We start from the raw sequence: 71,036 nt of genomic DNA, 5'->3' as shown, positions 1-71,036 counted from the left end.
CATACCTCCAGTACTGGCCAGCTGTCTGCAGTCAGTCTAATATTTTTCTCTGTTGCTGAACCAACTTCATGGAAAGACAGACAAACAGACATGCGCACAACACGGCTGATTAATGACTCTCCGACTGCAAGTCGACGTTCACTGGCATCCACCGATTATGTCCGAAGGAACGGTTAATTGGTTTTCCAGCAGCACTGAAGCATAAATATCATGAGATCTTTTTTTTCCTTTTTTTTGTCCCATTCACTCAATGAACTCTCCAGTTGCAGGGAGCATATTGTACAGTGGTTATTTTCCAAATACATGGCATTCAATTCAATTTGTCCCACTCATATTCTAAAAATGAAACATGGGAAACTGCGACAGGGCGGATAAATCGGCCTGTTAGACACGTCAAACATGCAAACTCAGAGAATCTGCTAAGCATTCCTTCAGGGCGAAAGTTGCTTGTTTTCAGTGTCATTAGCAGCTTTAATAATGTGTGTATTTGCACACACAGCTGGCTCATTAGGTTCACGCTGCTTCAATTTTCTCCTCATGATGAGAGTCAAAACAAACAGAATCATGACAACGACTTTATCTCCTTGGATATTAGTACGTCAATCCTGAACGTTATGTAAACTGCATTTCCGCAACACTCAGAAGTTAATAAAGTGGAACATCGTAACTTTTCCATCATCCAAACTACCTCGGTTATTGATTGACCGCAAAGTCAGCCCCGGCTGAAAGTCTACAGCCCGTCACTGGTCGCCGTTCCCGCTCCTTCTCTTAAACGTGAGTAACGAGGAGGAGGAGGAGGAGAAAAGCACAAGCATGTAATTTCGGGCACTTTGTGAATCATTAGTCTGGTGATTGATCTGTAGTGGGGTTTATGTGGCATTTACAGGATAAAAATAGCCATTCAAAGCAGTTCGGCTGATGATTGCTTGCAGTGTTCAAGATTTAAGTGCAGTTTCAGTTGAGATTGAAACCAGGCATGAAGCTTTTAAAAGAATCAAAAAAAAGAAGAAAAAAAAGAAAACCGCTGTGTGATGAAAATGGCCTGTTGGGAGTGGTGGATGAGGAAACCCGCTTGGATTGGTGGGTTTCTGCAAAAGCAAGTTCCAGAGCTGCTCTCACAGTGAAGTAAACCATTATTTTCTCACCTTGTTCAGAGAAACTCAGCTAGTTAAAGATTCAGGGAAACATTTTATTGACTTAGGCTTGTGATAAAAGACTGGACAAACCATATAAAGTCCCTGTCTGCCACCACCAGATTTCAATATCTGGCAGTCAGCTGTGACTTGTCGTTATAAACCAGAGCTGTGACAGTGGACAACCACACAAAACTCCAGTGAAAATGACAATTGTTGGTTGTTCTCGTACCAAAACAAACATGGATAACAACCAGCTGGTTTTCATGGTTTACAGAGATTCAAATTCATGTTGTCAGGTCCAGACCAACCTCTGTTCAACCAGCTTCTGTAACTCCATGCCATCTATCATTTATAATTTCTTTTTCTGCTCTCTCTGACAGAAAAAAGAAGAAATAGATTTCTTCTTGGAAATCAGCATCCACTGCAGCTGTTGCTACAAAACTGAAACCTTAAACTACATTTACTTTTCTTTGTTTTTTTGTATTGTTTTACTTTGTTTGAAACTCAAAGACTCTCTTCCTGCTAGAGAAGGTCACTTTTTCATTTGATTTGATTTATTTGTCAGTAAAAGAAAGAACCCCCAAACAACTTTGGACCGTGTATTAATAGTGCCATTCTTATCTAAACATGGAACGAGCACTGTTCCAATGTCAGTGGGATTTTAACCCCCCTGGCCCACCGGCACAGCCCAGCATGCATCAAAAGCAATGCAACCCAAAGGCCAAAGGGAGATTGACCACAGCTTCCTATATAAAGCAGTTTAGTCTAAATGAGCTGCAAGAATGTACAGGGTTTGTTCTAGATCCTGGTGGAGCAACATCAGGTGAAGCTGTTTATTTACTGGAGCGTTTCCCGCTGATGACACCACATCATTGATCACTACTGTTGGTCGCAAATATCACGCATGTTTATGAAAACAGCTGGCAGTGACTAGATCTGAAGACATATGATCAGTCCAGTATAAAGAAATCTGGCAGTAAATAAACAAGGATCAGGCGAAAGGGCCACACAGCAAAACTATAAAAAATAACAAAAAAAAGGAGGTGAACGTTTCAAGCTTGTTAAATGTCAGTAATAAATATTGTCACACAAAAGCAAGTAAATAAAAGGAAAGCATCAATATGGACAGAGTAAAGTTTCCACACATCTGCATCAATTTAATAAGAGGCTTTGGCCTTCAGTGCATTACAGGAGACAACATTTAGCAAATGTTTTCCCTTAGCACTATCCCTTTAAAGGCAAAGGGCCAGTGTAACAAAGACCTTTCACAGCTGACAGGAGACCTACAACTGAAAAAAAACAGCTTCCTACTTACAAATTTTATTAAGAGGCTTTTGTCACTATGACGCAGAAGCATTTAGAATAAAATCGGACTATTGGCCACAGAGTTTGGTTCTGAATTTCAGCCTTGAAGGCCAATTTGGCACAGTAGCAGATCCTGGACATAGAAATTGTGTCGTACGAGGCAGATTTATGAGCCATCTTTAGTCCAAGTCAAGGCTGGTGATGTAGTGAACCATGTGGCCATCTAATAAAAACTTTAAAAAGGCGAAAGGAATAGAAAGGAAAGCAGGCTTGTAGCCGCTCAGTGGGACAGGCTTTCAGACTATTGATTGTTTTGACTGTTTGCCAAGCCTACAACGAGGTGAGACGAGACCCACTGAGATCCTACATACTGACAAATGAGTCCTGATCAATCACCTGCAAATCCCATGTTTGCGTTAATGTGTTGCCATTTATGTTCCAAAAAATACAACAAAAATCTCTCTGTGCACCTTTTGCGTACTTCTAATAGGCCCAGTGGTGCTGAAATAGCACGGCATGGGCCAAACATGAGGCTCTAATGAGCAGAAATCTTAACACATTCAGAGTTTTTGGAGGCACCAGCAGGGAAGTCATGAACAACTGAGAGGGAACGTCAACAGGTGCTAAATTATAGGCCCGTGGTCAAGAGATATTTGACACCTCTGACTGAAAACTGGCTTGATCTGAGATGAGGACGGAGGTTTTTGGAAGAAGGTTGTTCTGACATCAGTGAATGGAGGATGGAAGACGCCTTTAGGGCTGCAGAGAGGAGAAACTTGATTTAGAGTAGGCAGCAGAAGCTGTGGAGGCCAGTGAACAAAGAGAGGATTGTGTCTTTTGATTGCTTATTGAAATAATAACGGTGGAAACTATTCAACCAGACAAAGTGTAAATATTTAATCAACAGCGCTGGACATATTTCTGCTATTTACTTACTCATTAATCAATGATTCATCCAAGCAGAAAATCATAGTTTTGTAAGAGAATACAAAAACAGAGTGTAAGAAGAGATCAGGCAAGTAAGGAAGGTTTGCAGAGTTCAGCAGGAAACACTTAGAATCAGCGTTTCAAAAACAAGAATACCACTGAAAGTCATGAAAACATGTGGGTCTTAATCAGCCTCAACTGATCTCAGTTGTGCTTTAATTCCAAAATAAAATCCCACCTTCAGTCCCAGCGCTGTTTTATATAAAGTAATTGTCTGATTGTGGAAAATTGTAGTCATGCTTTTTTAGAAAAACAAAACGCTCCTTAATTTGATCCAGCATGCCTTTCTGCAAGTTGCCATTCAGTTAATGAGTTCCAGCAAAGCTGCTTTTGACAGTAAATATGAGGCGATATTGTAAAAGTGCCGCTCTGAGATAAGAGGAAAGACGCAGGTTTGGACTTGTTGTTGTTGTTGTTGTTGTTGCTGTTGCTGTTGTAACATCAGAGAATGACTGACAACCACGTGATGTGACACGAGGATCTGTCACCATGGTTTCAAGTTGACACGAGCCTCATCGCCAGGATGCATGTGTGTATTAACAAGCAGAATATCAGATTGTGTGAGAGATACCTGAAGATGAAGCTGCTGCCGTTGCGAACCAGGAACCAGAGTCAGATTTGCATAGTTAAGAGTGAATTATAACGTTTCTCTCTCGCTCAGAAAACAAATTATGTGAAGCAGGTTACAGTGCAATGAATAGGCAAGTATGTGCAACAAATCTTAAAGCACAGAATGGGACTCCAGGGGGGGAGAGCTGTGAAGCTAACTACTGCAACTGTCAAAACCAGATGTTGATGATATACAAGCACTCCTGGGTCAAATACATTATCTGATGTATCGAAGCAGCGGGCTACTTGTTTTATTCGAGCATGCATCCAAATTTTAATTCACAGATTTAGGACTGACAGTATTTCCTGTCAAACTGTTTTGCATTTACACTTGAATTTCAGTCTGGGTTTAGTCTGGGTGTCGTGTTTTCAGTTAAGCCCCATCCTTCTGTTGCTATGCCTGTCAAGCTTTGCAATTTGTAACAGCACAGATACACTATACGGGGAGTTGACATCTCCTCGTACATACCTTCTAAGTCACAGGCATCGTTTTCCGCTATCTATCCTAACCCACACACTCATTCAATTCTTCACCCAATCACAGCCTCACATCATTCAATTAGAGGTTTCTCAAATATATAAAGACGTCCTAATCTCAGACTCCACTCCTCATCACTATTACATGGCACTTTGCTTTTAAACCATATTGCATGATTAATGGTTTATTACAATGTGCTGTAGGCCTACTTTAACTTTAAAAAAAAAAAAAAAAATCTATTATCTAATCAATAACTTTTCCTTTGAAGAAGCTATGCCTCACTACTGAAATATGTGATGTTTTTTTTTCTTTTTATCACAAGTCACAATTGAGTTACAAGTGACTCAAGGGTGATTTTTCTTTCATATCTTTAAAAGGAAATGATCACACCGTGGCCTCAGAAACATGCTGCCTCTTCATTTCCTGTTATTGAGGAACTCGCTGTTGCCATAGCAGCGGACACAACCCTCCCCAACAAACAATTACCAGTTGCCAAGGAAATTACAGTTTACCACAGTGTTTATTTGTTTGACCTTTTTTTCTTCCTACCAAATACTTGAGCTGCTGCCAGGTCCCAGCATTAAATGGGCCTTAATGACAATGGTTCACTGTTAGTCCAGTAGGTTTTAGACGAATGTTTTGAATTCATACAATATGACTGGTTTTAATGCAATCCTTTCTCTCACACACACACAGACACAAAAACACACGCACACACACACTCGATGATGCCCAATTTCTTCCCCTGACATTTCCCATGAAGATTCAAATCCCTGTCCTGGACTAACCCCAGGCAGCAGTGATTGCACATGCAACGTTACGTGTGAGTGTGTGCGTGTGTATGTGTGTGTGTGTGCATGTACATGAGTGTTACTGTTTTGATTGAGGGGCCCACGACTGAAAGCCATCCAATCCAAACATGGCTTGAACTTGTCTGCCATCTCTGATTTCTTGCATAGCGGTGCTGGAATATTTAGGTGACTCTTTGCAACCATGGGAAGAAAAGGAGACAGACTGATTTACAAACACTGGGACACGTTGCTGGGTACAAAAATCATGACTGAAGAGTCAAATATTGGACATGTTCTTCCCACTCTTTAGAGCTGAATAACAGAGGTAAATGGTGTAATGTAGCTACAGCGTACATGTTTAGTTTGCACCCTAAGAAAGGAAACCAGACCTGTTGGCTACAAGATGTTCTGAGAAATGCAGCTCAATCGTAAAGTTGCAGCCTAACAATAAACCCACAGTTAATATTTTTAAACCACCACAGAGACAGAAACCTAAGAGGTGGACATGCAGCGGTGTAGCAGACAGAAACTGCGAAGACACTATAGCAATTAGTTCAAATAGCACAACATACTACTGCTCCCACACAGCTTTTGAAGTATTTCGACAGCTGAACAACTCAGAAAATCTTCCTGCCAGTCATCATGACATCAGGATTCATCCACACAACACAACACAACACGTTTGGCGTTCACTCATCTCACCCAGGTAGCGTCATGCAAAAAGCAGCACAGGTATGTTCACACATCCCATTGGCTGCAGCAGTGGTAAACATGTTCAAACAAGCGAAGTGGTATAACTCAGCAGAGGACGAACAACATGATCAAAGAGCGACAACACCTACAAGATGTCATGCAAGGAAAGTGAAGTGAATCGAGTGATAGTGATGTTCAGCATGACTGGGGAAAATCTTCAAAAGCTAACACTGCTGTTAATCAATATTACATTTGCAATTTGTTACGCGCATGTCGTGCAACCTGTCATTGCAATTCACATTCTCAACATTGCATTAAGTCCCTTGGATCCTTATCCACTCTCATCATCCTCAAACTCTTTCTGATTACCAAAACGCATCGTTGCAGTTGTGAAAGACTGACAAAGCCACTTACAGTGCCAGGGCTAATCATGACATCTGCCTCTGATGTCAGGATGAATGATCAATCCGCAGACGATTAATCACCCCCGCCAACCACAACGAAGTGCAGATGCTCCAGTGCTTCCTGCCATTTGACTCAGATCTCTTGCGTTGGATTGTGACATCGTGGGAAGCATCAAAGGGCGAGCAGAGATAAAGAGTGCAGACGGTGGCCCTGGAAAAACCTGGGTGTCTGCGAGAGAGAGAAAAGAAAAATAAACAGCGTGTGAACCTGTGCAACTCAAATCCTCCACCTAAAAGATTCCACTGTTCTGTTGTTACAAGGAAGCAAGTTTGTCACTTCAAAGAGTGCCTTCTGCCATTTTGCAATCTCATGAGCCATCGTTTGGTATAAAGGGGTTTATTATGAGGCTGTATAACCACCTGTTGCAGTTAGTGATGTCACGATTATAGATTTTCTTGGTACGATTATTGTCAGAGAAATAATCACGGTATTACGATTACCACGATTCTTATGCATTAATTAAAGGGACAACGAGGAGTTTTGGAAAAGCGAAGCGTTTTCACACTACATTTATGAGCCTCCGCGCGCACCGTACATTTCTTTGACCGGTCGCAAGACAGACTCATGTTTTCATTCATCAATAATTAAAGTCAGAGGTTCAAAGAGGTTCACATACCACCGTAGTTCCGACCATAAACGGCGATGCGGCTGCGTTATTCTCATGATTCGCAACGAAGGAAACGCTGGTCGGCTCGACCAGCACTTCCGCCACCACTAATAATAACAAAATAACGATAGAGACAGAACGATATATTTATCGAAAATGGGCCCATTAACAAGTGTGGGTAGCGGAGATTCATCCACATTAACGTGAGACTTTTTTATAACCGAATAGAAACTCCTCGTTGTCCCTTTAATTTCACAACACTATGAATGTGTAAAATCAAATATAGTCAAAATATAATTATTACATTACACAAAATATTTTAAATATGTTAATATAGGACCAATTATTGATCTCCCAGGGGAAGTGTTTGAAATATTAAAGTCATTAATTGTCATCTATACCATATGTTTATTTTAATCTTTTTTAAAATTTATTACAAATGACATGCTAACATTTAAATTCCCACCGATTCAAAGCTATGTTAGGTAAACGGACCAGTATCTGTGCATTTACTTTTACTTTGGTGCACATCTGCCTATATGGCTCGACATCATTTTTGGAAAGTGACGGTATTTAGGAATCTGTTCAATAAATTAATTGTGGCGTTTAATACCGTGATTAATTGTGAAAACAAGTACCGTAATCGTGACATCCCTAGCTGCAGTCATCTTAGCATTTGAATTTCCAATCTTCTATGTGTCATTTATCTGAATATATACAGTATATGATGTGTAATTTGTCTGAATAATACAGTATATGCATAGACATACTGGATGCAATATGTTGAAATATTAAACCAAATACACCTACACTCACCAGTCACCTTGCTATGTAGTAACAGGTTGGACCCATTTTTGCCTTCAGAACTGCCTTAATTTCTTTGTGGCAGGGATTCAACAAGGTGCAGGAAATACTCCTCAAATGTTTTGGTTCATATTCACTTTGGCATCATGCAGATGGTGCAGATTTGTTGGCTCCACATCTATGGTGCAGATTCAAACTAGTCTGACCAATCTCCTCTGATCTCTGGCATCATCATCATCAAGGCATTTTCTCACAGGCAACTGCAGCACGTTGGATATTTTCTGGTTGTGCATGAAAATCCCAGTAGATCAGCAGTTAGTAAGTTGCTACCACCTGATAGATGTTAGTGTTAACTTAACGAGCAGTGGAACAGGTGTAATTATAATAAACTGACTGCTGAGTGTTTGTGTACGGTAGAATTTGTAACTAAGCTTATAAGTGTGTGAACGTGAAGAACTTCCCTCGATGACTCAGTCGCTCTGACAGCATGTGCTTCGTTGAATGGACACAGTGTCCTCCTCCAACAGGCTGTGGTGCTTCCTGGCCTCATGTTCTTCCCAGCCTCATCTCCCTCCTCTGGCTCTCAGATCTGGCAGAGTGATGGTAGAAAAAGAAAAAAAAACCCTGCTCCGCCTTGTTTTGATTCACTCCCTGATTTCCCTATAAAACTGATGATTATGTTTGCTTGTGTTTTTGCTCTGTGTGACCCCGGATCCGTCACTGTGTATAATTACCCTGCTGCTCCTATAAACTCAACAAAACCCTGAAAATATTTAGTACAATTAAAATAAGCAAGAGCAAGAGGTTATTTTCACATCCATGACAGGAAACTTGACTTCATTTCATAGCTCTACAATGCATTTTGAACTTTCTTCCGTCAACCGTCAAGCCAATCTCATTTTCCTTATTAATACATGTTAAAATAAGTCTTTTTTCTTGACTCCTGGATGATGAATTTCTTTCACAGATAGCAAGTATGAATGTAACTGGCCATGGCTTCATGCTACAAAGTTTAGGAGCTCCCAGAGTCTTTATTTGACAGTAGCAGCTTTTACAGTAGCTCATCTGTGTTTGGTGAGTTTCAGCCAAGGGGGGGTCACACTGAGCATTGCTCTTGGTCAGGACTGTTTGGATCATATGAAGTCCCGGGCCAGAGGTCACCACACAGTCTCCATGTGTTTGAATGATGTGAAAGGACCATAAAGGAGTCCTGTGGTGGAAAACATGACATTATCATTTAGCTCACATACTGGAGGCCAAATCAAATCCACGTTTTTCAGTTAAATCATTATTGAGGTTTTTCAAACTGACTGTTTTACAAGATTTGAATGTTAAGCACTGTAGGTGGTTTTCCAGTGTTGCAATCCAATGTTTCTCAAGCTGAAATGCAACACAAAGTTCATCTGGAGGGAGGCGTATCCCTGGATGCCCCTCACCCCTCGAAATCTACGTCTATTCTGCACTTGATTAGTGATGTCGAACATGAAAGCTGAGCATTAGCCTTGTCTAATTTAAAGGAGGAGGGCTCATCATTGAGATATGTAATTACAAGGCAGTGAGAGAGACACTTAAGAGGAGCATCAACCTCAGAGGTTGGATGAGAGCCCAGTTCACCCCAAAGCCGCTGAGGTATGATCTTCAGCTACCTGGGTGGCTGGGGGAGATCATCTCTCTGATTAATCAGCTTCTGCCTGCCTGGCATCTCCAATTTAATGGAAACCAGCCCACGAAGCAAATTACAAGGCAAACCTTTCAACCCCTTTTTGAGATTCATAATACCAGTCTCCAAACCCTGCAGGTAAATTTGTCACTGAAAACCAGAACTGACGTTGATGACACATCATTATGCCAATTTTTTTGTTGTTTGGGTCTTTCCCCCCACGGTGCCAGCCAAGTATTTCCACCGTTGAGGATCGGATCACTCACGCTTCAAGTGTGGATAATAAGGCTGAAGGCTTTAAAACAAGTAATTGCAGCTTTTGTCGTAATCTGTCCTTATTTGAACGTGTTGGCTGCTACTACTGGTAACATTTCTTCTTACGCTTTTGCTGATCCCAGGAGAGTTTCCTGCCTGATGCCAGGTCTTCGGAGGCGAAGTTACGTGTGTTTATTGTGGTTTAACTTTAATCAGTCAGTCAAAGGTTCATAAACACAAGAACAATGGAAATTTACCTCTAACAAATTAACTTGGGCAGTGAGCACCTGGAGGATGTCCCAACCGAGTAAAAGGCTACCAAAGGTCTGGGTTGCGTCACTCTCACAAGTTTTCTGTTTGGTTGCCATGACGCCTTCATGAAAAGAATCCCCCGGGGGTTTGTTATCTTTTAGAAATCACTCAACTATGGCAGAAATCAGACATAAACACACTTTGCACTGAAGGTGTGTCTGCATGTGAGGACACCACATTAAAGTAAACATAACAACATAACAACCCCCATATAAACACACACACACACACACACACACACACACACACACACACACACACACACACACACACACACACACACACACAGAATCTTTTCAACCCAGCAGATCAGGTCACAAACTGTCCTGGACTCGGGTGTGATCTGCTTGTGTTGTAAGGAATACACCCAGGACTCTGAACTCAAAGTCAAAACAGAGTCATCATGCTTAAATCACAAGCCAATAACCTATAATCTCAGCTGTGCAGCAATTTGCCTGCTGGATTAGATCCAACACCATCTGCCACATTCCAGATGTGTCCACTGGAATTAATTAAAGATCATTCAAAACTCTTAACATGAATGTAGATTTTTTAATAGTAATACACTGTAGGTGTAAACGTAGGTGTGTGAGGTTGTTTATCAGCTCTGTGATATAGACTGGCGAGGGTGTGTCCTGTCCACGCCCCATGTTAACTGGGATGACCTTGCAAGGGATAAGCAATATAGCCAATGGATGGATGAATGGAGAGTGAATGGCAGAAACACACAGAGCTTAGTCTCCCTGCCCGCAAATTGATGTCCATCATGACGACAGTTAGAGAAGTAAAATCATTCAATTTAGCCTTTAATTATGTTCCTATACCACGTGAAATTTGGTCTGAGGTGAAACTTATTTGCCAACCCCTTGTTCATGAGATAGACAGGCCTACCCCCTATCTAATTTATGTATCACTTAGCTGTTTCAATCCTTCTCCTCTGGAAGTTTATCAATAATTTAGCTTTCTAAATTGTTTATTTTATACTTTTAATGTGTGTTTGGGTTGGTAATTAATTAAACAGCTATAATTTAAACAACTACTCTTCAGTTTTTTCACAACATATCCTGAGCTAGTTATGCGTTTCAATCATGCATCTAAACTTATCCATTACTTTTCTCTTGTGATTTGAATTTCTAACTTATTTCTTTCAATTAAGTAATTAATCATAAAGTTATTGATTAGTTTTCAAATTAGTCGAGCTACATCTATATTTCTGTGACACTATAGACACTAACTGCAGAAGTAGGCTACATGCTGTAGTAAAGCTGGTTGGGAATCACTGGTGTGTCACTCAATACTATACGACTGTAAACAGGCAGCTTGTGCAGCTGGATACACAAAGGTGTGTATGTGTGTGTTTGTCTATAGTCACCTGACCTGAACTATTCATCGGGGTGGGTTATCTTGCCATTATGCAATAGAATAGACCAGTGGAGTCATTATCAGGGTGATTATGACAGGGAGGCCCCTTTTATTGACATCATACGTCACACTGCAGAGTAAATAATACAGGAGTAAACCTTGGCTGTTTTCCAACTTGACATTGGTGGGATGGTGCAGTTTTAACGGGGAATGGTAACACAGTGTGTTTATGTTCTTTAATCTATGGTTTATTTTATTGCAGATATTATTTTCAGTAATCAGCATTGTTTGATTTAGATGGGAGCCCTGTTACCATCATTCAAAATGAATCTTATCAAAATACACTAATAATACGAACATATTATTAGTGTATTTTGATTTTTTAGACATATTTCAGTTTCAGTTCAGTTCAATTTTTACCACTGGTCCATCTTAAGGATATCATAGGGATATTGTGACATATACCCCTTTATCATTTACATTACAAAAAGTTCAGCGCTCCAAGTGATGACCTTTTGTGACCCCAAGATTATGTATGGAAGTGTTATGCTAAATCTTATCATGACTGTTCACACAGTTCTGCGGCAGCTCTGTCTCTCTCTCTTTCTGTTGATCTCTGCGGAGGTGTTAAATGATCTTGGCAAAAGGAAACCAGACCTGTGCAGGAGAACAAAAGAAATGCCTTTATACAGTACATTAATAATTCATTGTTTGGCCCACTGAGGCATGCAGGATTAGTTAATGCACTATAGCATTACATCCCAGAGACCCTTATCAGGTCCAGGTGTTGGCACGCAGAATCTGAACTTTAGTCACAGTGATGAAATATGTCTTGTAAATGCCAAAAAAATAGAATGTATTTCTTATTTTATTATGCACTAGCTATAAGTATACATTTAAATCACCTGAAGATCCTTGGAAATGGTGAATATGGCTAGTTTATCTTTTTACGCAGACTTTTTTTTTTTTTTTTTTTAAACTTGTGTCCTTTTAAAGTTGAGCATCATATATGCTTATATGAGCTAGTTTTGCTTATTGCTTATATTGTTTCCTTGTTTGTTTTTTGGTGAGCCTGCATAGGGAAGCCTGTTCAGTATTTCACAAGAAAACTGTATAAATGAGAGAAATATCTGAGAACAAACAAGAAAAATAAACAAACAAAAAACAACCCTAACTTTGCTTAATTATTAATCATCTGTGGCGCCTGACAACTAATTTGTGATCCCTTGGAGTGATTCCAGATTGATAAAATGATGATTAAGACATAAAAACGTACAATTGCATGTGTCAATCAATAACTCATCATCGTATCATCATATAAATCTACATCATCGTACTCATCACATGAAACTTTATTGTAGAGGGGTTGTTCCATTGAATGGGGGAGTTGCTTTGCAGTAGCTTAATTCCTTGTGATGTTTTGTGCACGCACACGCACAGACTCATCACAAGCCTCTCCCCCCCGTTAGAAAAAAAAACAAAAAAGTTTCAGTCGAACTATTTCCTCGGCGCTATAAATACAAGGACGGAGCGCACATCTGCACTTCACAGCGAGGCGTGGCCAGTCGGAGCTGACAGGTACAACCGCAGGATACCTATTCATCTTTTCTCTGAGGCAGATCAACTCCAGCTACAGCAAAATGCCAAAGTGCCCAAAATGCCAGAAGGAAGTTTACTTCGGTAAGACTGACTGTGTTTACTTTGAGTCTCCTCTAAATGATGGTCGTTTTAGGCTTAAATATCGTCTTTTATGCATGGGCACATTTCCTGGTTAAAAAAAACTTGTCGCTTCTCTGCACTGAATGAAGAAACAGGAAGCTGTATGTGTAACCAACAGTGAAACAGGAGTCAAGCACAAGTGTGCAAGCATGCACTTTTGAATACATGCTATTAAAAGAAAATGTAAAAAAAAATCTACTCCATTATAAATTAAAATGATGCACACATGCACATAAGTCCATTATCAGTTTCATCAGCAAAATGTACTGACTGTGCAAAGTGGCTTTTGTCAGTTTCATATTAATACATATTTGGCTTATAAATCTATAAGCAATACTTGAATACTGTAGTTTCTGAGGATGGAGGTAATGTGATGTACCTCATTTGGATAGATTCATCCATATAATGCATAAAAGCGAAGTTTTTGAGTTACCTCAGAATTGCAGTCTAGTTTACTTGAGACCATAAGTAAAAGTACTTAGTTACTCTCCACTACTTTAACTTGTAATCGAGTATTTTTACATTATGGTACTGCTGCTTTAAGTGATCTGAGTGCTTCCTCCATGCACTACTGATTACCAGAGATACCTTGGCATGTAAGCTTTTAGTTTTATGGTGCAGCAGCCTACTTTTAACAGCTCTATTTTTGTTTGGCCATGAGTATCTTCATAATAGATCATACTGCATAAATTCAAGTTGTGCATGTAAATTATTAATCTGAAAAATGATCAAATAGAGCTGTGAAATTAATATCAAGATAGAAGTATAAAACAGCGAGAAAGGGGAACTTGAGTGTACTTGAGTAAATGTTCAAGCTACTTTTAATCATTGAAGTTTCATCACTTATTATTTATTTACTTGCTTATTTTCTTTACCAGTGTAGGTATCTCTCTAACTCTCTGTCTGCCTGTGTGTGTGCAGTTTGCAGATTAATGCCTTGTGGTCTCAAAGGGTCAGTGCACTCTGCAGGCTGCCTTGTTATCACGTTACTTAGGAGTTTAAAGCCTGCGCTCCCTGCAGGAACTAAATTGTCTTTCTTGATGATTCATGAGCGACATGAGTAACGACTGGATGGAGCAGGGGAGGCAGGTTGCTTTTTCTGCTGACATCTTTGCTATCCAGTAGGTCCGTCTCGTGAGGACACAATCAAAGCAGCGACCTACTACTTCATCCAGGGGAGGAGAGGGACAGCTCCATTTTTATTTGCGTCTTAATCCATTTACCACATTGTCTCCGGCTCAGTAGTGCGACAGAGTAAATCTCCAGAGAGATGCACAGGCCAATACAGAGTCTTTGGACTGTCAGACAGATGAATTAACCTAGAGACTGGGGAGCCATCCTTTCCTTTCTCCTCTTTTGGCCAAAACAAGCAAAGCAATTTGTTTGGGACAGAACAAGCCAACCAATTTTGTCTCCCCCACCCTGTAGCAGAGGAGGGAAATATTATATCTGAGGGAGTAGTAGCCTCAGACGAGGCTTTGTGTTCTTGTGGATGCACAGTCTTGTCATTGTCATTGTCCTGAACTGTCTGCAACCATCTCCCACCAAGACACTTTTTTAATGTCTCAGTCTCAGATCGTCTCCATCACACCTCTCCCATCGCCCTCCCCCTCCTCTCTCCGTCTCTTCCGCTACTCATCAGTCGTAAGGTTACTGAGCTCTCAGATGGAAACAATCAGGCTACTGCTGCTTCGCTAAATGATGGAGGGGGGTCTGGTTGAAATCAAAAAGAAAAGAAAAAAACAAAGAGAGAGGAAGAGACTTTGTTCTCACTGGAAACTTTGCAGATACTGACTGAAAAAAACACTGACAGGTAGTGAAGATACAGAGACTGCGCACTAACATGTCAGTGTGTATGTAAAAAAAACCAGTTCATCGACCTTAAATGAACTCTGGCAGGCAGAGTCAGATGAGAAGATTGTCAGCTCCCTCATATACAGTATATATCTGTCTGTTCCGTTTAAAGCCACAATTAGCAGGATAAAGACTGGAAACAGGACATGGGCTCTGTCCAAAGGTAACAAAGTCCACCTACGGTCTCCGCTAAGTTAGCTGTCTGACTGCTGGGTGTGTCTTCGGCCTACAGTCATGAGGATGGCATCACTTTTTTCCCTCTATAATAGGAAAAGGCTCAAAACGATGAACTATTCCTTTAACATCTCATTGAACCTTAAACTTTAGTTGATTGGAGGAGTTTGACTGTATTCAAGGCTGTTCACATCTCTAAATCCTCGACAAAGCGTTATACAACCTCTCCATGAGCGTTTTTTTTTGGGATGGAATGAGGTGAATAGCTGAGCAGCCTCCCCTCACAGTGTGTTTTTCCATTCAGATTTATGTGATTGTTTGTACTGGACTGCTTCCATAATGCTCCCAGTTGGTGTGAGCTGATGGAGAGGGCAGATTGGATTATTCTTCTGTCTGTCACACCTCATTGCTAACTCATATCATCAGGTAAAATAAATAACCCACGCACAAAAGTGAGCTTTATCAGCTCCGCAATACAACCGAGAGAAAAGCAGCACCCACGGGCGTCAATGGGACTGATCTCTCTGGCTTTTTTTTTTTTTAACTGTGAGAGACTGTCCTCCATTGCTGCTCTGACAGGCAAGAACCCACTGTTTGCTCAGTCCACTGCTTTGGTATTTGAAGTTAAGTACAGTAATTACTTGGGGTCAGAGTTGTGTTCCAAGTCCTGCCACTTTTTGCTGAAATGTTTTCATGGAGCTGTCCTGGGCTGACCCCACCCTGGAGCGCTTTCTCCGTTTTCCACTGCCTGTTGCATAATCTCATGCCACATCGGGGCTATTTTTAGAGAGGAAATATGTCATATCCTAATATATATTGTGGGAAGGTTTTAGGCTCGTGGCCTCACCTGAACCATGTGTGTTTTTTTTACGTTGGCCGCCCCCTTCTGACTTTTTGGCACGTTTCCAGAGAGTCTGCAGACGTTACTCATGCTTTGTGGTGCATAGTTACAACATATGTTTTGAGGGGATGGCCTGCAGATCACGATAACACTGCTACATTTTCGACATTTCCTGTGGTTTGGTCTCAGTGGTCACCCTCCCCGAGCAAAGCAGCTTCCTATCCGTCTTTGCATCGAGATTCTCTGTCTCTCGCGTCACCATGTGGTATCAAAAATCGCCTGAGACCTTGTCCATCCCCTTCGATAAAGCCTCGGGTTCTTCCCTTTGTTTACAGTCCTCCTGAGGGACATTTGCACAGACCAACCCTGCAGATAAAGACAATCTTTATCGTAGTTTATGAAGCGGAAAGGGGGACGAATTCCCCAGGGACACTCAGTCCTCTTTTTCCTATCAAGCACCACGCCCAGAAAATGTTTCCAAACTTATCTGCAGAGAGCACATCTCATCTTGTTGGTTTTAAAACTGATAAATTCCAAGCACTGTGACTCATTAAGTGACCAGCAGACCATGAGTGGAGGAGTGGACCCTGTGCCTCTCCTCCCCTAGACAACACTAGCTCTCTTTGTGATGGATGTGATTATTAATATCCTGCTGTTTGGTGTGTGTGTTGCAGCTGAGAGGGTGACGTCGCTGGGGAAGGACTGGCACAGGCCCTGTCTCAAGTGTGAGAAGTGCGGCAAGACGCTCTCACCAGGCTCACATGCAGAGGTGAGAAATCTGGATTACACAACATTGATACTACACATCCTGTAACTGTGAATCACATTTGCAGGGTTTTATCAAACCTGAGGGAGGAAGTATTAAACCTGCAGCTGAATCTACAGTGTTTATGTTCATTTTTCAATAAGATTAATTAACTAAAAGCCACTGACTGAAATTCACATATATATATATATATATATATATATATATATATATATATATATATATATATAGTTGTCACTGACAATGCAATCCCCACATTGTCTGTTTAGTAGCTGTTTATGAGCTGCTGATCATATCACATTACAAAGGCTTAAAAGTTAAGTTTGAAAATGTTTTTTTGATCTCATGAGTCTCATTTTATGTAACATTCACTCCTCTGCATGTGTCACTTTAATATTTAACCGAGTGTAAATTTGACTCTGTTTATTACAGCATGATGGCAAGCCATACTGTAACAACCCCTGCTATGCTGCATTGTTTGGACCTAAAGGTAAGCACATTCTCTGCTCATTATCTGTTTTGTTTTTTCTCTCTGACCCCCCTGACGCTGCAATCACAACATCTGCACTTTAAAACACTGTAAAAAAAAACAAAAAAAACAAGTAACAGTTGTTGCCCTGGCAGCTGTGAAGGCTCAGTCACCTTTATTGGTCATAAGACTTTGTCTTGTCCAGTTAACGCCCATCATGTGGACAGGGTTTTGTATGTGATAATGCTGAAGCTGATATGTCACCTGATATGAAGCACTCGTTGTGTAACACTCCAGAGGAAACAGCAAGAATTTGGTGTCAGATTTTTTTCCGAGCTACTTTCATTTCCTATTGAATTTTTTTAATTTCTGGTGCAAATGTTAATTCCTCTTTTATTTTCCTCTCAGGTTTTGGCCGTGGTGGAGCTGAGAGCCACTCATATAAATAGAAAGGTATCATCCATTTCTTCATCTCATCAGCTCTTTCATTTGCATTTACGTGCATTCTTTTGTTCCCGCCATACATTTACATAATATTTGTTAAGCCAAACAGAGACCATCCTTGTACTTTGCACCTGTCTGACCTGTGTTTTGACTCGTTCTCAGGTTCAGGCGTCGCAGTAAAGATGTTGCTTGGAAACAAGATCGAAGCAGAGGTCACCATGTCCCGTCAACAACCAGCAAACACACACACACACTGCACTCTGATTGAGAGGAAACATTTTGACTGCATGTGTTTTTATTTCATGTTTTTTGTTTTTTGTTTTGTCTCTGTTTTCTGAAGATGATTGTGTATTTCTTGATGTAGTCATGAAGTGGTTGTCCTCTGGTCCCCCATGATCATTCTGATTAAACACTTTTTAAAAATTGTGTCATTTTTATTTATCCTTTTTAGTCTTCGTGACAGCTCCTCTTTTCATTTGCCAGTGTTCTCTGTATAATTGAATCTCTGCTCCCTGATCCAGTTAAACCCATAACACATGGGAATGTTCAGCATTTTATTTACTAAAATTAGACTCTTTAATCCTTCAGGACCTGTGTTGCCAAGTAACACCATGTTTTATTCTTGATTATTGAATAGCTTATAAAGTTATGATCAATATTTTATTAATGCATTACCCTTACTGCAGCCTCTCATCACATAAAGAGAACTGTATTTGTATGAGGAGGTTTGAAGACCTCAATAGACATGACATTGTTAACTGGGACCGAATGTTCACACTGATCTTTGGAAACACTTGATGACATAACAATCTCACCTTATGATCCATTTAGTAGCTGTTTTCTTCACAGAGGAGAAATGCACTCTGCTATTCATTTGTTTTATTCATGGATCTCCTGAAATAAACCAATTCCAGGGATGTAGTGAGTTATAATGATAATATTTTACAGTCGTGAAAGAGAAATAAAGAATCCATCAGATACAATACATACAAATTAAACCAAATCTCATCAGTGCAATTAGATGAAGAGCACAATATTCTCCATTGTGAGTTGTTTTACTCCATATGTGAGCCCTGACTTGACCTTTGACGGTGTCTGACATCATAATTTCACCTTGGAAACTGCTCAGAAACACACAGTTTTATCATCTATGGTTGGTTGGTCTATGCTGAGGAAGATTTTGTGCGACTATTGAAAGCTCCTGAACAGATTGTAAATGAACCTGATGGTAACACTGCTCCCAAACTCGAGAATTCACTTTCACTCTCAGCCTAAGTCAAGTTTAATTTGAGTCAATATATTCTTATGATGCACAGATTTAGAGGATTTAAACCTGGCTCCTGCTGGTGCATTGTGGGTAACAGCTGGAGCAGCTGAGGCCAGCCAGCCTGAGTCTGTGCAGATCCACCAGATGCTTCCTCTCTGGTTCTTTCTCGGCTCGGCTGCCAAACCTTTGCTCTGCTCGGCCGCCCTCGGAGTCCATGAATCACGTAGCAGCCGCTGCTTCCACCGTGCCTCTGCCATCGCAGGCTGACAGTTGCTATGGCAACAGACACAAACAGGCCCCAACAGACAGCCAGTGTGCCCGTCCGTCTGGCTGTCACCCTTTTTCTCTGCAACAAAAGTCGCTCAGTGTCACAGGAAAATCTCGACCAAGGCCACAGACACTGAGGCAGCTGATGAAAACATGCAGGGGATGTTTGGCAGCGAAGCATTTTTCAGCTTCTTCCCCCAAACTGGCTGCAAGATGCAAAACAAAAACAGCTTCATCACATATTTTGTGCATTTTGTGTAGATATTGGTCGTCATTACAAGCTATACACAAGTTCAGTCTTTCCTCTCGTGTGTTTTTGACACAAGAACTCCTTTTGTGGACATGAAATACTACAATAAAGAAAGAAGTTGACGCATGCATCTGTAAGAGAGAAGAATGAAGTGGGTTTTGAGGGGAATAGTTTCTGCTGTGTCTGAATAGCCAGTGTTTGGACATGGTCTAGTGGAGTGTGTTGAGATTCCTCCTCTGATAATTATAGCTCTCATTTTGGTATTCAAATCTCTCTCTCGCTCACTCTGCTTTTTTTTCACACAGGAAATACTGCATCTTTGTAGTCATGGCGACATCATGTCCAGATGTTTGCATGAAACCTGCAGCATCAGTAAAGTGTTCACGAGGAGTCCTGGCGCTTAAAATGTGACTATCGTTTATAGGCCGGTAATCACACCATAAATGCACCAGATATTATTAATTAAAGAAGAAGCAGTGAGCAAATTTATTCCTGGCTCCACATAGTCTTACAGGACACTTAATTCACAATGCTGAAGCCTAATGCATTAAAGTGCAGGATCGTTTCCTAATGAGACCATCATGTACATTTATTAAGCACTTGTGCTGACATACGCTGCACTTAAAGTGAAGTGTTGCCTGTTTTCTTTTTCTTTTTTTTTCTTTCTGTCAAAGCAGGAGGAGGGGGAAGCCGGGGTTATTTCCCAGTGAAGACCTGCTGTGTCAGCATGAATCAGAGCCCCTCAGTCATGAAGCTGTAAAATTAGACCCATAAACCTATTAAGGACTGGAAAATAAGTGTAGAAGCATCTCTCATGGCTTTCATAACCAAAGCATTCACGCAGACATGGGTGGGCATGGCTCTTCAAGTCATGTTATAAATTTATTCTCTGGAATAGACTGTAAAGGGTGTGTCTGTTGTCTGTAGGTTGTAAATAGTCCAGATTAGGTGATACCACAATTGTAATATTAACAAAAGATCACCAAAAAGACAAAAAAATATAACTAATTCCAAAGAATAAACAGATTAAACAACTACTTGAGTCTCATTGTCTGTGTAAGGTTTGCAACTTTCTGACTCTGCTGTCTCCTAGTGGTGGTTTGACAAAAGACACTTAAATAGGAAAGCCATGCACACAGCATCATCTCCCAGTTCCTACTGTGATGAATGGGCTGGAAACAATAATACACATCACCCTGCTGTCCTGAACTGAGCTCAAACTCCCACAGTTGTGCAATAGCTGTAACACAATCCAGGCGCAACACACAAGAGAGGCTGCACTCCCTGAATCAGGAGGTACAGTTGTTGCCTATATAAGCTCCTCATAAATGGAGCTCATATAGGCTTTGAAATGAGAGTGGTTCGTGATCGTGAGGCTCTACTTTGGCACAGTTGCCATGTTTACAATGATCTGATATACTAATAACACCATAATAGTAGATAATTACCACTTAACACAAAGTACTTCTAAAGCTGATAGTGAAACCATAAAGTTCTTGCTAGATTAACAGAAAAGCAATCACAGGTCACTGGGGTTCATTAGTCTGGGGAACATGAATGTGTAAACTTTCATGGCAATCCATTAAGTATTTATGTTCGGATGTTGCCACTTTCCTGTTTACCTTGTGCCTCCTACTGTTTCCACTCCCCTGCTTGTTTCTGTGTGTCTTAGGTTGGGCTTGACTGACCTACTTTCCGTTTTTACACACCTGCAGCCCATCATTCACCCCATGCACAGTTGAAAAGACCAGCTCATCCACCCATTCTCCGCCAGTTCGCTTGTTCACCCCCTCACGGTAATGTTTCACTCACATCCATACTTTGAAGTAGTTCTTTGTTCATTTTAGGGTTTTTTAAGATTCAGCACTTACCCTTGCCTCCTGTTTTTTTTCAGCCTGCCACATCCAACTCTCTCTGTCTCCTGTCTGCCCACACCAAGCCTCCAAACTTCACTCCTCGATGGAATCACTTACTTCATCACTGGAACCATCACCTGTCCTTGTAGACTCTTGTTTCCTTGTGTTTGGTAAATGATATATTTCAAGATTAATGTCAGCTATACTGCAGAGCCCATGGCTAAGACTAATAAGGCTGCATGGCTCTGGCTCTCTGAGGGAGGCAGGGACCAGTTGCAGGCCTGTTTACCTCCATGTCTCACTCTGTCTTCTATTGTTTTTAACTCAAAAACCTGACAAAGCCAATGCTCTTCTTCAATAATAATAATAATCATTTTATTTATAGAGCACTTTCCATCAATGTGCTGTGCAGTACCAATACCATGTCCTGTGATTGACAACAGAAGTCATTGTATTGGTAGGTAGGTATTGGCACAAATGCACACAGACAGGTTGACAGCTCCTTCATGTCAGTGTCCAGAGAGAGAGAAATGATCAGTCTGATTAGTTCTGTCTGTGCAACGTGTGACTCCTGATATTAAGGTCATGGGTTTGATTCCCATGGCACTCTCAAAACCTCTGCAAAGAAGCATTAAACTGCTCTACTGTAGGTTTTTCCCAAAGACTGTAATTTGTACTTAGGCTGAGCGATCAAATAAATGTAGTTTCACTGCTTCCTGTACATGAGATGTTACAGTTGTGAGGCGGCAGATTCATGAAGTCTTGTGAAAGAGAATCTGTACTTACCGTAAGACTTAAGATTACCACAGCACATCTGGCCATCATTGGGTTTTTTTTTATTACAGGATATTTCTCATGTTCTCCTCAGTAAAACAGACAATATGAGAAAAAACACAACACAACTGGAGAAATAGGCGGAGTATTTCAAAGCCTTGAGTGTAACCATGAAGACTGTAAAACTGTATCAGATGCGAGAAGCCGTGAAAGTCATAAAAATCGTGTTTTAATATGGACACACACACATGCCCCTGCTATTACCAAACATCTGTCTTCTCCACGAGATTGGACTTTTCGTTGTAGACCACTTGAAAATTATGAAGTGTGGTTGAGAAAATAATCTTTAGTCTATGCACAAAGTCCACTCAGAGTTTCCACCCTTCTCTTCTAGTTTTAAACCTGGTGGTGTGACTTTGGAGCGTGAACAGGAAATAAACCATTCACTTATCACCCACTTATCTTTAAAAATGGTTTTAAAACAATTATTACTAATTCTTAATATAAATGTCAGACAAGCTGTTTTGCTTTGAAAAGTAGTTCAGACGAAGTATGTCATAGTACAAGGTTGTTGAAGCGTAAAGTCAAAACACATAATTGCTTCCATGCTTCAACAAAACCCTGTGAAGATGGCTGAAACTAAAACAGGAAAGAAAACTATTAAACTTCTGAGAGATTGCAGTATGAATTTGAGGTATCACAAGATGATAATTTGCAGTTTTCCAATGTAAAATTATGTTCGTTGTTAAGACTTTTGTTTAAGTTTTCCACTTCCTTTCCCAACTAGATGTCACCTGACCACACAATGTAGGCTATCAGTCATAATAACCTGCTGCACGCATGGCCTATGCCTGGGCTTGTTTTTTTTTAAATATATGTTTTATTTTTTATAGAGGACAGTCTCATATTTATATGATAAATATGAAGGTGGAGCCAGACCAGCTGTATCCACCCTGTTTCCTTTTATGCTAAGCTAAGCTAATCATGTCCTTGCTGCATCTTTATATAAAGTACAGTCATGAGAGTTGTATCAGTTGCAATTACAACTCAGTTATCAGTGAGAAAGCAAATACCATGAATCCTAAAATGTTGTAGTGTTTTGTATTAGCTCTGGTTTTCAAGACACAACTACAAGACTGACATTTACTCTAAAGGCCGTAAAGAAAGACAGAAGGCTTTCCTTATCTGATCCGGGATCAGGTCACCCTAGTTAAACTTGTTCCCTAGTAACACAGTCCATCATCATCATCATCATGACTGTAAATTGCTCAGGATGAACAAAGTGCAGCATCTGAAAAATCTGTATTACATGCCTCTTGCCTTGAGAAATAGAAACTCAGGGCCCATGAAACTTCCCCTGGTGCCCTGTTGAAATCTGCCTGAACGTTTCAATCCAGCAGAGTTTCATTTGTGGCGGACGATCACTCAGGCGTCGGAGGGATGAGAACTGTGGTGGTGACTGAGCAGAATCTGGTCTTCATTTCCATCACTTGAAGCTGTGTGGCTGTCTCGATGATACTCCCATCGGTTCACATCCCTCCCTTTTCCACTCCTTGATTCCTTTCCTCCATCCTTTCCTGCTACTTTTTTTTTTTGTTTGCTTATTTTTTTTGTCTCTCCAGCGCTCTATAAACCCCCCCTGGTCCTCCTTCCTCCTTAACATCACCCCCAACCTCCTTCGACCTCCCCCTCATCTCGTTCACCAGGCTTGCTCTGTAGCTGATTAGAGCTGCTGGATGTATCTGTTTCCACTGCAGCGCCCCATCTCAGCAGATGTGTATAAATAGGCCCTCTGGCGTTGTAATTGCTAATATGGAACCAGTGTGTGCAGAAAAGAGGAGCTGCTGCCATGAACATTTGTATGGCAGCCAGCTCCCTGTGAACACACACAGAGAGCGGATTCATCAGAAACTCCGAGCCCAGGAGGAAGCCTCTGTGCTGGGGTAGATAATGAGGTAGCCAGGCCTCTGAGCCTCTGCCTAGATATCCAAAAAGGAGGGGAAAAAAGGAAAAAAACATTTTGGTGCATCAGTCATGTTTTTCCTCTGTTAGAGCCAAAGGCTAAGAATCTGGCAAACATGCCTCATTTCTAATTAGGCTTCTAGCAGCTTCAATAACAAAGGCCTCCCTGTAAGAGAGCAATTTAACAGTGCACACCAACATTAGTTTAGTCTGATTCACACACTTTGCACCTTCCTTCCTCCTCTGCATCTCTGTCTGTGTACAACGCCACTATTTCTCTAGTATTACTTTGTACCCAGTATTGAAATAATTGGTGGAGCATTAGAGATTTTAGTCAGTAACAATTCACTTCTTATTCTTCTTTTGTAAATAGTGATTTCAAAACAGTGGTTACAGCAATAATAATTCTGCAGGTGTTAAAATCAATATTGTTCATGAAATATCTCCTTCACCTCTGACATAAATAGTTTTTAAATCAATCAGGTTGGAACAAGTCAAGTGGCTGAGGCTAAATACTGTACATTTTATTTTTTGTGATCTTCCCTTCACACTGAACCCACAGGGAACAGTATCTGACAGCCAAACATCCAACCGTCAAATACCGTCCACCCCAATGTGCAAACTAAGCATTTAGGGCCCTATGACCACTAGTGGGCCCCAATGAGCAATTACTTGTTTTAAAATTATACTGCATAACTTCTGTCAATCCCTAGAGAAATTCTGTGTAATTCCTAAAACCCTTAATTGTTGCTGTTGCACTTCAAATTGCTGTTGCAGTTTATTTAAAACCAAAAAATAAAAAAGCAAATGATGTGTTTACAGGAAATACATTGTCTATTGGTTTATTTTGTTACTTTTAGATGTAGGTCAATTTAAAGCCACGTTTCCACTACATGGTACCAGCTCGACTCGACTCCACTCGGCTCTGGTACCAGGTACTATTTCAGTATCCCACTTAGTACTATAGTAGGCTACTATATCACATTGAATGGGAAGTGTAAACCAACCCCAGGCTGCACCTTTGGTTCCATTTCAGATTAAAAACCAAAGATTGAGTAAAAAAATGCCAGGCTAGGATGATGAAGTTTGTAGCAGGTGTGTAAATGATCAACAAATCAGTGTTATTGGCAGTAATAGAGGGCCCCAAAATAAAATTTTACTTAGGGGCCAATGGAGGCTCGGGCCGGCCCTGGATGTTTATTTGGGAGCATCAGGCTGAAATTCACAGGGTTTATTTCACATAGGTGGAAGCAGTAATACGAATGATTTCTGATCTTGTTGTCATACTGAATCCAGGGGGGAACAGTAATCTGACAGCCACATTTCCAACTGTCAGATCCCTACAGAACTGAAACCTCTTTTAAGAATGAAATGTGGATGTAGTCTGGGATTAACTTTCGTACTAAACGACCTATCATCACTGCAAATAATAGGAATCTTGGGTAAATTGCCAGAGGCATTGTTCACTATTTTTTATAACATTTTATAGATTAAAGAGTCCTTAGTTGCAGCCTTCTCTGGAAACGTCCGACAGATTTTAGCTGTTATCCCACACATGCGATGGAAGATCAGTCCAGGCTTTCTGGCAGGATTACTGGCTTCATTCAGGTTTCTGCTGGGCTCATGCAGCCCTGATGGCCAGGAACAAACAGTATCATTCTGGGCTTGAAGCATAATGATGGAACTGATGAGTGTTTGAGAATAAGGGCAAATAAACAAACAAAAAAAAAATCCACTATTAATTTCCTCCTTGTAACTCCCACACACACACACACAGAGGGAGAGCACCTGGTCGCATTCAGCAGGCTCTCTGTGGATATGTTGTGGGAGCCTTGAGGGGGGAACTGGAGACAGTCTGGTTGCATGAGGGACGTGATAAATAACCTGTGGTCTCCATGTGACTACTTGATGGATGCTCTGCAATACCAGCGTGTATATATAAGTTATCATTAATTTTGAGGAATTTTTCAGGACTGTGTTTTCAAATGTAAAAGACGAATGCAGTTTTTCAGCACTAAAAACGACACAGAGTTGGATGTGAAGGAGCTTTTATGCAATTTTGTGATCGAGTGTTTCCCGCTGAAATCTTCTAATCCTTCACTCTGATCTTTAATTTTTTCCAGCTGTAAGATGGACAGATAAAAAGTCAGAGATGCCTTTTCTCTCCCATCTTTGTCTCCCATCCCTCCTATTTGTCTTCCTCCTCCTTCTCCTCCCACGGGTTGGAACAGGCAAAAAGAGTAGACGAGGACACATCTGAGCCGCATGCTGTTCTTGTTTGCCTTTCCCGGACTGCCCTGCTGCTCGCCCCGGTGCGAGCTAGTGGGAGTTGGCAGTTCCCCTCGTCGTTTCATCCTCGGTGTCAGATCCTACACAGTCACAGTCCTATAGCTACACAAAGACGTGGCTCCTATACAGGGCCGAACCTTTACATTTCCCATCCAGTACAACTGCTGACTTTTTGTTTGCCAATGAATAAACAACAGCAGGGAGGAGAACAACAGCAGGTCTGATCTCCTTCATCTGATGTGAAGCGAGTTTTTATCAATAATGAGAATAATGATACATTTCATTTATATAGTGCCATTTTTCTTGGCTCATAAGGATGTTTAACACAATTTAAATTGTAATATGATCATTTCAGGGATCCACTTTTTTGGTAAAATGTAATTTATTTATTTTGAGTTCCTCTGAAATGAATACGAAGATGAAGAGCCAAACTACAGCTGTGACCCCATGTGAACTTAAAATTACATCATGGGTAAAAGTACAGGAAGAAGAAGGAGACCATGTTCTCCAGACTGTAAATAAAATAAAATAAAATAAATAAAGCCGACTTGACCTCTAACCCACCAGACTGCTATATGAGAACCAGATTTAGTTTGGTTCTCCATCAAATGAACCACATCTCAAATGAAGCCGTCAGGGCCATCAGAGACTTCAGCGTTACAACGACGCCCCCCTCTGCTCTTTGTTGGTACTCCACTGCATGAACGGCTGCACCGATGCTGCACCGATGCTGCCCCCCTGTGCAAGTCAAACAAAACCTGCATGAAATGAATTCAACAATATACAAGTGAGATCTCAGAGAGGAAGAAAAGCAACACATTCAAAAGTTTGCTGAATATTTTAAAACTTTAATATACAGTGCTTCATGAATCATTACTAAAAACACAGGTGGTAAAAATCAAATCGGAACAAATAAGTTACACTGTAGTAAAAAGCACTTGAGATTCCTTTCTGTTTTCATCATTAGTGTGAACCCCATATGAAAATAGCATAAAAAGTATGCAAACATAGAATTTCATTCATATATATTTTCTAATCTTTAGCTAAATAAACCTTTTTTTTAATCCCCAAAATTGCTTTAACCAACTGGATGAAATGAGGAACGTTTACAGCTGTTTGAGAGTCGTGGCCTCGATGTCAACAGCTTGAAAACCTTTTTCATGACAACTTCCCCCAAAGAGAACCTCAAGACAAGCCCAAATAAAAAGGAAATATAAATTAACATACCAAACATGTGAACAGTCTGCAAATCTTGTTTTTTTTTCCATTGACTGGCATACAGTTTAACATTAGACCTCAAAGCACTCATACACACACACACATACAAGCACACACACACTCACACTTTAAACAGTATGTCCACTCATCAAAACACACACACACTCACTTACACACACAGTCTGTGCATAGACCCAGATTTAACTTGTGGAGTAACTGGTAACTGGAGCCGTTTCTCCCCCAACTCCCCACTGTGGTTTGTCCTTTAAAGGAAAAATAACCCTTTAACCCATTTGTTGCTACGGCAACAGAAGCTGGCTCCAAGCCGAAAAGGGCTTAACATAAGAGATATGTAGAGAGAGAGAGAGAGATAGATCAAAACATGCCGTTTCCATAGTCCAATCCAGTGCCTGCTATCAGCAACAGGGTAAACAGAGCAAAAGGCAACCATAGATACACATAGTAGGGTCAGACTGACGATGATACAAAGAGATGATATCGGCCTTTTGATAACAGCCGCCATGTTTTGATGCTGGATAATAAATTATTTTCCAAAACACACACAAGTGTCAAGCTTACGATCAAATGTTGCTAATTGCACGTTTTCTCTTTAAGTCATCTCACTCATACATGGGCTGAATCAGTCCCTTGGTAACAGCTGACCCACAAAGTCGAGGTTTCAACGGAGTGTGTTTGTGTCACCACAACCTTAATTAAAAGGAAGTGGCGGCCACTGTGCGCAGGCAAAATAGAGAATCTATATTATGAATCCTCCTGGTATGAAAGGTTTCAGTTTAGAGTCGAACCGATCTGATAAAAAAATGAAAAACAGCAGCATCTGTCTGACGTTTGGTCTGCAGAAATGAATGCCTCTGCATTTAAAGGTCTGTTTCTTTGTCCTGACATGACAGTGAAATGTTGCTGACAAAAAGTGTACAAAGTAAACTTAAGTGAGCCATCTGGTTGATGTGTGGTTTACAGTTAAGTTTGTCTTAGTGCCTGTTTATAACAGTATATTTGGAAGAATTAATAACAGTCTGTGGGAAAAAAGTGTAAATCTCTGACTGAAATGGACAGGACAGGAGCACATACATGTCAGTTCAAAACCTCCCTTAAAAAATGACCTATAAAAACAAAAAAGTGAAACTTGAGTTGTGTGGTTTGCGGTAAAGAACGCCTCTTCCTGTCTTCTTCATCTCTGTTGCTTCACGATAAATAATTTACAGTTTGGTGGATCCAAACTAGTAAACAAAGCGTCAAAGAGGAGTAAACACAAGTTCAAAACCTGTAAAAAAAACTGAGTTGAATTTGGTTTGACCAATGTTTTTTTTTTTGCATTTCTTTAATGCAAAAGTCGACTCCGGCTCCGGCTCCACCAGGAACACGGATATTTATTTCCAAGCGTGTGCCTAGAATTAGTTTGTGCTGTTTGTCGTCTTTTCCCCACTTTGCTATGTGTATCTATAGAGACCTGCAGAGTCGGTGCCTGCTATCAGTTACAGAGTTGACAGCGAGGCATCCAGAGCAGCCGGGCGCAAGCGTGACACAGAGAGGATGGGGGGGTGGGGGTGGGGAGGCTTGGACGCTCTGGTAACAGGGGATCAACTTGTTCTATTGCACATACATTTCTGCCTTTTTCTTCATGTCTGGCTTCCCAAAAAAAAAAAAAATCTCACAGTTATAAACAGGCAGCAAGTAGCATTAGTTTTGTTTTTTGTTTTTTTGTTTAAATAAAAAAAAGAAAAGAAGAAAAAAAAGAAAAGAAAAACAAAAAAAAAGCAATGGACAAGTACAGAAAAAAAGCGCTCAATTAAATTGCAGCCAAAACCAGGATATAATAATAATAATAATAATAATAATAATAATATTAATAATCATCAACAAGAATATTCACAAAAACAACAACAATAACCGTATATAGCTACACAGGCAGAAAAAAAGTAACGTTTACCTGTATATATATCATATAAAAAAAACAACAACAGTGTAAAATTGATTGTCATTTCAAGATAAAAAGCATTAAACATCCAAGGCATCAACAGTGAGGAACAAACTCAACTATAAAAAGTGACGAGGGCTGAAGGGGGGGAGAGATTCACAGAACTAAAGCCCAAATAAAATGAACAACGCTCACGGACAGAGGGAGGGGGACCCACTGTGGCGGACATCATGCGTCTGAGAAAAGCTTTTGGCAGCCTTGAATGCAAAAAGAGCGACGTAAAACCCCCCCGAGGCTTCAGACGGTTCACACAGGCCGTCCACTCGTCTGTCCGTCTTCACCATCCTCCGTTATCTCATCTCGCCTCGCTTCTCCACCATTCACCACCACCACCACCCCGACCCCCCAGCTGTCAGATTTCAGCGTTCGTATTGTCAAAAACAAAACAAAAAAAACAAAACAAAAACTTTATCCGATGCCGGAAAGTTGGGACGCAGCGTAAGCCAGCGCGTGCTGTGGCTCATCGAGTATGAGAGGGGAAGAAAAAATGGGGTCCAGCAAGTTCCACGCCTGACGAGCGGAGCGGGGCGAGACTCAAAGTGCTGAGGGAAGCCGCGGTCCGGCGTGGAGGGCAGGACAGCGCCGAGAGGAGCGGCATGGCTTTGATTTGACCGCGAGCCCTGTGACCAAGAGAGGTAACTCCTGAAAAGCTTTTTAAGCAGAGTAAAGGGGCGTTGGTGACACACACATACAAACACACACACACAAAGTCCACACATTCCCAGTCAAACGCATACACAGGAGGAAATCTGTCCCTGAATGTGCCAAGCAACGGAAGTCTTCTTGTTCCACAAAATGTACAGAGAGTTCACAGGAGGGATTCTTCATGTCTTTTCTTTTTTTTTTTAAAAAGTTCCTCCTCCTCTTCCTCCTCCTCCTCCTCCTCCTCCTGCAGAGAACAAGCCGCTCCACAATCAGTGTCCGGCCTTCCTCTCTCACTGCCAGTCCTCATCGTCCTCGTCCTCCCTGTCCGACGAGTCCTCGTTGGTGCTGTCCCCGCTCGCCTGCCGCGTCCCGTTCTGCTGCCGGGCGGCCAGGATGGCGGCGGCCTCGGCTGCCGCTTTCGCCGCCGCGCGCTCCTCGGCCTCTTTCTGACGCAGCGCTGCGGCCTTCTTCTCCTGCTCGGCGTGGCTCTTCATGTGGGCGCTGCGGCTCTTCACCTTATAGAAAATCCTGCACAAAGAGGACAGAGGGGGGGTCAAAGATACTTCTCGGTAAAAAGAATTCAAATAATTTGTGGCATTTGAGTAATTAGATGTGTATCATGTCAATGAATTATGCAATTGTTCGTTTGTTTTCATTACTCTGAATTTATATGCCATTATGTCACCAAATAATTTCCAGGAGATTGTAGCCAGGTAAAATAGTGCATACAAAATAATTAACCCAAATAACTTCAGATAAGTAATAAGATAAATACATTTCCATACAATAGTTTCCATTTTCCATACTTTTGTAGGAACCCTGGCTATTAATAACGAGACAGTAGAAAAATAAATAAGACGTAAAGCAAAGGAAATTAATAGTAACATCATAATGGTTATCCCTAGTGAACGTAGACTGGCCCCCTGATGAATTTTCCAATATACCAACAAAATGTCAACGTGTGCAGCAGAGCAGTCAGCAGGACTTAAGGCCACACACAGGCTGACATTATCACTGCCTGGAATAAAAGTGCATGCCTCTAATTTATTTAAATGAGGTGATGCAGTGCAGAGCAAAGGAAAAAACAACTGCATAAGTTCATATGGCCCCACTATACTGTATATAGTCCACTATACAGGGAGTGCTGGTTAAATGTATAGTGATAATGATCATGGTTTCTTTCTATAATGCATTGGGAATAGCAGTGTACAATGAATGTCAATGTGACCAACAGTCACTAATGATGATCAATGTGCACTGCACTCGTACAGAAAGACGATGCAGAGGAAATGACCGGATCAGTGTCTGAGTGGAGCAGACCTCCGTGGGCTGGTTTTTTGTAACATCACTGTTTATATTAAACACACATATTATTTTGTATACTGTTCAGCACTTCCTTTTAGAGGGCTCCAATGCGTTTCCTGTTTCTTGACATTGAGGTCAAGGTCCAGTATGATGCATGGGGATGACGGTTGGACAACTGACAGACCGACAGACCATACTACTCTTTAATTTCAGATTCTGGGACAGCAAACTAAGAAAACAACAACCTAACAATTTTTTTTTTCTATCAATGATTCATTCGCTGCAAACATTCTTTTTTATGGTCAATTAATTTCCATTAATGATATATTAAAATTGGCAATTTTGTTTTCATGATTTCCAGTTTACAGTCAAGAGAGGAAGCTGAAAATAAACCGGCACCAGAAAATGTTTCGCTTGAGAGATTATAATAAAGTTTGAAGCTCAAATTTCTGTCCTAATTGATCAGTTTAGTTCTAAAATAAAAACACAGCAGTGGATCTGTAGCTGCGAGCACAAACACAAACAAGCTCTTTCATACTCGACCTTAGGCAGGCTGAAAATGGGGTCTTTTCTCTCTCTCCACTCTCTCCCCCTTTTTTTATTATTCTTTTTTTCCTTATTTGCGTCTGTATTGATCTTTGTCCACATGTTATGATAAAATCTGAAGCCAGTGTATATCTGAATGATTGCACTTCCTGACAGTGATTGATAAACCAGGTTGGACTTGATGTGTCACAACGCTGCAGCCTCTGTGGTGGTGGATACTCCGTAATGAGCGGTGTGAGTATTTAAAGAGCGAGAGTGTAGATCTTGTCATGTCACTGGGTAGAAGTGGCGCGATGTGCCGTGTCGACTCTGTGTTTCAGTTGCTAGGACACGGCTGGCAATAACAGGCCCAGTGCTGCCAGAGGACGAGCTGTTACTTAATCAAAAGCGTGACAGGACGGTTTGATTCTTTCAAACGGACACCACGAGACACTCGCCTCTGTTTACTAATCCATACTCCAAGTGGGCAGTGGCATTAGGAGTGCTTCCTGCAGAAACCCTGCACGTTATATCTGGATAGTTGGGTATGGGGCATGTTTATGTAACTCGAGTGACGGCTGCTCAAGCTCTGCATAAGTAAACAAAGCCGTGGCAGCGTCCCAGCAGTGACTGACGTGACATCTTCTGACCACTGACCTGCCACACTTCTTGCAGGGGAACTCTCCCTCCTGACCGGCGGCGGCGGTGGCGGCGGGGGCGGCCGAGCCCTTATTGCCCGTCGAAGTGTTCGTCCGGCGTGCGTTGCTTTCGTAGCGTGATTTGGAGCTGGGAGGAGGTGGTTGCGGGGCGTGGATGACTCGGGACAGCGGCGGCGGCTGGTCCCTCCCCAAGTCCTCCTGGCCTTTCATGATCAGGACGGTCCCAGGCTGCAAACACACAATAAAAGAGGAGGTGAGGTTTAACATGAAAGCTCCAGTTTAACACAGTCACCGAGGGCAGTTAGGAGAGGAAATAATGAGCCTGCACCTACTTTACGATCACCTTTTATGTAGGATAGTGTTACCATGGCATGTGCCAGTAAACATACATAGTTGCAGAAAGCACCGACGTGCACAACCTGGAAGTTTTGACTAAATGATGCAACGCAGTGCAAATAAGAAGGATAAGAGCTTCTTGTCGAGTCATTGTTTACCGTCAGGCATAATGGGAGTTACACAATCCAGAGGGGGCTGATATCAGTCAGGTTCTGCACACTAAACATCCAGCAGGGGGAAGCAAATCCAACACCGAGCCGCCTGGATGAGTCCAGCAGAGTTCAAAAGGACAAATGGGTTGAGTCTGAAGAGTCAAACTGAGGTTTCTCACTGAGATCTAATGGTGGCTTGTTCCTCAAATATTTCTGTTTTTATTATTCCTATCATTTCTTATGAGTTTAGGAGAGATCTTTAGTTTTGTCGCTCACCAGTCATCAGTTTTGTTGAGTCAGTTTATGGTTTTTATGCCTTATTTAGGCAATAAAGTAAGTGTTTACTGGGAGTTTCTAATAGCTTGTGAAACATATTTTGCCTCCATGCAAGGAAAACTAGTCAAACGCATCTTGCGACATCTATACTGCAGAAACAGACGGAGCGAATAATCTGGAGCGGAGCTGAGAAATACTGCCGTCAGTGAACGTCACACTGAGCAGCTCAAAACGACACACACACACACACAGTGGGAGAAATAATAACCATCCTGATAAAAATCATTCTAGCGGTGAGCGGTTTACCCCCCCCCCCCCCCCCCTTTCAGAAATACCCCCCGTTGTGCTTATCTGGTGGCAGTTTAACATGTCAAATGGGGACGCTTGGTCTCTTTCCTCACAACATCTCTGTAACACTCTGAACACCACATACGCTTGGCATGAATACTGTTAAGTTTGATATAAAGGCTGAAGCTGCACATCTCGTTCCACCCACTGAGATTACAGCAATATATTATCTCAGCACTGATCCTTTATGCACAGAGAGAATAAAACCAGCTCATTAAACCAGGAAACACTGTGACAGGAAGCCAAGTGGCCGAGTTCTTCTCATGTCAATCATATATAATCTATAAAACAAACAGTCTGTGCAGAAAGGGCAGAAGAAAACAAACCCTGAACCATCTTATAATGATCATGTGACCAACAGTCTCTCATGATGAGTTAGAATTCAAATGCTAATTTATGGATGAACGGAAGAAACATCCAAGTCTTTACATGCAACAGAGATAACATGGACAATGCAAAATGCCTGGATGTCTGGATGACTGAAAGCCTCCACATGCTCCAGTGTTTGATGACTGAGCTGAGACTGGAAACCTGCAGCTTCACGTCAAGCTTTAATCGAAGTACAATAATCTATCTACCCAATAACAGAATTTTTTAATTCAACAAAAGAACATTTTTCATCTTATCTTCATCTGTAAACAAACCTGTTCCATCGTTTTATCTACTTTGTGTTATCAAATTGTTTGTTCAGCTGTTGGTTCCTTTCCCACGCGGAGTCCCCCCCCCCCGCCCCCAATGTGAAAAAGTTTAATTTCACACTCACATTCTCGGTGGACTGCAGCGCGTGTGTCACCCTGGTGGGGCCGACATCCTGTTTCCTGTCAGCTGATCCTTCCCACTTCCTGCTGTCCTCCTCCCGCTGCGGCTCCAGCCTGTGAGAGCCCTGCAGGTCCGGGAACAGAGAGCGTGAGGACCTCATTGATATTCAAGTTTTTTCTATAATTTTCTATAAAGTTATGCTATAAATGCTACAAAAAGCAAAGTGAGTTGCTTGATTAAGATGATGACGAAGTTGCGGACTACTTATGTCTATATGTAGCACAGTTTCCATAACAACCAGCAAACTGCACCTACAATGTTTCCATGGTTGAGAAAAAAAAAAAAAAATCTGCATTTAATGTGAATAAATGGTGGAGTGGTTGAGCCTTTCACGCGCCGCTCCTTTGAAGGCTCAGTCGATCAATAAAGAGACCCTGAGCGGTTATTTCTGAATTAACACTCAACAGTTTCACATCTATGTAAAGCTGTTGTTTCATGTCTAATCATATCTCACCGTGGTAAAACACACCCATTCATTCTGATGACTTCTAACCAGATCGACTTGTTCTAGCTCTCAGTAAAAGTCCCTTTAAAACCATATTTTGCATAATTGTAGTTGTGTCCATGACGGAGATAAAGTGGAAGCTTTGGCTTTGCTTCATCTTTTAATAGTATCAATAAAAACAGGTGTCAGTGCTGCAGCGCTCACTGACCTTCTGGTCCGTCTCCTCCTCGGCCGTCTTGCTGTCCAAAGGCTCCGCCTCCCCGTAGATCAGCGTCCCGTTGCGGCCGATCTTGACGTGTTTCTTGTACGTGTAGTAGAACTCCACACACTGCGCCACCGTCTTGGTGGTCACCTGTAAAAAAAAAAAAAAAAACACACACACACACACACTTGCTCTGTTAATGTTTATTTTTAATTTAATGCAAACCACTGTTACTGAGCCAATTTTCCATGGCATCAGGAGCTGTTAAGTAGTTGGCAGTTGGTCAGTGGAGCAGGAAATACCACCTTTATCAATTATTAATTAACCTGCAGAATACTTTACTGACACATGAAACAATGCACCTTATGTTCCAGAGGCTGAAATCACAAAATGTTTTGACTCTTTTAACTGATCAGTTATCAAAGCGACGGTTGATTTATCTTGTGTTTGTCTTGTGTTTCCCAAAGGTCAGGAATTCACCGGTGGTGCATTCACTGTCACGGATATGAAAATGAAATACTTTTACATTGTTGTGGAAAAGCAGAAATTGATTGCGGCAGTGGAAATGATTAAACGCGGAGGACACATTGTTCCAGGGTGACTGTATTTCCCTTTTCCCACCAGAGGATATTATCATATTCACACTGTGTGAACTGGGAACTTCTGTCGACTGCTGCGGCCGCTTAGGTGGCAGCAATGACTGTGATTGAAAGTTTTGTTTTTGGGGTCTCTGCGTCCCCTGCGAAAGTGCACGGCACGCGTACCTGTTTCTGCACCATGAAGAAGTCCTTCTTGTACGCGGTGATGCCTTTGTTGAACTGGCGTCTCTCGGCCGCCGTCCAGCCGTCTGATCCTGAGGGAGGGAGAGGAAGACGTTTCAACAGGGAGGAGAGGGGGATGCAGCCGGTTTATAAACACTTAATCACTTAGTAAGTATCTCGCTTTATTCTGGGTGTGTGGGGGGAGACCCAGACAAGTTCACTTCCCCCCCACCAACACCACCAGCACCACCACCCCCCTCTCTTAAAAACCACACACACATTCACTCAAATCACTTGATAAACAATGGCTCTCCTTGTCTTCTGCTTGGGATTAGCATGCTGTAAAACCCCCCCTCCTCCCTATTTCACTCACCCCCTCCCCTGCTTCCCTCATCATGTTGACCCTGACAATCCTCCATAGTCCCTCTCTACCCCCACCGGCACCACCGACACCAACACCACACTATCGCTACTGCAGCTGCTGTTGCTTATAGGCCGAGGCTTAGAGAGGCCAGTGTTGTTTATTAGTAAACGGACGAATATGAGGAGGGGGAGATGATTAACTAGTGACATGAATATAAACACAAACATAAACCAAGAATTCATCTTGGCTAAGATTTGGATTTTCAACAATTTCCCAAGCATTTATTGTGAACTTCTTTGTGCGCCAGACGGGTGGGGTTAACAGATGAGGTAAAACAGGAGGCCGGAGGATTAAGGCAGTGACTGATAATCAGTTAAGTCAACTTTCTGTTACAGATCATTTGTCACAGGACGTGTTGGTACAAGAAGTAACCATTATTGTCCTGATCAATAATAATACTAAAAGTTCACCCTCAACTCTCTAAAAATCAGAATTTAGATTTTAAGGGTGTTAGCTACAAGTTTAATTCCTCCTGGCCAGTAAGTGTTGCACTCACACCCACTTTCGCCTTCAATTGTACTGGTTGCCAGGTACACCTATAGGGAGCGGCTTGTAGCTACAACTAAGCTAATGCTAACCGTAATGAGCAGCAGCTCTGGTGTTGACAGCTGGACTGGAAACACATCTGAATCATTTCACACTAACTGTCCTGCAGACGAACCCGTCAAACCCGCAGCATCACGCCTGCACCAGGAAACGTTACAGTACTGGCTGACCGTTAGTTAGCATTAGCATTAGCACGATGCCATTTTCACCCCCTGACCTCCACCTCACATGACATGTAAATACTTATATATTTTGGACCCGTCAAAATTTATAAAACAATTATTTATATACTATTAAAAAAAATCTGTAAAATGAATACTTTTATTCTGTACCCCTTTAGACGTTCTGTGGATGTATTATTTTTGAAAACTTAAATCGTTTTGATGAAAAAGTTGTAGCTTTAACCTTGAACTTTAATGACTGAAACTAATTGTTTCAGCTCTGGGTAAAACACATCCATTTACAATGCAAAAACTTCTTAAAACTACTGAATTCTTTTTTTTAAATACTAATAAAAGATATTCTTATTATGTTTACCTGAGTAGTGGTAGCTTGACAGATGATAAGACTTGGGGAAAATCGGATTCTTCAGCATCAGGAGCGACAGAGCAGCCTGAAAAACAACACAATGGTGACGTTACTTAAAAGTGAAGCCACTTGACACATTAGCTGCATTAACCGCACAACAGGGACTGGTGTGTGTTGTTGAGCCTCCACACAGAAGGTCACTCCTGCCAAGCAGGCCGACTGGCCCACTCTTGCTCTGCTAGGTTGCTCCAGCTGTGCTTTACAAACCTGTAAAAAACACACGTTGAATCTCACAGGTAACCAGGGAGCGAGATAACCATCGCTCTCATTTTCCTGCAAGGATCAAGTGCCTGAGTGTAGAATATTATGTTGATACACTCTCTGGCATTGTCAAAAAAAAGAAACCGTCTCACTGTGCATGAATGCTGAAAGACGAGACCGCTGCAGAGAGTGGGCGCTTTGACAGCACTCACACACACACATATATACACACACCCCCTCCTCATAGTTTCCTTGACAACGCTGGACCAGAGCTGGTCGCTAGGGCCTGAAATCTCCAACAGTATAGTACCACACACAGCACTGACAGCTCCGAAACAGGCGTTGAGTCAAGATTGTGCATCTTCAACAATGGAAGTGGTGGTTCAGGATCACACTGTTGTTTGAGACACTCTCAAGACTGTGAGATGTGAAAACACAAACATTTGTTTTCTCTGTGAAATAAAAAAAGTTGGTTCTGTGCTGAGTGAAACTGAATGTTTATCTGGAGTATCTGCTCTTTTTTTTTTTTTTTACACAAGACATAAGATAGTCTATGCATGAAGAAGTGGGATTTATGATATGATATTTGTTTTTCAAAAATATTTTATAACATTCGGTGCAGCAGACTGTTTCTAATTTTTTTGAACATTTGATGTGTCCAACTTTTCAATGTGCAGCTTTAAAATAAGATAAACTGTTTTTTTTGGTGGGGTTGTTGGGCTTTTAGAAGTGACAACATAAGTCATATATAAGTAATTTCCTTGGTGCATTTTCAACAGAATTACATCATAATAAAGTTTGAAAGTAAATGTAGTTTGAAGTCATGATTATGAGCATAATTTGCAAGTCAAATTATCTTTTAGCTTTCATCTAAACCAGTTCAGATAAAAGCTGGTCTCCTGCAGCACGGCTATTCTGAGATACTCAGCCTTTCTTTTTTTTTGCTTTTAATATCCCAGCATTCATCTGTAACCATTGTTCCAACCCTCCCACTACTGATTTCTGTTGAATCCTCTGAAACAGCACCCTGCCTGACTCTATCTGATGTTGTATTGTTGGTATTTCAATGGGGGTGATGTGACCAGGAAAAGCGCCACTTGAGATGCTGCCTCGCAGCATTTAACAGTGACAGCTATTTGGCCTCATTACCACAACCAGCTCTGTGCACACCTCTTCTTTCCTTTTTTTTTTTTTTTTTGTGAAATCTAATCAGCAGCACAGTCAGATTTATCATCCCAAGTCATTATTTGAGCTGTTTGACTCTGTGGTCACTCACAGATGAGGTCTGGTTGCTCTTGCAGGATTACATCCTCGGCTTTATGCTCTGCAAACTGAACGATCCCTGATAACGATCTCTGATGTCATTAGTGGTCTGGTGCAATGGTTATGAGACGCAGCATGTATCTCTGCTACAGTGCAGGTAGGGCACCCATCTGACCAGTTTGGTCGCACGATTGCAAGTTTGAACAGTTATGGACTTATTCCAACCTTCCTCAAGCACAATTATGACTTTCATGTTTTATGTAGCAATGTTGCTTTCAAGTTAGAAATGTGCGACAATATACTTCATAATACTGGCAAGTAGAAATCCTTCCCCTCCTCGTGTTGCTTTCAATATTAAAGTTTCTGACACATGGCTCCACTAAACCACTCAACTGGGGCTGTAAAGGATAAACAGATAAATCTTTCTGTCTATAAACTGAACAGAACAAACAGAAACACCTATCACAGCTTCCTAAACCCAGAGGTGACATTTTCAAATTATGATTAAGTCCACAACTGCGAGATATTCAATCTATTATCCTTTCAGTACAAAAAAAAGAAAAGCAGCAAATCTGTAAATCCTCCTTTTAGTTAAAAACACAATAGTTCCTGACTCATCCTGTTGTCTGATTACTGAGCGTCGCGGCTCTTTGACAGCATGTGCTGCCTGCTCCTCTGCTCCACACGCAGCGGTCTCACTCTGCCTCTGGCGAAATCACCAAACCGTCGTCAGTCATCTCAGGACACCACAGAGTTTCAGTTCGGAGCAAAAGTGAAATTCTACAGATCAGTCACTTCCGTTCAAAAATCACAGAGAGCTCAGATGAAGGCATCACCATTACGTTCACTACATCTACGTGCGGACAAGAAACCAGGTTATTGAGAGGTAGCAGGCTGGGGCAGGAAGTCGGAGGACACGTGTGTGTGTGTGTGTGTGTGTGTGTGTGTGTGTGTGTGCACAGCATCAGTCTGATTACTTTACACTTTGCATTTACATGCAGCTGGCCATTATCAGATTTATCGGCGCCCACGTCTCATAAGTTTGAACTGCGGCTTTCATATTTTTAAGTGCATTTAACCCAGTTAGAAAAAGGTTAAAGGTTCACTGGAGCAGGAGTTGGACAGAAATCGAACAGTGTACGTGATGCTTCAGGTTTGTGCAGAAGGCCAAAAACAACCTGATTACATTACAGTAATGGGCTTTTGTCCATTTACAAAACATAGAGACATATTCTATCAAGGCTTCGGGGTAAATGTCTAATAGAATCATGAGTGGGCTGTTCATAAGGCCACACATTTTTCTTTCATTCAATGTTATTACCTCTGAAATAATGGTATTTCAAATGGTTTACTGCTTCAAAAGAAGGAGAACAAACCTAACACTGACTAAACACAACTATAAACTTAAGTATTTTTATTCTTATCAATCATTCTAGAGAAGTGGCAGTGATTTGTTTTTATTGTTTTACATATGAAATCTTTTGAAATGTTCTGTGTGACATTAGATATTTTGAAAAGGAATGTGGACATAGATGTTTTTATGAGATAAATCTTGCTCCTATGTGGGTCAGAAGGTTAAGATGACTAAATGTGTTGAGCACGGCCTCGTGTTCACTTTTATTTTTATTAGTGTAAATCCCTGCCTGACTGATCAATACGGATTGTTCTGTCACACTCACCATTATGTCCCCTTTGCATTCGTACAGACAATGGTGGGCTAACTCCTGGTTGGTGCCTCCTCCACACAAAACGCTGGAGCACGCCATGTGCATGAGGTCTTCCACTGAAAGAGAGAGAGAGAGATTGTTGGTGATAAATAGTGAGTTTTACAAACAGTGTTTAGTAAGTTTATAAGGGAAACAATGGGCAGCATAGAAATGCAATAATCATACTTGAATAAAATTATATTAAACTGTATAAAATGTACAGTTGTGAGTTTTTTTTATGGGTAGAATAAGCTGAATACAAACTTCTCCCTCACAATGAAGTATATTTTAACCATATTACATTGTCTCTAGTATAGAGTTCAAACTGCTGGCACAGAAATAGTCCCACATTGCGACATCTTGATCATGAAATGTTGAAATCATTATCTCTACAGTGATAAACATGGATAGTTACTTCTGCATTGTGCAAACAGGGAAATGATAAACATGAGTCTCAGGATGACCAGAAACTGAGAAGGCTGAAAAACAAAAAGAATATTGCTGATTTCTATACGAACGAACGACTTCTTTATCAGAAACATCACTCAAGACTCTGAAGAAGAGAAAGTCGGCTCCACAGGAAATAATAGTTGGCCGCTCTCAGCTCACAAATCCTGCACAAAACATCCTGTTCCAGCACCAAACAACCTGCCTGTGACAAAAAATCTCTGCTCTTGGTTTGAGGTGATGTAACAGCTGTGAAACAACATGTCAGGTACTTCTCTTACCTTTCTCCTGGAAGTCTGGTTTTTCCTCCAGCTCTTTCAGCGGAGCCCAAACAAGATCCGCGCCGTGGTGATCCAGCTCGACAGCTGACCGCTGCCTCAGCTCTGGCACCTCCGCCTGGTACCGCGACCCGATGTTTATCCGTCTGGGAAACGGACATCAATGTCAGGAACAAGGCTGGAGACCATTCAGATGTGAATTTGATCTAATTTCATCAATCATCAGAAGTTCTGGGCCATTTTTTTCACTTGTAAATATTAAATAGACATCACATATCAATATGAAAATTCTTTAGAGAGTAAAACTGTTGTTTTGTTTCTCAGTTCATACTTTGAGTTCCTCGCTTTTCTTCCTGTCGTGATCTTTAAATAGCTGCAGGGAGATTGTTGAGGCACTCAGACTCTGAGTGCTGTAATTCTTGCACTGTTTTGAATTCAAGCTTGCTCCACAGCTCTCCTCTGCTCTCAGCATAATGAGTAAAATGCAAATGCCTTTTTTAAAAATCCGTATTTTAGACGAGAATGCACTTCCTAAATTGGCTGAATTGAAAGTAAATGGATCCTCTCTCCTCTGTGGGACAAAGGTCGAGGCCAAACCAGAAGAAATGCTCATAATCCGGCCGGTGCTGAAAGTTAAAGATTATATTTCTCAAGGGGCTGAAACCCGATATCACAGGGATGCAGTTGTGAAAATCATGTTCACACAGACAATCCCGTTCAAGCATGTCTCCTCCCTCCCCTGCATTTCCAGTAGGCCTGCAGTATTTCCAGATGAGTGAGAGTGTGTGCGACGTGTATGTGTGTGTGTGTGTGAATTCTGGCTGCCTCCCCCTGGGAAGGTGGGCTGCTAAGAGTTGAACTGTGATACTGTGATACCTCCTTGTGTGTTCGGGAGCAGCACACCAGACCCAGCTGAAGCCATGATTTATGAGAAGCCTCACTGGCTCGGCTGCGAAACTAACTGCCGAGCAGCTGGCACTAGTCAGGCAACAGCTTGCACACTGCGCCCCCATAAACTGCACCTCGGTGTCAATGCAACAACTAACAAACTACTAGAGGAACTGCTGTCTTCTGGTTTAAGGGTGAAAGCATGCGGCTCTCAGTTTTCTCTAAGCTCCTCCTCAATGGCTGTGTTTACATCTGAGTAGCAGCTTGGCTCCTGGTGATCTGCTGGAGATCTAATTTGATTTAATTTGTTCCCTGCATTATATCTGGGGGAAAAAAGTTACATTTCTTAAATTTTTAATTATTATATTCATAAATGATATTTTTCTGTAATTGTCATTCAATGTATTAACATCATTGTATAGCAGTTTTTGTTATTGTATATAGCAGCTATATAGTATAAAGCATTGTGCCACTCCAGCACTGGATTGGTTAAACACAATGCTAGTACGTAATACAGTGTAATTTTATCTCACTGGTATCAGAGTTGCTGTTTACTGTCTTCTCAGGGTTTTAAATCGCTGTCAATTTAAATGGACACTTCCTGTTGTAGCTGCTGCACAAACATATAAAACAAAGGCAGGCTTATTTCTGCCTGAACTGGTTATCTAAAAAAGACATTCTTAAAAATACTCTCTGTATAAAGAGTGAGTGAGTGAATCGTTTGAAGAAGAACCGGCCTCTTTTCATATATTTTGAGTTGTAGAAGGGGAATCCCATGCTAACAGCGTTGGAGCAGTTTAAAGGTGTCTGCGCTGTAAATAAATAAACCAGTTCCTCTTGTGTTGTAACTCTGACCAAGCAGTGAATCTAAAAACCAACAGGGGCTGACCTCCTGAGGATTTAAACTATCCCACAAAAGCCTTGTATGGGATTCTGTTAAAATCCCAGTATGTTCCCACTCTGATCTGTTTCCTGAAGAACTGAGGCCTCTGCTGTGTTTAATGTCCCTAGCTTTCATTTGACAGATAATATGGAGTTGTTATGACAGGATGCGTTTCACTGGGGGAGACTTTTGGGCTGAATCGTTAGATCAGAAGGTGAACGCTGCCACTAATGCGAGCTGTGGATGACAGGGCAAAAGATTCCAGTGGTCACGGCGGTGGAGGGGAGGGCCGCCCGGGAGGATGGGTTTTAAATTTCAAGAAGTCCGTGCTCTCTTTCAAGACATTTCATGATTCAGCCCGATGTTATGGTTTGAATAATTGATTGCAGAGCTACTACTCCAGCATGCTTGGTGAGTAACCATGTAATTTATCTGAAAATGACACACACAATCCATCCCCCAACCCCCCCCAACCTCCCCAACCCTCTCTTTCCATAATGGAAGATGATGACTTTGGGATGTGGAGTGGGGGAAAATACTCACGGCTCGATGCTGACAGGAGTGGCCTCGCTCATAGCAGACAGAACCGGAGGTGTGATGTCGCAGCTGTCTGGAGGAGCAGCAGCAAAGAGTCCACTCAGTGACACAATCAAAAAAGATTCACAGGGGTTTTACATTGTATGTGTATTTGTATTTGCATATTTTCTTTCTAAATCCAAATATTCACACAGGAACTATCACAGGAATCCACAGATGAATCATACATTACTATCTGATGTTTATTATTACTAAATGCTTAAATATACACAGTTTGGACCTCCTGTGGATAATTCAGTGATGTTTCATCAACTCATCTTTTCACTTTCTACTTACTGGAGCGCAACAGGCTGCGTGTGGCCGACTTGGGCGTAGCTGGAGGCGGCAGGCCCTGGCCGCTGGCTGCAGCGGCTGCAGCAGAGGACAGGAAGGTGGAGAAGTAGAGGCCGGAGCCCTCGCGGACGGGGCTGAGGATCGGCGGAGGCGTGTAGGGGGGCATGGTCAGAGGGTTGTCGGCCAGGCGCACGGGGGAGCGGAGGTGGCTCTGGTAAGGGGTGATGGTGGAGTACACGGGCGGAGCGATGAATAAGCCCGGTTTAGGCGGCGGGATGAAGAGAGGCTCCGGCCGGGGGCGACGCTTGGACTTTTTGCCATCGTCGTCTTTCTCGCCCTCTGTGCCGCCGTTCTGGTGAGGAAAAAATATTTTAATAGATGTATTCTTCACATAAAAGTCTCTGCGTGCACTTTCAAACCTCATCTTTTACGTTAACAACACACACACATAAAACACGACCATAGTTTTACATGCTGACACTGTGGCCTTTCTATGCGTTTATCCAGAGAAATCCTAGAGAACAAGGCGCCCCAACCCTCAACTGTATAGTACATAATGTACAGTATGGGAGTGCTAAACCCTGATAATCTGCCTGATCTGGGACAGGGCAACCAGTTCACATCCCCCCCTCCCCAAATGAAAGAGGGAAAGGGGAGAAAAGTGTGGACAACTAAAATGGGGGCAGGGGAGACACTGAGCATAGTGGGGGGAAGGGAGAGTGTGCTGGTGGGGCGATGTGGCATAAATGCAAGGATTTAGCTGCAGTTTGGACAGAGAGACAGAAACCTGAGGAACAGAGTGGGACATCAGACTGTCTCCTGATGATTTGGTCAATTAACATAAAGAAAATGGACCAATTAAAAAAGGTTTACCAGAGTCTGCTGTCACTGCAAGAACAAACACACAAACAAACACACAAACAGACCCAACAGTGTGCTGCTGACCTGCTCTGAGCTCTCTGACAGGGAGTTCCTGCGCGAGCGTCTCCGCGTGACGATGACCGAGGGTTTGTGGTCGGCGCGGCCGAGGTCCTGTGGGTTCGAAGGCCTGGGGGGCCAGCCGGAGGCCAGGTTGGCTTCATCTCTGTCCGGGGAGGAGGGCTCCTGCCTCCGGACCGGGACAGACACGGGGATGACGAGCGGGAGGAGGCTGTCGTCACGAGAACGCTTGGCCTCCGATTCAGCAGGGCTCCACGGCCTGTGAGGCTCCTAATAAAGATGGTGGATTCATGTGTCAATATCATATTATGCTAATGCAATGCCAGCGCACACTGTGAAATGAACTGGTTGACACCGAACAGCTGAAACATTAGGAAAATCAATCAATCAAAGACAAATATCAATGAATCAATGGCAAAAAAAGTGAATATCTGCTGTAGGATTTCATCATTACTGTTAACTTGACATTTCATAGACATTTTTCAGTGTATTATTTTATGTTTGCAATAGACAAAGCAGAAGATAAATCAATAATAAAGTAAAGTAAATCAATAAAAAAGTGCATCCTAATGTGGAGGTGACAAAAAAAAACTGTGACATCAGCTTCATCCTGTTGTGATCGAGTGCTAAGTTTAGGCAACACACTTTCAAAGGCAGCAAATTAATAAAGTTGAACTGGTGCAGCTGATGCAGAGCACCTTCAAGCACCTGCAGCTCAGCAGCACACCACAGTACCATAGTGTTCAGTTGAGTGGCTGCCAAATTAAAATCAATTCAATAAATTGAAAACCTCACAACCTTGTTACTCTCTTCTCACAGAAACAAAACATGCAACAAGAACTCAGTCAATACTCAAAACCGAGTCTTAACAAACAGGTCGATACGACATTAAACAAGGCTCTGTGTGTGAAAATGGACTGCTGTAAATAGGCTTTTCAAAATAATACAGGATGAGGAGAGAAAGTATTTTCCGCATCTTAGCTTGCTAGGTGCAGCACTTAAGTGACAAAGCTTTACGTGCATGTCGAAGGCACCGCTCCGTAAAGCATTCTTCACATTTCTTTTTTTCCTTTTGAGAAACTGTAATGAGTGGGCACGAGCAGCCTGTGTGCTTCAGAGCAACGATCGGCTCTGGAACGGCTTCAAAGCCAATCTGAACCACCACATCAGAGGCCAGTTGAAGAACGGATGCATTCTGCCGCTGCACGCTGCATCGTCATGGGCAGGGAGGCATGCAGCGGTGTGGGCTGCGCTCAACCCCTCCGCTCATTATCGCTGGTGGAAAACTCCAGTCCCTCCGCCGGAGCGGTGGAGAGATATTCTGCTGAGCGCTGCACGCAGGGCAGCCCTGCACCCCCCCTCCCTGTGCAGAGACAGAGAGGGGGTGGGGTTGGGGTTGGGGGGGTGGGGGGTAGACAAGGCCAGGCTGGAGTTTCTCTCCTTTGATGGGATGGGGGGAGGTGTGTGCAGGCATGTAACCAAACACACTGTCTGTATGATCAGCTACCCATGAGGCAAATCCAGGGCACAGCCGTGCTCCGCTGCAGACACACTGACTCTGGGGCTGCTGTTTGGAAACGGGACTTGTTGCACAATCGAGACATTCAGTAGATAAACACAGATAAGTTCATGCCTTCACATGGCACAGCTCGGGTAAATGGCTCCTTTTAAACCGTTTTGTAACCGCCGAGAACTCGCATAAGAAGCTGTTTCCAACGTAAATCTAACAATGTTCATCACAATGTAAAAAAAAAAGAACTTGAGCGCCAGATTTTTCCTCCACAAGGCAGAGCCGAGCAGCTGAGTTCGTTGGGCGTTGATTACACACAGCATCTCCTCCAGCAACACGTTAATCGCAAACAACACAAGTTTTGGCAGAGTTTGCTTTTGGCAGGAGGCTGTTTGTTCCAGTTCCCGCTCTTGTTCTTGTTCTGGGAGCTCAAGTCCCACTACAATTATAACCTGGGATAACACTAGAAAAATAGATTTCCAGTTCTCACCGAGATACTCACAATTAAGGCTCGGTGCTCGCAGCGATGAGTTGAGATATAAATTGCTATGTAATGATCAGGACTGAGAACATTCTGTCCCTTTTCTATTTAAGGTTATTTCTGTGGTTCTTTTTCCTTGAGAGGAAACAGCTGAGAAACAGATGAGCAAGGGAAACAAAAAGACCCAAAACAGAGAAGACGAGGGAAAGTCAAATAAAAAGGGAGATAATGAGAGATGAAATGGTTGAGCATTTCTGATTGTTTCTAAATGGAAAAAAACATTTACCTTGACAACGTGCGATGGCAGAGACTCCATCTCCGAGGCCTTCTGTGCAAGGGTCTCCAGGTTGACCTCCTGGGACACCCTGCGTTTCCTGCGCGTGCTCTGAATGACGCCCGTCGGGGCCGCCTGAATGTCCCGGGCCCCGTTCTGGGGGCCCTGCAGCCCCGGGGCCGCCTGATCCGAGGAGACGGAGAGAAAGGGGTTGTTGTCCGACGGCGCCCCTCCTTCTTTGGAGAGCCGCCGCGACCTGCGGAGCTGCGTCTGCGACTGGAGCTGCTGCGACTGCGCCTGGGGCTGCTGCGGCTCGGACAGCGGCGGCTCGGGCTGGAGCGTGGGCGGCTGCAGGGGGTCTGGGGACTCCTGCGGCTCTGGGGTGATGTCCTGGATGACCGGCTCCTGGATGGTCGGGGGAGCTGGAGCAGAGGACTCCTGGGAGTGTACCACCACCGGCTGTGGGTGCGGGTGAGGGTGTGCATTTTGTGCACCGGGGTAATAGTCAAGCACATGAGGGTTTTGTTGTTGCAACTGCTGATGTTGCATTTGCTGCTGAATATGGAGCTGTTGCTGCTGCTGCTGCTGCTGCTGTTGTATCTGCTGCTGCTGTTGTTGCTGCTGCTGTATCTTTTGTTGCTGCTGCTCGTGCTGTATTTGTTGCTGCTGCTGCTGCTGTAGCTGCTGCTGTACGTGCTGTTGATGTTGAATGATTTGTTGCTGCTGCATTTGTTGTTGGTGGTGCTGCTGCTGCTGCTGTTGTTGAATTTGCTGCTGGATTATGTGATGTTGTTGTTGCTGGCGCTGGATCTGCTCTTGCTTCTGCAGCTGCTGTAACTGGTGCAGGGGTTTCGCCTGTGTGGAGTAGTTGGGTGGGTTGGGTAAGGTCGTCCTGTTGCCTTGAAAGGTCTGGTAGTAGGCCGGCAGGTTGGGCTGCTTGGGCTGACCGAAGGCCAACTGGAAGGGCTGCAGAACCGAGCTTCCTCCCGGGTGGGATGTGCTGTGCTGCTGAGTGTTCAGGGCCCCCGGCTTTAAGGTTTCCTGAAAGGACTGAGACTGCTGCTGCTGCTGCTGCTGCTCCCAATCCATGCCCCGAGCCTTCGCTGCATCCCTGTAGGCCTCCACTGCAGGGTTGGGCCCTAGAGGCTGCTTGTCTGCGCCTCTGTTTTGGGGCTGTAAGCCAGAAGCCTCATGCATGGACTTGACAAATGCATTCTGGGTCCTTGAGTCTGTTACATTAACTCCTCCGATGTAATTGGTAAAGTTCTGCCCCCAGTTGGGCATGGTGGTCCAGGAGGCGGCTCTCTGCTGCAGCGACTGCGACGGCTGCTGCTGACTGGGCTCCTGATGGGCCCACTTCATAGGAACAGTCTGCTGATAATGACCCCGACTCTGGTCGCCCTTATCTGGGCTGAAGATAACGGAATTGAGGTACATGTGAGGGCCCTCGGGATTGGAGGTCACTGTGCTCGCAGCCTCGCTCTGTCCGGGATCTGAAGCGGTGCCGCCGGTGACGTAATAGGACCCTTCAGGGTGCTGAGAAGCCTCCTTCATTGCTACGCTTTGTTCGTTAAAAAATGTGATGCGTTTGCCTGTTCTTTTGGCGTTGGGTTTCTGCTGGGCTGGTACACTCATGACGGGCATGAAGAAGCCGAGCCGGGTAAATATTTCCAACCAAACTAACTATAGAGTGGGTGAATTTATCAATCCAAAAAAATCAAAAAAAGGTTACCCACAGTTACATAAAACTGTGAAACTACATTGACATCAGCGTGAGGAGGAGCCAGGTCAACCAAGATAATCCTCTCTTCCCCTCTGAAGTTCTTCGTGACCCATCCAGAGGTCGCCGGCCAGGGGTGAGTGGATCCAAAGTAGTCTGTGTGTTTTTCTCATTCATTGGGCAACACCCTGCACAGAGGAAAAACGACAGAGAGGTCAAGCATTGAGCCATCAGACTAAAAGGGGTCCCCGCAGGGGGCTCTCATTATCATCCCTGCCTCAGCCATGTTAAAACCTGTTGTTTGCTTTTTCAACAATAGACCTCCACTGAAAGGTATCGGGTGTGAGAATAGAGGAGGGGAGGGGAGGGTTTAAACTGTGTCATTATTCGCTAAGCTCACATGACACAGGGATAAGGACCTGCATGCAGCTCAACACGTATGCTAAGAGAATCTATTCTGCATATAGCATTCTTTGGGAAAGTAGTTACTACAGATGGCTGAATCAGTAGCTCCTGGAAATGTCATTACAGGATGTGACTGCACTGTGTTTAATGACGGGCTACGACATCAGCAGCACCCAAGCACAAACACACAATGGGGAGATGATGACGACTATCACTGAGGCTCACTTCTGACTGAAGCACCTTCATCAAAAAGGGAAAAAAAAAAACCCTCACAGCTCAACTGACCTGCCACAGAAAGGAAACTCTCTTTTTTTCCCGCCAAACAGCCCCCCAACAGACGGCCGGTTAAGCATGAGAGAAATTACTTTTTTTTTTTTTCCTACAACTATGTGACTCATCAGAGGAGAAAAAAAGGGAACTGGTGCCCTTTGAACCACTGCTGCACACTCAAAAAGGAAGGGCAACTGAAAGTGAGCGAGCATGAGTCATGATGAAAAGATCTATGCGAGGGGGGGAAAAGAAGCCGCTATGGCCGAGATCTCATGGGGGAGATCTTGACAATTACCATGGTAACCTGTTATCATAAGATTAAAAATATATATATATATATATTATTATGTTATGGGCAGGTTTTTGCAGCAGATTTTGACAAGTCTGCCAAATTTTCCAGATCACAGTGTTGCTATCTGAAACATTTCAATCCTTACTCCATCTGTATAAAATTAAAACCCTGCCTCTCTTGTGCAACACCCAGCAACCTAAAACAGAAGACCACTGCAGTGTTGTTGTTGTTTTTGTATCATTATTATTGCTGCTATAATCCCAATAAGCGAAGCTCTGGCCTGCTGCGGGACTCACGTTACACAAACTATCCGTCTGGGAGGATGATTACATAAATGAATAGGAGAATCTGTACAACACAGGCTTGGCAGGGGCCGTCTCCGACAAACCTAGTGACTGACAGTTGTCACCCTTTACTCTGGTGGCCTAGTAAAACACAAGCTCCTTAAAAATAGACAGCTGCAGCTGTTCAGATCCTGCACTGGCTCAGGGGCGCCGCTGACTGAGGAAGCTGAATGGCCCATGCTATGTTGCTAACTGTGTGTGTGTGTGTGTGTGTGCATCAGCAGTGCCATGTGATGTTGCACATGCCTTCAGCCTCGTTGTCATATCAGATCATATGAAAACACAAAACGTGCAAATGCAGGTGCATATAAGCAAACATAACCACATTGTATATCCTCTTGCAGAGTGAGTGACCAATAACAACTGTGTGTGTGTGTGTGCATCTCACAGACACACACACGCGCACACTTCATCTGAGGTTAGGGGATTATCATGACGCATCACAAGTGCAACCTTACACAAGCCCGGGGTTTAGCCCAATAAACACACTAACACGTTAAATTGGCTTAAATAAATGTCAAGCATCATTAGCGGGCCTTAATCCATCGCCGTTTCCTTATTTAAAGCAAGCCCAGCCCAGCCTGGCGCGGCATGGCATGGCTCGGCTCGGCAACATCAGCCCCCCGACATATAGCTACGCGGCCTGCCTGCACCCCGTGCCACAGACGACAAATAAAAGATAGATACAAGGGGAAAAAAAACATGCTGAGTCCTTCCACGGCAGGACTCCCCTCCTCCACCTCCTCCTCCTCCTCCACCTCCTCCTCTCTCCCTCCCTTCCTCATCACTTTCTGTGTCCAGCCAGCTCAGCGCTATTTACGAGAAAGCCTTTGTTGCAGAAAACGGATTATCCAGCCACTAATGCCCCCGCGTCCCACACTGACTGCTGCAACACACCGGAGCAGAGAGACCGTGCAACACTGTACGGGCAAAGACACAAGAGTCTCTCGACACACATACACATACATAGGCTACACTCACTCACACACACGGATCGATTCAAGTTGTCAACAAGGTTAATACGTCACATGTGTCTGTCTTCTTCTTTCTCGTTGCAGCAGACAAACATCCTGCAGCCGAGCGCCGCGCGTAAACTAAACTTTGTCAGTAAAAAAAAAAAAGAAAGAAGAAAGAAGCTGCGGCCACAATAACGCGCACTGTCGCGAGCACAACCACAACAACAACAACAGTCATGGACACGGCGGCTTCAGTCCAGTCCAGTCCAGTAGTCCCCCTCCTCCTCCTCTCTCCCCTACACACACCTCCTCTCCTCTCCTCTCCTCTCCACCACGAGTCCTCTCCTCTGTCGGTCCCGATACTTACTGTGTTTGTCATGGAGAGCTCGAGCTCAGCTCAGCTCAGCTGCTACTAACGGCGGCTCCTCGCGCAGGATCGCACGCTCGCAGCAGGCCCGCACCATACCGACCTGCGATGTGATGATGATAATGATGACTGCATACATCCCCGAGGTTGACTCATGCTATGCCGCTGACCTCACTCACTGGTACTTTCTTTTTTCCCCTTTAGCCCCCTCCTCCTCCTCCTCTTCCTCCAAACACCACCACCACCACCAACTAACCAGCCAACCAACACACACACCTCCTCCTTACAAAGTCAAGAGGAAAAGGGGGTCGACGTCGGTGCGTAAACACAACACACAAATCCTCCCCAGCATTGGAAACAAGAGAGCTTTTCAATGTGCACAAACCCGTCGCTGTCTGTTGCACATTATTGCACTAGGATTGCACGCAAAAAAAAAAAAAAAAACTCACGCTGGCAATGCGGCCCTTTTTTTTTTTTTTTTTTTTTGCTGTACAGCGTCTCTCTCTCTCTCTCTCTCTCTCTCTCTCTCTCTCTCTCTCTCTCCGTGTCTCTGCTTGTCTTGTGATCCCCCTCCCTCCACCGCCACAAGCTCGCTGGCCACACCCACTTCCCTGCCCATATAAGGTCTTCCTCTGACATGGAAGGCGCTGTAATTTACGGAGCAAGATCCCTCTCAGTCCATGCGGGAAATTCCAACACACATGGGAGGACCGCGGGGCTGGAGGGGAAGGGCGCACCCGGTTACACACACTCACGGTTTACATTCACTTTCCTTTCAAAGAAACACTCTTTTTTTCCTTCCCTCCCTCCCTCCTCCTCCTCTTGTTTCTTTGGAAATTTGGTGTTGAATTGCAGCACTGGTGTGTGTCAAACATCAAAAAGAAGGGGACTTATTTATGGAGGCTGCAGGGTGTGGGAGGGGAAAAAAATGTGAAAATACATACTTTTTTTGTGTGTGTGTTTATATTAAGGCTACTGGTGGTATTTTTAGAATGAATGCAATGTGTCCAAATAGGTGTCTGACACAGGAAAATACAACAACACATTCATTAAACAGATCATCAGCCACACATGCTGAAGTTTCCTTTCAGTTTGTATTGAGGCAGAGGTGGAAGCCTGTTTAGTATTGCTTCATACAAGACTACCCCTGCAGCAATTTGTTTTTTCTTTGACACAATAACCTGCTATTTTCTACATTGATCACTGACATTGTAAAATGTTAGAAAATAGTGCATAACTTCCCATAGTGCACAGTGCCGTCTCCATTCCTCCTTATCTCTTAAAGACACTCTACATACATTTATAGACACAGTGAGAAGATGCAGACTGACTGTCATGTTTGCTTGAAAATTAGTTTAAATGTTTATTAATAAACTAAATATTGTCAACCGAGGCCTGGATGTTGCAAGGTGACCTGTGGCCTACTCACTGATGTCACGTCTGACAGATGACGCATTAGACAAGATTTAAAAAAAAAGACCCATATCAACATGAAGCAACCAGCCACCTGCATAAAGCACTGTAATATGATTCAACCAGCTGAAATCCAAACAGTATTGATTACTTTACTTTAGCGATGAGACATACTGTCACTTTAAGTACAAAATTATGTCAATAGATGAGAATAATAAATCAGGGTGCTGCTATTGTGCATGCTAGCACATGTGGTGGGTCACTATGGCTCTTGAATGGCAGCTCTGTATTATTAGTAACACCTGTGCTTTTCCTCCTATGACAAGTCAAAATCTCTGCTGGGGCCTATCATAATAGGAAGTCAAACTGCCTGACAGACTATTGGTAAGTGATGACACAGTATCTTGTCACTGGACATGACCAAGCATGTGCCAGACAGACTGTACAGGGCTGTAGTCTCTCCCTCATCTCTCCGGCCCCTAAAATAACGTGCAAAGCCTGAAAACATTCACAGATGCAGTCGACAAGAAGTCAAGTCAGGCTGATATGGCTGCCTCTGATGACAGCGTCGCGGCGCTGGGAATTGTGGTGCGAGTGTGTGTGCTAGCTGTGTGAATTCAAAACAGATTTTTTTTTGTTTTTGCTGGGTTTTTGAAGAAGACAGCAGGCGTGCTATGACAATTGATCCATTTATCATTCTGTCACTTTACAGGCTTCTAATTAGATAATCAATGAATCTCATATTATGTAGTTTTTTAAGCAAAAAAATGTCAAACATTTGATGGTGTTGTAGCTTCTCAACTGTGAGGATTTGCTGCTTTTAAAACCTCCCCACATTGACTATCACTGACTGTTTGTCAGACTAAACAAACAACCTGAATGCACCGCGTGGGGCGCTGGCTAGTTGTGACAGGCATTTTTCAATATTTGCAGAGGCTTTATCACTTTAACCCTTCACAGAGAACTGCATTGACAGAATTATTGATAATGGAAATAATCAATAGCTGCACTTCTTGCACCCCTAGATGTCAATTTCATGTCAATATCCAACCCATAAATAAGTGCACGAGACAGGATCTCACTACAGATTTTTGCAGTAAAGTGACATTTGACCAGAACTGTTGTTACTGTGTTGTATATGTCATAAGTCTACATAAATGTACTATATAGTGTTGGAGGGCAAATTCAGATCTTTTAATTTTGTAAAAAAAATAGCAATAACACAATTCAAAAATACTATTAAATCCATAATTCAAAACTGCACTTAGGTAAAAATGCGTTTTAAATGCAATAAGGTTGCAAATGTAAAAGTGCACATTATGGGCTCTGACTTACATATTACACTATTTGATTATTATTAGCAATGCATTATCATGCTAGCAGTATTTCAATGTTATAGAGCTAATTTCATTCATTTACATTTTATATACTGTATATTGCCGGGTGGCTTCACTTATGTCAGACAGCAGGCTACATTTAATATATTCCTTTCCTCTCTGTAGTGCAGTGGAGCAGAAGTATAGCTACTTGAAAACATGACATGACTTTCCACCTCTGACACCTATGTGTTGCATTATACTGGGCGTCTCTCCCCCCTGGGACTTTAGGGGGTTTTGACATTTCGTGTATATAGGTGGGGTGGGGGTTTGGTTGAGGTCAGGTCAGGTGAAGCTAGCTGCATTCACCACAGCTACTTCTTCTAACACACCACTGTTGCTAATTACAGTGCACTACACCACCACATATATACACCCCCCACACCCCTCCCTCCAAGAAAACACCTAGCATGAGTTTGCATGCACAAACGATTAGCCTTGCAATACTTGCGTTAAACGCTGTCCCTCTTCATTCCCCTGTCCTGTTGTTGATGTTGTTGACGATGCCCCTCTGCTGCTGCAGCCAAAGTTGACAGTAAGCTAGCGTGACGGCGGCACTCACTCACTGATGAAACCCTGTCAACTTTTTATTTTATATCTTTTCAACAGAGACGTAACTTCCCAGTTTCCACTTTGAAACACTTTTCAAGCTAGCACCACCAATCGATACTGCACCACGCACGCGTTGATAATCTTTGAACGACAAAGTACGGGCCGATTGCACTAAAAACGTTGACTATAATGATCAATGTAGATAAATTCACCTCTAAACTGCGTTGAATCGCAGTGTTGAAATAATAAAAATCTGTTGCCGGAGGCGCGTACCGTTTCTGATTCACTGTAGCTGCCTTTAACGGGTCAAGTCAACTGCACCTCGGGAAAAGAGCAACATGTCTGCCAAGATAGTAAACCCCTCTCTACATTGGAAAGTTGGAGAAAACAATGTCTTACTTTCGTTTAACCACCTAACATTCACATTTAGAGACAGTGGGCAATACATTTGACTCTCAGTAGCTCAGTGTTTTCTTAATTATCATTTAACAGCAAAGTACGCAATGGTAAATGATTCACTGCTAAAAATGGTTCAGTCCAACTGCCGAAACGGATTTCAAGCGAAGCCGGAAGTTGCTAACAGGGAATCATCTCAATGCGATTGCAGTTAGCTTACAAGCTAATGTAAACACAGCGCATTTGGACCGCAGTTTCGCTGGTAGTTGATTAGTTTAGCGTGTTATCAAAACAGGCATCTCTTTGAATTCAAGGGTACTGTAGGAAAATGCTTGTGCAGAGAGTCGTTCTCAACTCACGACCAGGTTAGCAACTTCATAGCTTATTATTCGTTTTTGATATCAGACGGTTGCTGTCTTATCTCATGTGTTGCAACCGCAGTGTGACTAACGTTTACCAAACTACCTGTGTTGTTACGTCAAGGTAAAAATGGGGCGCCAGCTCCTGAAAATTTCCGTCTGGAGGAGACAACTCTTGCACCTGACCTGAAAGATGGGGAGGTCCTTGCTCGGACGCTTTACCTTTCAGTCGACCCTTACATGGTATTGATATATAATCAGAATGGGAAAAAATAGAAGACATTTTCTTACCTAATTATCTATGTAAATATTCCACATGACATAGTTATAAGTGCATGCAATAAAAGTTTTTTTTTTTTTTTCCATTGCAGTGATGTTATCTTATTTTGATCACTGCAATGAGTCATTACAGTCAACTAGTCATGAAACCACAAGCAGACCTCCAACACCCCCGTTGATTCTTATCTTATCTCCCTGTCTTTTGTCTCACAGCGATGCAGAATGAACGATGACACCGGTGCCGAGTACCTGATGCCATGGCAGCTGTCTGAGTGTGTGGATGGTGGAGGTGTTGGCATGGTTGAGTCCAGCCGCTGCAGCTCTTACTCTGAGGGAGACGTGGTCACTTCATTCAACTGGCCTTGGCAGACACATGCTGTTATGAAAGGGAGTGTCTTACAGAAGGTGTGGCATATCAACGTGTTTCAGCAGTGGCATATCCTCTTGCAGAGAGGAGAGTGATGTTATGATTTGTGTTATGTAAAAGGTTGATTTCACCTTGGTCTATCCCTGCAAAAAAAAAAAAAAAAGTAATGCAGTGTCAGATGGTATCCTTGCATGTGACAGGTAAGCTGTGTTATATCAGTTGTTAATGCTACTGTCTCTTCTATTGCAGGTTGATCCACAGTTGGTTGATGGGCATTTGTCCTACTTTTTGGGTGCAGTTGGCATGACAGGCCTCACTGCACTGCTGGGTGTAAGAGAGAAGGGTCACGTGACCAAAGGGGCCAATCAGACCATGGTGGTCAGCGGTGCAGCTGGGGCCTGTGGCTCCATAGCTGGACAGGTGAATACAGGAAACACAAAATTTGAGTCAATTTACACTTGACTGTCTAATACAATATACAGGTGCATAATATTATATATGCAAAAACTCTGTCCTAATGGGTTTTGGGGGTAGAAACCATAGCAGAACTTAATACTGTACATGGTCCACTTTGCAGAAAAAAGTGAGCAAGGTGCCATATTTTTTATTGCACACTGCTTTTCTTCTCCAGATCGGCAGGCTGGATGGTTGTGTGAGGGTTGTTGGGATCTGTGGATCTGATGAGAAGTGCAAAGCCTTAGTGAAAGATCTGGGTTTCTCTGCTGCCATCAACTACCGCCAAGAGGATGTTACCACACGGCTCAGGGAGTGCTGCCCTGACGGTGTCGACGTTTACTTTGACAACGTGGGAGGTGTCACCAGTGAGACTGTGATAGCACAGGTACTGCTTGGATTGCATCTTTTTTGTTGTTGTTTCTTAGATGTGCCTTGAAATTATGTCAACTCTGAGGTGTTAAGTTTGCTTTTCTTTCCCTAATTGTGTTTCCAATATTTGCATAATGTGGTGTCAGTGGATTCTTAATTGTTTAGTCCTAGTCTTCATACTCTGTGTTGTACAATCTCAATCTGATGCACTGACTTCAGCTTCTTCTCTCCAGATGAACAGCGGGGGCCATGTGATTTTGTGTGGGCAGATTTCTCAGTATAACAAGGACGTGCCGTATCCTCCGCCTCTAAGTCAGGAGACTCAGGAAACCCTGCAAACAAAGAACATCACCCGAGAGCGATTCATGGTGCTTAACTACATGAGCAAGGCAGACGCTGCCCTCTTTGAGCTGAGCCAGTGTGTTAAATCAGGCCAAGTCAAGGTAAGGAGGTTGACTGCATGGGCGTCTTTGAAAAATGTACGCCTCTTCCTTTTCTTTTCTTTTTTTTTTTTAAAGTTTGCATCACTTTGTTGCATATTTTTCTTTTATATCCAGGTGCTGGAAACTGTGGTGAATGGGATTGAAAATATGGGAGGTATGTGCATTTCAATTGTACTATTTTCTCAATTGTATGACTGTATGATTGTATCTTTTCACTCGACAATCAGGAGTTTTATTAATTTCTTTCATTTTCTTGCAGATGCATTTTGCTCTATGATGAAAGGAGGAAACATTGGCAAGCAAATTATAAAGATATCACAGTGAAGAAGCCTCGTAATTTTCCGTAGTGACTGGTCTCACCAGACATCTGAGGAAATTAACCCACAGTTGCCTTTTTATCACAGCCGTTAACACTAACTTAATGAACTCTCGTAGGATATTACATTGAGTATCTGATAGTTTATTATAATTTGCTGTGTTCTTGAGAGAAATAAAATTAAAGTAATCAGTGCTTGAAAATCATAATTCTGATTTTTTTATTTAGTAAGAGTAACCCTAACCCTACTGTACTTCTGATATTAAGCTATATAATAGATTGCTATATTATGTCATTGTTTTCAATTCTCCCAGTGCAGAAAGATTGTTACCCATATTATACTAGCACTAGTGGTAAATGTTTATCAAATATGTAATACAGTCAGTTAAATAATTGCGAAGGATTAAAAAGAAAGGCCTTTTCCCTAATGCTTTTACCAGTTAATGTTCAAATAAGTTGAAAATTTTATCAAGATAAAATTAACATCACTGGAGCAACTGAGAAAACTGTATAGCATTCAGAGCACCAGCCTTCTCAGTTTGCTATCAAGCTAGAAACTGTACAAGCCTTTTCATCTTTTCCATCACCCATATACTTTAATGTAAAACTGCTGTGACATTACTGTGTCAAGTCTTGTAACCATGTCACACCCACCTAAATGGAAAATCGTTTCCTTTTCTCGATCACTCCTGTGCACAATTATGTAACAATGACCCGAAGACAAACAAAAAGTATATGATTTACTGTAATGAACTTTTTTTCTTTTCTTTTTTTTTATTCCACAGCACTATAAACCATTAACAAAATAAAATTGTGGTTGGCTCTAAGTTCAGTTGTCACAAGAAAAATATGTGGCAGGTGTAAAATCAACATCATTCATATACTTAAGTGTGTGAACGTAGGAGGGGATGCAGAATAAGTCAAGTGAACACCAGTACATCACTTACAGTAGATTCCTTCTCTGAGACATAATGGTCAATGTTTTGTTTTGTTTTTTTCTCGTCAAACATTCAATGTGATGTACAGTACAGAACAATCACAACCAGATTAATAAACCATAACCTTGCAAGTGTGAATAAATTATGGTGTTTTTGGTGATTTCCGGGAAAAAAAAAAAAAAAAGTCCTAGTCCCATGCATAACTTGGAAGTGGAGGTGAAATCCAGCACAGTCATCATCTATTATCCTCTAAATCCATTCAATACTGCCTCCTTGTGGACAAACGACAGAGCTTGAGCGAGCTGCTGAGGAAAACTCTCAATAACATAAGTCCATGAATTGAAAATACCCGTCTTCATGCTGGAATTAAACACTTGATAGTGGCTCCTGTACAAATGAAAAAAAAGACTTGTCTATACAGAGGAGGAGGGGGAAAAAAAAGATTGTTAAACCATTTTGAGCATGAGCGCACATAACTTCATTTTCCCTGTACCTGGCAGGTCTTCTAATATTGAACTGCACATCTCAATAACAGCACTGAGCAATTACTCTGCACTCACACCAGGCATGGTTTGAAAAATAGAAATAAAAATGTGCAGATCCAATGCTTTTGGAACATTGCTTCTATTAAAAGACTTGATAAATGTGGTCTTCACCCTATACATATATTTATATTATATATATATATATATATATATATTTTCTTTTTTAGATCAGTTTGTTCTGGTGGAAATCCAGGCACCTGCTACTACTGGCTAGAGAGGACTAAATTTAGAGTGCAACAGACACAGTTTACCACTCTCGCAGGTTCACAAAAAAGGGATTAACATTCAGAACAACATAGACAAACATGGTTTCACACAGGTGGGAGGCTGTCAGTTAAACTTCCAATGCAGGGAAATGCCCTTATGTCTTCCTAGTACCACCCTCGCCATGAGGGGAGGGGTGTGAAGAATGCCCCCCTTTCCAGTGCATTTTTATAACATGAGGGGAAAATAAAGAAATCACACAATACAATCAGAATGAATAAATAAAAAAACAGCATAGTACTGGTTCATTTCATTTCATCACATCTATAACACATTCATTTTGTTTTAATTTTTTTGTTTTTTTTGTTGTTGTATTTTTTATTAGCCACCACACAACTGGGTTTTTTTTTAAACATGTTTTTTTTTTTTTTTTGGAGTTCACTGAGCTACTATGGAGTATAAAAACATTGTCCTGAAATACTACTGGGACCAGCCTATTGTTTAAGTGCTCACATTCCTGAGAAACAAACAGCTGCTTTCTGTAGTCACGTTTGAAGGAGCATGAAGAGTCAGGCCGGCTTCTCTGCGTTTTGGTGAAAAGTGGCATTGAAGTTTTTTCTTGATATGATTCTTCCAATGTAAAATATTTAAACTTTTTTTTTTTTTTTTAGTGGCAGTTGTGTGCAATGGAATTAATTTGATTTTTAAAAAACACTTTCAATCATCAACTATTTGTACACAGCTCGATTACAGCACTTGATTGGTTTATGATTACCTTCCTTTTGATTTCCTGTGATTGTGTGTGGAACTTAAAAATATCATTCAACTACAGCGTGTCATCTCCGCCAAAGTAACTACCACTCTTGTTGTCAGCCATGGGGAGTTAGGGGGGGGGGGGGGGGGGGGGGAGCGCGGCGTGTATAAAACGAGGCGTACACCTTGATCATCCGCATCATTTGTCTGTGGGAAGGTAAACTCGAGGATCGGTTTGGCACATCCAGCCTTCATTAGTGAATGAAAATGGTTTTCAGAGGGAAGAATAAAAGATGAAAACATTTTTCTTATTCATCCTTTGGCAGTGGTGAAGTAGCATTCGGCCAAGGCAACACTTCCAGAAAAGTGCTAAAGCTCAAGTAAATGAGTCAGCTTAAACCACAGCAGAATACTCTTGTACGGTATACTGTCAGCTGCAGCATACACTGGACTAGTCCTCTCATAGCTCCAACAGGCTATTTCCTCCTTGGTGTTTTTTGTTTTTTTTAACACTGTACACATTGCTATGAATATGGCCAGAAATGTGCTCACCGGTGCTTTTTTTTTTTTTTTTTTAACAATAACATGCATATTTAAGTAAACAATACTATCTAGAAACAGGATAGTGAGTGATGTACTTGTGAAGTGGCTGTGGAAGGAGAGAAACAAAGGAAGGATCTGCTGTGTGGGGGGAGAATTGAGGCTTTCAGGGTGGATAGAGACAGCAAAATATATCTGTGAGTCAGGCTCGAGGTGTGGGGGGGGAGGGGGGGGCGTGGTGGTACAGTGCAATTACTGTCAAGAGGAAGCGCCGCTCTTGCTGTTGTCACGGATGAAAGGGGCGGGGCCTGTCCAGGCGCGGTACACCAGTAGGAGACTGAGCCCCAGCGCCCACGTGCGGACCGGAGACAGGAAAAAGGCCGTGGGGCCGTAGGTCTCCAGGAGGAAGTAGCAGGAGTGGGCCTGCCAGGTGAGCAGCAGCAGCATGAAGAGGTGGACCGCCAGAGTCCGCCAGCGGCAGCCCGGCCGCAGGAAGTGGGATCGGAAGGTGTTGCCGCGGCAACGGTGGTGGAGGCTCCAGCAGAGGTAAAAAGTGAGGGGCATGTTGAAGAACAGCAGCTGGAAATTAGTTCAGTTAAAATGTGATTAGTGCAGTTGTTGTCAGTGCTTAAAATGAGATGAGGCCTTGATAATGGCTGTGGGTGGGTTCACCAAAACATATTAATGCAGCCACAGTGGCAACAGAATATGAAATTAAAGTTAAAAGGGTTAAGTATAAATTCATTAACGTGATTGGTCATAGCCTGTTTGGCTTGTGATCGCTTACAATAACAAAAAAATCAACTTATGACCTCCCATCAGGAGCTGCAGCAACATGATCTCACCAGACGGTTTTAACAGAGTTAAGTATATTAAGAATATTTGTAATAATTGTTTTCTTCTCCTTAATTATCTTGTGATCCCTGATATTTATTCAGGACCCTGGCACCCAGGACAGGAGCCACTGGTTTAGGTTACAAATGTAGTGAAGAAGTAAAACATCACTAGTAGATTCAGTGAAACCAATTGTTTCCAAAACTAAAAAACACAGGGAGAAGTTGAGGAAAGGTAAAGTTAAAAATGTCACTTTAAAAAGATGTATACAGAATTTTGCAATTGATATAAAAAAGATGAAATCAAGAACACCTTAAATTAAAGGTTGTACTTGAATATCTGACTCACAAAAAGTATATCTGCATGTGTACAACTATCACTGAGCGGTAGAGCACATTAGGGCTGCATCATTCCTGTCATTACCAAATCCAAATAGCCAATTTTCACTCCTCTAAAGGCCAAGCTGCCGTCTTTAAAGTACTGAGTTTACTATCACACACGATGACACATACTCATAACTGAGAGAAAACAAAAACTGCATTATCAAAATCGTTGCCAATTGCCAACTGTTTCTGCTTCTGAGCTAGATGTGTTGATTAAAGTCATTTTTCTTACTTGAACGACTCCAACAACATATGTGAGACTGCCCTCCAGGAAGTGACCATCGATGACAACCCCAAAGGCGAAACAGGCACCGCTATGGCCGTCTATCAATTCTCCTATGAACCACGGGCCTGTGGCAGAAACAGAGAAACAGTGCAGGATATTATCACAATGCAGGAGTCACATTATACATGAACATGCGCAGGATTACACATAAATCTTTTAAAACAAACCAGCTTTTTTTATGTGGACAAACGATTCTTTATATTCTTTTTAATTTGCAGAATTAAAATATGTAGTGATGAGTCTTGAATTCACAGATTTGTTAATGCAAACACTACATGAAAGCATCCAAAAGGAAGGGTGCTCTTGCGCTTCAGCCGGGTAGATCGGTGCTCTCAGACAGGACCAGCAGGTAGGAAAGTGTACTTGGGTCACTTCACGAAGACTGAACCCAAAGAAACGACTGGAGCACTCGATACATGCAGATATTTAATAACAATACAGGTGCACAACACCTAACGTTTCGACGCAATGCGTCTTCATCAGAGGTAAGCCTACTACATGAAAGCATGTTCAGGAAGTAGATGACTCACCAAAGGCTGTACACAGGTTGAACAGGAGCAGAGAGTAGTAGAACGTGTCCATTTTACTGACGAGATGGAGCGACATGCACGCTTGAGATGCCAATCCTGTAGATGAGACAGAGAAACCAAAAATGACTCTTACTGAAATAAAACACACAGACATATTAGGGCTAATAAAATTAACTAATTAATCACACAATTTTCTGTAATTACTCATGATTAATCTTAATTAATTTATCAACGAATAAACTGCATTTGTCCACTTACGACATGAGCTTATAACGAATATTTATTTATGTATAATCATCAAATTAGTGTAGAATAAACACAAAGAAAGTATATTTAAAGAGCTTCACTGCTCTGAGAACGTCATGTGGATAAACTAACCGCATATTGGGCATCTGAACGGTTACTTACTCGCATCAAAAAATATTAAAACCTAATAAAGTAAAGAATAACAGCGCTACAGCGAGTACATCGCTTTGCCTGGTTTGCCTGCAGCAAAGGGTATGGGTCAGCCGCCACCAGAAGTAAACAATACAGAGTTAATTGCGTAAAGTTTTTTTTTAACAACTGAATGTTTAAAATTAACTTTTTTAACTTTGACAGCACTAATATATAGTATATACACACATTATTTCATCAGGGGCCGTATTCACAAAGAATCTTAAGGTTAAAAGTAGCTCCTAAGGGCCGAATTTAGGAGCAACTCCTAAAAAAGGGGGGCGTGTCAGTATTAAATTTAGGACTCCTAGTTTTTTAAAATAAGAGTAATTCACAAAGTATTTTAGGCCTAAAAGTAGCTCCTAAGTCTGGGAGAGCTTAAAAGTCCTCGTGAGGACTCCTAACTCAGTAAGACCTATTCACAAAGAATCGGAAATGGCTGCAGCCAGGCAAATGTATGGAGGACTGCGAATTGCTGCAGAGGGGGTGCTGGAGCACCTGCCCCTTTGCCCTTTGATGCCCAACGTGCCTTTTTGTCGGTGTTTTTTTTTTTTTTTTTTTTTACAGCAACAATATTTACAACATTTTCGCTATGAAACGGGCGTAGTGACGGTGACGGACTGTCCAATATAGGCGTCGCAACGGTCGGACCGAGGTGACTGCGACCGCTGCAATGCAGTCATGCTGACGTGAGCCAAAAATATTTTTAAAAAGTTGGTGGGTGCGTTAGACACATAGTAGTAATAGCTCACGTGATAGGGCAGCTCTCCTAAACCAAACTTGTTGTCAGTCTGGGTTCAAATCCTTCTATAGGCTACAAATTTGGGTAATGCATTTTCTTTTCTCATCATTATTATGATCACCATATAATATTAGGGCTGTCAACAAACGTGAAAATTAATATTCGAATGTGGGAAGAAAAAAAACCAGCGGCTGCTTTGCCAGTGTCCGCACTGACCCTTCATTGCATTTGCACAGCGTCACTCTGAAAGTGGAAGTGACACGCGACAAAAACTGTAGCAGATGCAGATGGCAGGGAGAAACACGAATGGACAGAAAGTTCAGAGCCCAACTTGGCAGCAGAGAGAGTGGTTCTGTGACAAACTGTAAACTGTTTTCTTGTCTGTAACAACATCTATTGCACGTCTGTCCGTCCTGGGTGAGGGATCCCTCCTCTGTTGCTCACCCTGAGGTTTCTCCGATTTTTCCCTGTTAAAAGGGTTTTCCATGGAGTTTTTCCTCAGTCGATGTGAGGGTCTAAGGACAGAGGATGTTGTTACGATGCCATGTAAAGCCCTTTGAGACAAACTGTTTGTAAAATCGGGCTATACTAATAAAATTGCCTTGCCTTGCCTTGCCTTGGTTTAGACTCGAAGCAATCTAAAAAGCCCCGTCGGACCTAACGGCAAGAAAAAAAAAAAAAAGTGAAGCAGAGCGGCGGCGGCGGCGAGGAGGAGGGAGGGGGGGGGGGGGGGGGGGGGGGCGTTGGCACTCATCAACCAATCACCGTGTTGAGCGCCTCGAATTCGTGCACGAGAATTGACGTAATCCATAGCAACGGGGCGTCACCAGGGGCGTCACTCTTAGTTTGCTCTTAGTGATTTATCCTTAGTAAGAGTAGGTCTCAGCGGCTTTGTGAATAGCTTTTAAGAAAAAACTCCTACGTAAAAACTTTTAGTGCGAGTTAGGAGCACTGCTAGCGGTAAGATAAAAGGCTTTGTGAATACGGCCCCTGAACAGGTTTGTTGTGGACCGTGCTTGCGTCCACTGACAGCTCTGCAGGCTGTAGTATCAGAGCAGCTGTAATTTAAATGACATTAGGATGATGCATTCATCTGAAGGGTGTTCAGTGACAGCTCACCTCTGCCGGAGGGAACACGCAGGAACCTGAAGGCCAGCAGCACACCGATGTTCAGCAGCATCATGAAAATGAAGGCCACTCGGCCCAGGATGTAGTGGTCTGTGAGGAGGATGAAGGACTGCACAAAACCAAAGCTGGGAGTCAGGTCGCTCTCCAGAGTGAAGTGCTGCTCCCGGACGGTCGACCGGCCCGCCGCGTCCTGACACACACACACGAAGATGACAAACACACACATTTTTAATGCTATTTTATTTATGAATATATATTTATTCTACAAATATAGGTCAGACACATTACTCTGCACTAAGACATCAATATAAAGTCGTATTTCAAAGCCACAGACAGCGGATCTAACACAGCTGTTACTGAATCCTAATTCAACTCAGGCAAAACAAACTCAATCAAGACCTATGAAATATTTATAATTCTAAAACACTTCCCACTCTCAGTGAAAGATACATGAATCCTGTACCGACCTCCACTTTAACTCTGATAGTGTGCAGTCCAGTGAGGTAGCGAGATGGATCCCAGAGCAGGACGTACAGAGGACCTCCAGCAGAGTGGCCTTTCCCCAGAGGCTCCCCGTCGACACTCACGTGCACTGCTGTGATTGGAGACTCTGAGAAAGCCAAGACCCTGTTGAGAACCAACAAAATTAATACTTTATTAGTGTTTGATAGTGAAAAAACTAAATTTTACAGGGTTGACAACTTCTGCATCATTTATTAATTCAACTGATTATAAAATCTTACATTTCCCTTTAGATTTTCATCCTAACAGAAGCACATCAATTTTATCCACATTATGTTCATTGAGATCTCATCATTAATTCATGAGAAATACCAAAGACATTTATAATTGCCTTGTTTTATAACTTTCAGAAGTAATTAAAAATGCACTCATGATCCAAATTTACCTCTATATGTATTGTATTGTGGTGCACTGCAACTAACAACCAAACAAACAATGATACCAAGCCTGAGTAACATCACAAGATGAGCATATTGTCAGGGGAAAATGTGATGTAAAAGCACCTGTATATCAAATCAGAGAAACCCAACATTGTACAACCATGTAGAGCAGAATCAATGAAAGGTTTACGGCTCTAGTCAACAGTAAACACACACACACACACACACACACAGAGCAGACACCTGATGTGTGTAGACCTCCGTATTCGGCCCAGCGGCTCCACTCCCGGATGGAGGTACTGTGCGTCTTTGGGGTTGGTGATGAGGACTGCAGGCCACTGCTCAAACTTCAGGTCAGAGAAACTCAGCAGGTCGTGGTCAAAGGCCAGAACCCTGTACCTGGAGGCGTGAGTGAGAAGAACGCACTGAACGGTTGTGTATGTGGAGGAGAAAGGGAAAGGGAAAGACAAAGCAATAACAAGAGAAAGAGTGTTCATAAATATTTACTGATTATGATGTTTTGCATACCTGCGGTTGTCCATCCAGTCCCCCAGCTCCAGCTCCAGGGTGCCCTGCGGGTGTCGGCTGTGGAGGACGGGCATCAGGCCGCCCAGCGTGTGCAGGTGGCCACAGAGATAAGCAACTGCAGATCTGACCACAAGATGACATAATCATAATTTGCTTATAACTGTCAGTATTATGAATATTCCTCTCCACAATTGCACAATAAATGAAGAGAGCAGGCCGGTGAATACTGCGCAATGACTGGGTGGGCCTGCTTTTTAAAACTGGTTTGTCATCCAGGCATTAGTTACCTCATCATGTCTCGAACCCCAGGAGAAGGGGATACGACGGTGGACGTGGTGTAGTGGCCAAACCAGACGGACTGGTTGCTTTTCAGACTCTCGTCCCTGAACGTGTTCAACGAGTCCATTTGCGTCTGTCACACCGGAAGAAGAACAACCATTGATTAAGCACAGACATTCCCCTGAGAGTTAGATCTACTGTGTGCATAAGCTTTGTTTTCACCTTTAGAGACAAAATGCTGATTGTGAGCCACGGTTATCCTCTAAGGAAGTTCCTAAATAACTATTTATTAAACATACCAAATATGAGTATACTGTAGTACTGTAATAGTCTATTTCTAAGATCTTTTATTTAACCACTGTCTTATTCAGTCGTCACATTTCTGCATAATTACAATGCTTATAAAGAACCCGTTTTTGCTGTATCTGTCATGTCACATATTCAGTGTATGTTTATGTTGTGTCAAGAGGAGTTGTTAGACAGACATACCTGGTTGAGAATACCAAAGAAATTATATGGTCTCTTGGGTCCTGGAGTCAGAGTGGCATCGACGCAGACAAAGGAGTAATTGCCAAAGGGAGTTTGGTGAACATAGTGGAAAGAGCCGACTTTCTGATTAGCCGAGTATTTCCTTGAGAAAAATGGTAGAGAAAAGCCACGGTGAGCAACCAGATACTGTACAGCAGCAGACTGGGATGGAGCCAGCAGCGCCAACCCCTAGCGCTGCCCTGAGATAATTTAATGCATATTGAATAAATAAATTAGGCTCGCGTGGGAGACAGACTTTGTCTCGCAGAGGATGACCGCATCATTAAGAATATTAAGGAGATAAAAGATCAATCAGCGGTGACAGTGGCAGCAACTCCACATAAAACATAATTTGACTCAAAAGATAAGGGTGCCGGTCTGTTCGTGTAGATTCTGCTTCTATTTCAGGCCCGGGAAGCTTAGACAGCTTGGAATATAGTCAATAAATAGGTCTGCAACTTCTCATGTTTCAGAGGCATCGAAGTCCTAACATACTCTGATTGACTTCACATTCAGCTTGCTACTATAGGGCATGCAGACGTAAAAAAAAGTAGGACTGAATCTAAATCAGGCTTTTTACTGTGGAACTGGCTTCTCATTCTTACCGGTAATAATTGTTGACGCTGTCCAGTGACATTATGTTGAAGGCATCTGTCAGAAGAAATAGTAAATGGTGAGATTGAACAGAATGTCTAATGAGAATGATGCATTTTTAATCGGCAGGCATCAGATTTCATAATGATACACAGAGATATCGAACCAAATGTGTTGTTATTATAGAACCCATGGACCGATGAAGACGGGACACACATCACTAGCAACAATCAATAGCAGCAGAACAATCGTCAGGGAAGCTGAAGATCCAATAACTATCTGTCTTTTTTTGACAGTTACAAAGTAAGGATATCTTGTTTCACATCTAATAGCTCCCTCCCGATCCAATAACAGAGGAGAAGGCAGAGGAGAGGAGAGGAGCGGAGGGGTGGGATGACTTCCTGTGTGCTGCAAAGATGCAGCATAGTTAATGAATTCTCCAGAAAAATCATCCCAATAGTGGTGAGTTATGAGAGGAGGATAAGATAACGAAGTGCTGCGGTCAATCACCATGATTCCCACGGATGTCTATCCACCGAGTGCGCTCCATCACGCGTGACCTCTTCAGTATGTTGTGGTAGGCCTGCCACTCCACCTCGTGCTGGAGGGAGCCCACCTTGCTCTCCGTTTTGGCATCTGTCAGATCCCCTGTGGAGCAGAGAGAGGTAAAAAGAAAAAAATATGAGACACGTGGAACAAAGAGCGTGATTCATTTTTTTCTGGGACTGCACACACATGAAGAGGCCACACCCAAAGAGTCTGTTAACAACAACAACACAAAAGACTTTCAAGGAAACTTAAATTAGGGAAAAGGTGCAGGGCAGTTGCTTGTACCTGTTGCAAGCACCAGAACAGGCTTGATCACTTCAATGGTGTCTGTGCAGAACTTTTCAAAATCAGGGATGCGTCTCGGGTCACGAAAGCGGCTTATGTGAATGTCTGACACCTTGAAAATTTGTGGGGGGAATAAAGATGAAGAAAAGATTAACATTGCTCTTACTTACACCTGCACACAGCTGTGTGTAACCCTTTTTTTCCTCCTTTCTTTTTTTAAACACAGCAGTGAGGGCGCTGCAGAACACAAAAGAGGGCAAAGTATGACCATAACTTACTGTGTTGCTGAACCACCTTTTTACTTGACAATGACACACTTCTGTGGTCAGTGACCCCTTTCAGTCAATCATTGAGAGAGTTCAACCAGCACGGCTATCTATGACAACACTGCAAAGCCTTTATGGTATATGACATATACATAATAATAATAAAAAAGGAGACAATAGCTATAATAGCTTGATAGAGCAAAACAAAGCTACATTGGATTGGAGGTCATAATAAATAACAGCCCACCTGTATAAACCAGAATATATTGTTCAACTCGCCGCCGGGAAATGGTGGTGGTGGACTCCCCTTAGACACATCTTCATCCCCGGCAGCCGAGTGCTGCACACTCCGCTTCGGGTGCCAAGCCGTGTCATAACTGTCCAGCACCCAGGAGGTGATGCACGCCAGGGCCAGTCCGAGGATAACCAGTGCACCGAACAGCTTCAGCATCCTCCTGTAAGTGGCGAGAAAAGGGGGGGCTAGCTGCTGCTGCTGCTGCTGCTGCTGCCGTATGTCCCGGACAGAGGAAGGATAAAAAAAGAAAAAAAAAAAAAAAAAAGGGCTAGCTACTGGTGGAAATAGCTAAGGGCACGAATCACACTAACATTGACTACACACACAGGGTGGTGGACCATTCAACTACATGGCTATAAGAGCTGAAACTCAGACCGTTTCTGTCGCTGCCATCGCGGCCACGGGAGATGCATGCATGGAGATGGAGGAGGCGCGGGGGGGTTCATTCACGGCTGGGTCCGTACAGCTGCCTTCTTCGGAGGCGGAGGAGGAGGACGAGAAGAAGGAGGAGGAGGAGGAGGAGGAGGCAGCAGCATAGCAGGTTAGCTCCGCAGCTAGCTCCCGTCCCTATACCAGCTTCCCGACAGCAGCAGCAGCGAGCAAAGCGCACAGCTACAGCTACAGCGGCACACGGACGGACTGACCTGTTGGAAGAGGAAACGTCACCGCCGGATGAAAAGACAGTGATTGCGCGTGTGCGAAGGAAGAGCTCTCACTCCGCTTTCGTTTTCCCAGCACCGCAATGTAGAGCTGCTGCTGCACCTGTCATTCATCGCGAGACGTTTCGAGAATAACCAGAAAGTTTGTTAGAGCAGCTCTGACAAAATATATATTATTGATATAGTATATTATTATGATGGCACAACACACAACGAGCACAGACAACCTTGACAAGCCCTGATAGGAGCTGCTATAGATATTCCTCCAGGCTTAGAAAACACTGGTGGGATAGCCTGCTTATGAATTATGTGGAGAATTGATTCTCTGTCTGTGTGTAGGCTATGTCTTTTTCTCTCTCTCCTTCTTAAATCTGTTTTAACATGTCTGTTGTTGTTGTGTCTGCAATAAAGATTAATAATAATAATAATAATAAACCTATTAAAATACTGCTTTATTTATTTATTTTACTGTTATTGCTATTATTCAGATTCAGACAACTTTATTTATCCCCGAGGGGCAATTCGGTTCCGCAGACTCAGTTTCATTAAAAGACAGATAAAAGGAAGAAGAGGGAGACAAACAAATCCATGTCAGGGATCATCAGTATGTGGCACAGACTCTCACAGCACATCAGTAAATAAATAAATAACATAGTGATACATGGCACCATGAATAAATAGCAACAGTAAATACCATAAATTAATTACATTTCTGTGCTGTTGTCTGCTGCTGCAACCATGTGAATTTCCCCATTGTGGGAAAAATAAA

At 42.6% G+C, this 71,036-nt stretch overlaps 4 protein-coding genes across 5 annotated transcripts; 2 read left to right on the top strand and 2 right to left on the bottom strand.

Moving 5' to 3' along the window:
• Nucleotides 1-12,897: 12,897 nt before the first annotated feature.
• Nucleotides 12,898-18,145, top strand: crip1 (cysteine-rich protein 1). Its single transcript, XM_083997993.1, has 5 exons — nucleotides 12,898-13,144; nucleotides 16,727-16,821; nucleotides 17,251-17,308; nucleotides 17,696-17,740; nucleotides 17,894-18,145. The coding sequence occupies exons 1-4, from the start codon at nucleotides 13,105-13,107 to the stop codon at nucleotides 17,734-17,736; spliced, it is 234 nt and encodes a 77-aa protein (XP_083854119.1). The 5' UTR covers nucleotides 12,898-13,104; the 3' UTR covers nucleotides 17,737-17,740; nucleotides 17,894-18,145.
• Nucleotides 18,146-29,263: 11,118 nt separating this feature from the next.
• On the bottom strand, nucleotides 29,264-52,216 carry mideasb (mitotic deacetylase associated SANT domain protein b). Of its 2 annotated transcripts, XM_083998732.1 has the most exons (13): nucleotides 51,739-52,216; nucleotides 47,397-49,292; nucleotides 45,126-45,389; nucleotides 44,184-44,532; nucleotides 43,854-43,920; nucleotides 41,543-41,685; nucleotides 40,788-40,891; nucleotides 37,594-37,669; nucleotides 36,090-36,178; nucleotides 35,332-35,475; nucleotides 34,623-34,742; nucleotides 32,746-32,975; nucleotides 29,264-30,786 (listed from the first exon to the last, which is right to left on the bottom strand). In XM_083998732.1, exons 2-13 carry the CDS (start codon nucleotides 49,026-49,028, stop codon nucleotides 30,549-30,551), a joined length of 3,456 nt encoding a protein of 1,151 aa, XP_083854858.1. In that variant the 5' UTR covers nucleotides 49,029-49,292; nucleotides 51,739-52,216; the 3' UTR covers nucleotides 29,264-30,548. The 2 variants fall into 2 exon arrangements, with proteins under 2 accessions (XP_083854858.1, XP_083854859.1); XM_083998733.1 differs by lacking the exon at nucleotides 51,739-52,216 and having other exon boundaries at nucleotides 47,397-51,625.
• A 3,464-nt stretch (nucleotides 52,217-55,680) lies between these two features.
• On the top strand, nucleotides 55,681-59,867 carry ptgr2 (prostaglandin reductase 2). The gene is made up of 8 exons (XM_083998894.1): nucleotides 55,681-55,840; nucleotides 55,959-56,077; nucleotides 56,327-56,518; nucleotides 56,730-56,900; nucleotides 57,112-57,321; nucleotides 57,539-57,748; nucleotides 57,863-57,902; nucleotides 58,008-59,867. The coding sequence occupies exons 1-8, from the start codon at nucleotides 55,804-55,806 to the stop codon at nucleotides 58,070-58,072; spliced, it is 1,044 nt and encodes a 347-aa protein (XP_083855020.1). The 5' UTR covers nucleotides 55,681-55,803; the 3' UTR covers nucleotides 58,073-59,867.
• A 222-nt stretch (nucleotides 59,868-60,089) lies between these two features.
• On the bottom strand, nucleotides 60,090-70,235 carry tmem62 (transmembrane protein 62). The gene is made up of 14 exons (XM_083998893.1): nucleotides 69,984-70,235; nucleotides 69,561-69,768; nucleotides 69,048-69,159; nucleotides 68,724-68,861; nucleotides 68,225-68,270; nucleotides 67,581-67,722; nucleotides 67,100-67,224; nucleotides 66,813-66,935; nucleotides 66,528-66,683; nucleotides 65,850-66,009; nucleotides 65,374-65,572; nucleotides 63,078-63,173; nucleotides 62,494-62,612; nucleotides 60,090-61,623 (listed from the first exon to the last, which is right to left on the bottom strand). Exons 1-14 carry the CDS (start codon nucleotides 70,052-70,054, stop codon nucleotides 61,303-61,305), a joined length of 2,016 nt encoding a protein of 671 aa, XP_083855019.1. The 5' UTR covers nucleotides 70,055-70,235; the 3' UTR covers nucleotides 60,090-61,302.
• Between the last annotated feature and the right edge of the window lie 801 nt (nucleotides 70,236-71,036).

Source organism: Trachurus trachurus (genome assembly GCF_905171665.1).
Source record: "Trachurus trachurus genome assembly, chromosome: 22".
Taxonomy (NCBI): Eukaryota; Metazoa; Chordata; class Actinopteri; order Carangiformes; family Carangidae; genus Trachurus; species Trachurus trachurus.
The sequence above is the reverse complement of the archived record's forward strand: the minus strand, read 5'-3'. Positions and strand labels throughout refer to the sequence as shown.

Excerpts from the sequence above, each read along its gene's own strand:
- mideasb (XM_083998732.1), bottom strand. The coding sequence starts at position 49,028 with ATGCCCGTCATGAGTGTACCAGCCCAGCAGAAACCCAACGCCAAAAGA. Across the intron at positions 36,179-37,593 it reads GTCAAGCTACCACTACTCAG|GATCAGACGGCTGGACGGCG; the intron begins GTAAACATAATA and ends TCCCTCCCTCAG. Across the intron at positions 34,743-35,331 it reads AGGAGGAGACGGACCAGAAG|GGCTCTCACAGGCTGGAGCC; the intron begins GTCAGTGAGCGC and ends CCGGACCTGCAG.
- ptgr2 (XM_083998894.1), top strand. The coding sequence starts at position 55,804 with ATGCTTGTGCAGAGAGTCGTTCTCAACTCACGACCAG. Across the intron at positions 56,901-57,111 it reads GTGGCTCCATAGCTGGACAG|ATCGGCAGGCTGGATGGTTG; the intron begins GTGAATACAGGA and ends TTTCTTCTCCAG. Across the intron at positions 57,749-57,862 it reads TTAAATCAGGCCAAGTCAAG|GTGCTGGAAACTGTGGTGAA; the intron begins GTAAGGAGGTTG and ends TTTTATATCCAG.
- tmem62 (XM_083998893.1), bottom strand. The coding sequence starts at position 70,054 with ATGAACCCCCCCGCGCCTCCTCCATCTCCATGCATGCATCTCCCGTGG. Across the intron at positions 68,862-69,047 it reads TGTTCTGGTGCTTGCAACAG|GGGATCTGACAGATGCCAAA; the intron begins GTACAAGCAACT and ends TCTGCTCCACAG. Across the intron at positions 63,174-65,373 it reads GCGTGTTCCCTCCGGCAGAG|GATTGGCATCTCAAGCGTGC; the intron begins GTGAGCTGTCAC and ends TCTCATCTACAG.
- crip1 (XM_083997993.1), top strand. The coding sequence starts at position 13,105 with ATGCCAAAGTGCCCAAAATGCCAGAAGGAAGTTTACTTCG. Across the intron at positions 16,822-17,250 it reads CACCAGGCTCACATGCAGAG|CATGATGGCAAGCCATACTG; the intron begins GTGAGAAATCTG and ends TGTTTATTACAG. Across the intron at positions 17,309-17,695 it reads TGCATTGTTTGGACCTAAAG|GTTTTGGCCGTGGTGGAGCT; the intron begins GTAAGCACATTC and ends TTTTCCTCTCAG.